At 45.0% G+C, this 71313-nt stretch overlaps 4 protein-coding genes across 6 annotated transcripts; 1 reads left to right on the forward strand and 3 right to left on the reverse strand.

Annotated features, from left to right (window-relative positions):
• Positions 1-881: 881 nt before the first annotated feature.
• On the reverse strand, positions 882-13705 carry frmpd2 (FERM and PDZ domain containing 2). Its single transcript, XM_037464009.2, has 29 exons — positions 13585-13705; positions 13302-13465; positions 13012-13077; positions 12743-12922; positions 12529-12604; positions 12000-12087; positions 11632-11788; positions 11475-11546; positions 11157-11331; positions 10818-10950; positions 10592-10730; positions 10326-10478; positions 10055-10240; positions 9805-9964; positions 9491-9683; positions 9319-9404; positions 9150-9230; positions 8744-8851; positions 8386-8502; positions 7629-7810; positions 7277-7375; positions 6885-6978; positions 6482-6567; positions 5730-5925; positions 4489-4703; positions 2572-2638; positions 2002-2192; positions 1642-1718; positions 882-1170 (listed from the first exon to the last, which is right to left on the reverse strand). The coding sequence occupies exons 1-27, from the start codon at positions 13703-13705 to the stop codon at positions 2155-2157; spliced, it is 3432 nt and encodes a 1143-aa protein (XP_037319906.2). The 3' UTR covers positions 882-1170; positions 1642-1718; positions 2002-2154.
• Positions 13706-17847: 4142 nt separating this feature from the next.
• On the forward strand, positions 17848-32421 carry LOC119212533 (mitogen-activated protein kinase 8). Its single transcript, XM_062559866.1, is given in 13 exon segments — positions 17848-17866; positions 21153-21333; positions 22232-22361; positions 22842-22900; positions 24097-24235; positions 25611-25776; positions 27504-27575; positions 28487-28669; positions 29357-29481; positions 30163-30226; positions 30439-30516; positions 30793-30810; positions 30813-32421. Coding segments are annotated over 12 exon segments (1440 nt in total). The 5' UTR covers positions 17848-17866; positions 21153-21211; the 3' UTR covers positions 31097-32421.
• A 2459-nt stretch (positions 32422-34880) lies between these two features.
• Positions 34881-58870, reverse strand: si:dkey-191m6.4 (rho GTPase-activating protein 22). Of its 3 annotated transcripts, none has more exons than XM_037463031.2 (10): positions 58676-58870; positions 52006-52205; positions 49008-49095; positions 43075-43203; positions 39583-39790; positions 39324-39456; positions 39177-39250; positions 38968-39089; positions 37899-38859; positions 34881-37529 (listed from the first exon to the last, which is right to left on the reverse strand). In XM_037463031.2, exons 1-10 carry the CDS (start codon positions 58716-58718, stop codon positions 37307-37309), a joined length of 2181 nt encoding a protein of 726 aa, XP_037318928.2. In that variant the 5' UTR covers positions 58719-58870; the 3' UTR covers positions 34881-37306. The 3 variants fall into 3 exon arrangements, with proteins under 3 accessions (XP_037318928.2, XP_037318929.2, XP_037318930.2); XM_037463032.2 differs by lacking the exon at positions 58676-58870 and adding an exon at positions 55118-55180; XM_037463033.2 differs by lacking the exons at positions 49008-49095; positions 52006-52205; positions 58676-58870 and adding an exon at positions 45568-45803.
• Positions 58871-67171: 8301 nt separating this feature from the next.
• On the reverse strand, positions 67172-69436 carry LOC119213070 (leucine-rich repeat-containing protein 18-like). The gene is made up of 2 exons (XM_037464097.2): positions 68933-69436; positions 67172-67960 (listed from the first exon to the last, which is right to left on the reverse strand). Exons 1-2 carry the CDS (start codon positions 69185-69187, stop codon positions 67544-67546), a joined length of 672 nt encoding a protein of 223 aa, XP_037319994.2. The 5' UTR covers positions 69188-69436; the 3' UTR covers positions 67172-67543.
• Between the last annotated feature and the right edge of the window lie 1877 nt (positions 69437-71313).

Genomic DNA, 71313 nt, shown 5'->3' on the forward strand with positions numbered 1-71313 from the left:
GGGAGGACGGCGATGTGAGCGGACACGACGAGAATCCATCTCTGCACGTCTTTCACTTATCAGTCATCGGCAACGTGCAGTGACCTGAGCAGAGGCGGCAGAGGTCGAGGCCGCGCTGTCCGTCTCCGTTGCCCTGTTCATGAATAAACAGAGGCCGGCGGATGGGTGTGCGTGTCTGTCAGGGCGATTACACACACACACACACACACGCACACACACAAGCGCTCAAACAGCCCCGTGCCGACTCTACTGGCATAATTAGAAACATTTGGGATCATTTGCAAAGGGAACACGAGCTCTGATGGGATCCAGATGCACTACTGGGTTTCACCGAAATATAGGAACCCTTATTTACGAGGGGCCATTACTGGCTCCTCACCCAGGGAGGTGAGTGTGTGTGTGTGTGCGTGCGTGTGTGTGTGTACTGCCCGTTTTGTTTGTTGGTGGATCATCCACATTCAGGTCTGGTTCAGTTTAATGGGCTTTAGTTTCTGTGGGAGCAGCGGGGTTCACCTGAACGCATAATACTGTGAGCCTAAATGAACTGGAGGAGAAATGAAGCTGAAGTAGCTGCCAAAACACAGAAGAAAATATTTCATTTAGTGGTAGAGAAATGACATGCACACTTTTAGCACTTAGGGATGCAATATTTCCATATGTGCGGAACTTCTGTGTCCTCAGCAATATCCATACCAACTGTAAGGGGCCGAAGGGCAGACTAGTGTACATTTCGGCCAATGGGCTTCCACCTACTGCATCAGGGGAATTGTGATCAGGTGTTCCAGGAGACACACCTGGACCTCATCTCATCATCAAGGGGTGAGTAAAAAAAAAAAAGGCGAGAAGGGAAGCCATTGGGGGAAGAGACAGGTTGGGAGAGGAGCAGTGTGGGTGCTCCCTTAGAGCGCCACGGGGGGGGGAGAAGGAAATCCCAGTAAGTTGGATAGCGGCCTGATTTAATGAGTTTAATTTAGTTTGGCAAACGCACTGGAGATGGACTGGGTTGTCTGTTTTGGTTTTGTCACGTTGGTTTATTAAAACATATCACTAGATACCATGCGCCTCTGCCTCTTGACTGCTGTGCTGTCATTTTTGACGGAATCCTCAGTGCAATCCTGTTAAATAACAACTCTTTATCGATTTGTTTCAGTTGGCTTCCCTCTGGAGTTCCTATGAAGCAGAAAAAAACACACGATTACCTTTGTGTACAATATTATATGAATATAATATCTCTTAATGGCTTTGAAACACATCTATCACAAACTATCATCCATTATCCTTCAATATACTATAATAAAATGGTGGTGCTTTTTATAGTGTGTATGTGTTGAAAGTCAATATCAAGTGAAGTATTAATAACTTGTTTAAATGACCATGTGTAACCAATAACATTACAATGAATCAATGTTCTATAATGAACACGTGTTTGCCACACAAAAAGATCAAATGTCACTTTCAACACTATGCTGCCGCCTCCTGGCTTAGAGATGAACTGGCAACAAAACATGAAGGTCTCATTTACAGCAGCGGTTTGTGCCATTTTTTTTGCCATTTTCACACAAAATATCAAGTTGGCTGGTTATAAACAGGTGGGTAAATGATACCAATGCCATTAGGCGTCCTAATGATCCAGTTACTCACATCTTTATTTAACCATTGCTTCCGCAACTCCATTGGCATTTAGCCTCCAAGCTGTCCGCTCTGTTTCTGCAGCATGCCTGGACAACAGCGAAAAAAAGAACCGCCGCGTGAAGCACCATGTCGCTTTCCGTCATGTCACAGCATGTTGTGATGAATATGACAGAGAGCTCTGTTGTTTCATGATTAGTTAGGATAAATGAATACGTGGATCCTTCTGGATTTATGTCTTTGTGGCAATCACAAGAGGTGAAAATACAGCCGTCCATCCAACGCTCAGAAAATCAAGCTCCCCCTTGATCGAAGTGACTTCTACCATGTTAAATCCCATCAACTCATGTCCCACTGCAGAGCATCACTGACCTTTCAGCAAGGTCGGAGTCCATCATTAAGCAGTGGCTCAACGACACATATCGCTCAGCCTTCCCTCAGCCTCCATCACCACTTCCTGTTTGAACACGAAGCTTCTGAACATCCCTTGATGCTGGTGCAGTCAGTACGACATTGTGACACCACTCATGTGTCAGTGAACTGATCAATGGAGGGAAGGATCCCTAAAGAAAACAGATAAACATGAGAGGAAGTCATGGGGGTGCTATCCAGCCTTTACCTCCCAACAAAACCCGACCACAAAGAGGCTATGAGGAGCCTAAAAAAGAGACAGAACAACCGGAGAGACACAAGGGAAATACAAAGAGGAGCAACATGACATCAAATAGACACAAAGTGATTCCAAAGGACCACAAAGGGACATATAATGGCGTAAGAGATTCACAACGGCTACCAACAGGAACAAAACAACAACAACCAAAACGAACTACCACAGAGACACAACTGAGGAATTGTAACGTAATCGTGTCCTACTCCAATGCCCATTGTAACAGTATGTACATGCACATTGCTGAATGAATGCGTGCGCATTTCTGTGTGTACCGGGAGCAGGCCGACAAAGAGTCAGTCGGACCTCCGCCGGGGCAGTCTTGAACAGCTTTAGCACCTTCTGCAGGCAGAAGAGAGAACTTTGAAGAACAATAGTACTCTATGAACACGGACCAAGACCAGTTCAAAAAGAGGCAATTATCAGCCAAATGCTATAATGACAAGACATAAAAGGAGGCATTGTTCAGTTAAATGCAGTTAGATAGGGCTTTACTATAATATACACTCACCGGCCACTTTATTAGGTACCCCATGCTAGTAACGGGTTGGACCCCCTTTTGCCTTCAGAACTGCCTCAATTCTTCGTGGCATAGATTCAACAAGGTGCTGGAAGCATTCCTCAGGGAGTTTGGTCCATATTGACATGATGGCATCACACAGTTGCCGCAGATTTGTCGGCTGCACATCCATGATGCGAATCTCCCGTTCCACCACATCCCAAAGATGCTCTATTGGATTGAGATCTGGTGATTGTGGAGGCCATTTGAGTACAGCAAACTCATTGTCATGTTCAAGAAACCAGTCTGAGATGATTCCAGCTTTATGACATGGCGCTTTATCCTGCTGAAAGTAGCCATCAGAAGTTGGGTACATTGTGGTCATAAAGGGATGGACATGGTCAGCAACAATACTCAGGTAGGCTGTGGCGTTGCAACGATGCTCAATTGGTACCAAGGGGCCCAAAGAGTGCCAAGAAAATATTCCCCACACCATGACACCACCACCACCAGCCTGAACCGTTGATACAAGGCAGGATGGATCCATGCTTTCATGTTGTAGACGCCAAATTCTGACCCTACCATCCGAATGTCGCAGCAGAGATCGAGACTCATCAGACCAGGCAACGTTTTTCCAATCTCCTATTGTCCAATTTCGATGAGCTTGTGCAAATTGTAGCCTCAGTTTCCTGTTCTTAGCTGAAAGGAGTGGCACCCGGTGTGGTCTTCTGCTGCTGTAGCCCATCTGCCTCAAAGTTCGACGTACTGTGCGTTCAGAGATGCTCTTATGCCCACCTTGGTTGTAACGGGTGGTTATTTGAGTCACTGTTGCCCTTCTATCAGCTCGAACCAGTCTGGCCATTCTCCTCTGACCTCTGGCATCAACAAGGCATTTCCGCCCACAGAACTGCCGCTCACTGGATGTTTTTTCTTTTTCTGGCCATTCTCTGTAAACCCTAGAGATGGTTGTGCGTGAAAATCCCAGTAGATTAGCAGTTTCTGAAATACTCAGACCAGCCCTTCTGGCACCAACAATCATGCCACGTTCAAAGTCACTCAAATCACCTTTCTTCCCCATACTGATGCTCGGTTTGAACTGCAGGAGATTGTCTTGACAATGTCTACATGCCTAAATGCACTGAGTTGCCGCCATGTGATTGGCTGCTTAGAAATTAAGTGTTAACGAGCAGTTGGACAGGTGTACCTAATAAAGTGGCCGGTGAGTGTATGATGCCTATGGATTAATATTACTTCTGCATTACATTTTATTGTTGAGGATGTCTAAGATGGCGGTCATGGCAGAACCCATCTCCGAAATGTCGAAAAGTTTCATTGCCTCAGAAAAAGATGCGAAATTGATATAGCTTAAGAAGTTGGACAAAAGGAAAATCTGATCCAATGGAAAGGAAGAAAATGCCATTACAAAACAAGGTAAAACGTGTGAAAATGGAAATAATAAAGTAATAATACCAGTATCTCAAAAGTAAATGCACCATTTTCATGCCTGCGCTCTGATCCCTGCCGAGACCATTTCAATACGACCATAATGGTTCCCAATAGGCTTTTGGTTTGTGAATGTTCGAATGCTAGTTAGTACCGCTTGGCAAGTGGCACCTCACACGGGGGTTATCTATTCCACAGTCACGTGTAAAAACAACATCATCACCCTCCCACAGACTAATCGTGCACGTACCGAATAGGACAGCTCCTTGAGGGACTGGCCGTTGATCGCCAGCAGGACGTCTCCCTCCTGGATCCTGCCGCTCTGCACGGCTGGCTGGCCTGGGAAAAGCTCCTTTATCCGGACCAGGCTGCCAAAGTCTCGAGTCGGCGGATCAAGCTCGCACATTAGGAAGCTAAAGCCCAGGCTGTTGTCGCTCTTAACCAGCGTCACTTCCTGGGTGTTTTCTGCGGGTTGGAGGGTTGGTAGGACGTAAGCAGTAATGGGATAATGAGAAGAGTAAATACATTGTGAGTGTACGGAGGTCAGGGGTTAAAGGGAATAAGAAAAAGAAGGTGGAAGCGAGAGGTGGCGGGACGGAAAGAAGAAGCTGATTAGAGGAATTTAGTTTGAATTCATTTTCCTGCGATGGACAGCAGAAGACGTATTGAGAAATCCAAGTAGTATTGAGAGTATTGAACTCTCAACAAGAACTAGAGTATCTGATTTTTTTCTAGTGGTTGGGCTCAAAGCATTCATTTTTTTTGTCAGATAAGAGACGGTTTAGAAAGGTCTGAAAGAGGCTCAACTGAAGACATCCCACTTTACTTGCACACACTCTTCATCCTTCTTTAGACCAGATGAAAGGCAACAGTGAAATGAATTAATTAATTCAAGTAAATAGTTCAGGTATTCCAGATAGCTGCATGAATGAGCAGCAACGCAACAACCCAAAGCTACGTTTGACATTGTGACATTTAGGTGCCATCGGACACCGGCCCTTTATTGGCATCACACGACTTGTAATGAAATGACTCTGTGATATGTTAAACATGTGAGCTGCCTGTCCGTGTGAGAGGAAAGAGGAGGCATGTAGGATGACAGATAAAAGAGGACAGGCCGAAGGATAAGGGAGCCCGGGGGATAAGAAGGGGGAGATCAGCATGAGAGGAAGGAAGTGTGTGAAGGTTCACCTCGGAGCAGCCACACTAGCCTGCTTGCCCATTAAAGCACACAACAGCTCACAGAGTCCACATTCTCTCACTCCCTCATTGCATTGTAGATTGTACATTGTTCTTTTCAGCGACTGAGGGTCTTGCAGATCGATCCATTGGCAAACCTGTACCCACATTTGGAACTTTGAAAGAGCCCAAATGCTCTCAGCCAATATTTCTGAGCACCTCCCATAGATCCTGAGCTGCGCTGTTTTGTAAAGGCACCTCTTGGACACAGGTTCAAAGTCCATCGTGTGAACCTAAACCGAGTTCCCGTACCGTCAGTGACGAAGACGTAGTCCTTGGGCCGGTCAGAGATCACGGGTGGAGCAGCACTGACGGTGGAGCAGCTGTTGATCCTCTCCGGGCTGGCAGCCGGGTTGATGCTGTGATTGGATACACTTCTAATGGTTTCTGAGCCAAAAGAGACCCTGAGCGGGTGTGTCGCCATTCGCTCCACAACCAAGGTTACCAGCTAGAGAAGGGGACAGGGTAAAGATCAGGGTCTATTGCAACAGCGTTGTGCTCAGAATCCGGTTCTGGAAAGAAGTTTTGCAGTTTGTCCCTCCTTTCTAAGCTACGTACGAAAGCTAAGTACAAAATGGGCTTAATGCCCATAAGTCGAGGTCCTCTCAGGACGGTCAGGGGAGTCCAGGCTCACAATGACGATGCTATCATTAAATTGTATATTGTTTGCATTATCCAAAATTGATGTTACGATTGAAATTAAAGTTTTGGACAATTGCAATTTGGACCTGATGAAGGGAGAAAAGGCATCGACAATAATATTAAATTTTCTTCTGTTGGTAAATAAATGCGCGTTGCAATGCATCCACAAGCATCATGTATATCAATATATATATCTATATATCTATAGATATATATATTTCAAATCTTCTCAATGGCGCTAGGTCGTCATCAAAGTCCCAACCCTTCATCTTCTCTGAGCCATAAATGTGAGTAAAAACGTTTATAGATAACTACTGGCCTTTAATGGGATTCTCACACTAATACAACATGGCATTTTTTACCTCCCCAGTTTTCCTGAGACACTCCACAGCCTGCCGGTAGGTGAAGCACTGGACGCTAATCCCGTCCACCTCCAACAGTCTGTCCCCTGTATTAGAGAACATTATTTCGACACAAATAAACTCATTGTGTCTCTGGAGAGGCTTCAAAATAAATATGATTTGCTCCGTTTTATTATCTATTGTGCGCTGACACATCATTTTACATTTCTCAGATTTCCTATTTACAAGTTCATCTGAAGGTAATGTGTAAACTCATTATTGTGTCCATGGGAGTTTCTCACTATCAAATTCCGAAAGTTTCAAAGGAATCAATGGGGAAGACTCACGTGACTGTAAATAGATTACACAGACCGTTAATTAACCAGTTTGATAAGATCGTTCTGTGGAAATTTAGGGGCAATACCTGAACGTACTCGTCCGTCTCGCTCAGCAGCCCCTCCCGGAATGAGGCTTCTTATGAAGATTCCTCCATTAGGAAAGTTAGTGTTGACACCGCCCTGAATGAGTATCAATTGAACTTAGATTCAGAACATATCTGTGAATTGATTCCTGATGATTAGTGCTGCGGTGACCAAAGCAGGCGGAGGAGTAGAATTATGATGGAGAAACTTCAGATTGAGAAAAGAAGATTTGTTGCTTTTTTTTTTTTTAATTTACAGAATGCAGAGATTTGTCCTTCTCCAATCTGTTTGTTCTTCCTTGTGGTTGGCCCTACTTTATACTTTGTCGACTTCATGGGTTCAACATTTCAGCCCGGAGTAAGTTCCCCACGATCCCCATGTTTCATAGACTTACAGAGATGCTGATGCCCAAACTTCCTGAGATCTTGCTGATCTGCACGGAGATCTCCTCAGGCTCCACACAGTTCAGAGGGACCGACAGAGAGCAGCTGTCCTGAAACCAACACGGACGGAACAAACACTCACTTTAGTCCCGTGTCTCTGTACGTCCCTGCAGTCACATAGACTATTGGCAGATATTTACAGTCATTAAATAGAGGGGAATACAAATGTATTGTGGGACAGATTGTTGCATTGCCGCCGTGGATTCCACCTCTGAGGAGTCAAATTGATTACAGATTACTCAAGGATCCTTTTCAAGGATTATAAAGACACAAAAAGCACCTGAACCGTCAGCGGGACTGTACCTGTGCACCGAGTTCTCGTACTTCTCGGGGGACATTGAGCCGGTTGGCTGTCTTTGGCGTCATCATGGCCGAAACAATCTCCTCTAAGCTGTTGTGCGCTGATCGGACGTCCGTCATTACTGTGCTCTGAGACTCGTAACGACGCATCACAGGAGAGCGCACATTGTTGGGACTGAGGCCCACTGTGGATGACGAGGGTCAGTTAATGCTATACGACAAAATGTATTTAAGAGCATAATGAGAAGGTGGTTATTCTTCTCAGTCAAATGGTTAAGCTTATTAGCTCACAGAATGCTGATTTTGTATTACACAATTACACAACCCCCTTTGCTTAGCTTAGCAATTAAACTGAACAAGGGGAAAACAGTAGTTGTTTTTATAAACAATACCAGTGTATTCGAAATGTGATTTTTTCTAGATTGCGCCACTATATTGGACGATGTATGCTGTTTTTGCATATAAATTGTAAAGAGATGTTGGAATTTGTTCACACCCGTCAGCACCAAAAATTTTGAACAAACACACACAAAAGAGATGATGATATGAAAAAAGAAAATGCACTAAAGTGTTCTATATCATATAACAATAGAAGGCAAGTTAATGGTAGCATGTTTGAACACAAACGAGTAGAAGTGTAATCATTAAAGTTGTGAAGTGATTCAAAACAGGTGCGTCAAATTACTAAATAAAACCCAAACAACGAAGGGCATGGGTCACAGCCACAGTTACACACACAGTGACCTCACACACTGAGCACCTTTCGGCTGCGAGATTATGAGCTGCACTTCCTCGGGGCTGTTCTGCATGACCTCTGCTGCCTTGCTAAAGGTGACGCCCTCCAGGCTGATGTGGTTCAGAGAGATCAGACGACCACCTGCAGGCAAAGGTCACAGTGAAATTGTGCCGGTGTCCAGTATCCGTCGAGTCTGAAGACCTCGTGACCCCAAAGTCCTGCAAACTCATCAAACTGACATCTCCCATTGCCCCCCCCCTCCTGTGCACTTTCCCGCTCCACATATCTCTGCATTATTTTCCTTCTGCTGGCACTTCTGTTGCACTTCAGCAATACGTTGAATACAGGGGTGCTCAGGAAGTAAGAATGTACACCTCTCTACCTGGTCGGATGCGTCCATCCTTATCGGCAGGTCCACCAGGCACAATGGAAGCAACAAAGATGCCCAGGTCATAGTGGCCCACGGTGTCCTCTCCCACAATCACTACACCTGCATACAGACAAACCACAGACCAACTATTACTCATCACTTACATGATCTAACAGAGGAAATATCTGTAAGGGATGTTAGGGATGTCGTCCACTTTGTCAGCAAAAGGGTTATTCACTTGAACATGAAAGTCTAGTCTGCGCTCACTCGTTAGATGCTGTGGCCTTTCAAGTATCCGGGGCCAAACTGATCAGTGTATTGATACATCCACGGGGCTATGCGTTGTAGTGGTGGTGTGTTTCTATACATCATTTACAACTTCTTTAGTGTGGTCTAGCTTGTTGTGTGATCAGCTTACCCAGGCCAAGATGTGGGTCTTTCTTTAGGCTAACACATAGGACTTCTCTCTCTGACGATGACCTTTGTGTCATCGGGGTTTCTGTAGGACGCAAAGCATAGTAAGCAGAGACGTTGTGGATTGCGTAGCTCCTTCTTTCGGCCGACATGTCAACCAGCAGTATGCTTACCTTTGAATGCCGGGGAGCCGGAACGGGCCTCAAATCCGCTCCTCTGGGATCGGGCAGGGGAAAGCATCCCGGTGCTGCCGCGCTGACTGCAAAATTAATAATGCATTTATTCTGTAGTACGTTTGAAAAAAAATAGAGGAACTGAAATCATTACTGCTGGATGACTTACTACCTCTGCTCATTGAGCAGCTGCTGTTTAAGTCGCGCCTCGATCCGGGCCGTGACATCGTCACACAGCTTGTTCAGCGACCCGTCCTGAGGCGTGGTCAGTCCGCTGTCGTCCTGAGGCGTCTCGGAGCAGGAGAAGGACTTGTACTGGCTGCTGCGAGGGCGACACCCTGCGCCGTACTGCACGGTGTTGTCCTCTGGAGGCAGGGAGTTAAGTCAGTCAGACGTCAGACGTCTTCGAAGGTCCACAGAAAATGGCAACAACACTCAAACAAACGCTTTGGCGAGATGAATGGCACAGCAACTGCAGCGACTGACCTGAGACCAGGTTGCGGCTGAGCTGCCGGGAGATCATCTCATTGTTGAACTTATGTTGGGCGGAACAGAGGTTGCACAGATATTGGGCTATTTTCGAACTCTCTGTGATAAAAATGTGCTTCTTTTTGCTGACGCGGCTCTCTACCACAAATTTACGCCTCTGCAGGAACAGGAAGGAAAAGGCTCTTAGGCAATACCACGCGTGGAAAAATGCAACACATCCATTCAAATTGCAATCCACTCCACTGACATTAGAGGAGATGGTCGCTGCCTCCCTCCAGTAAAAAGTCTGATTGGTGGATCGGCAGCCATCTTTAACCTCGAAGACGATGACCCCTTTGGCACAAACGCCCAGCATGATCTCTCCTTCTGAAGGCTTTTTTTCACGAACCACACGGTGGAACAAAACGCCGTATTCAGGCAACTGTTGACATACCTGGAGGGACAAACAGAGAGGGGTCATGGGGTTAATTCTACCGCTTGATGTGGATTTCCAACACCAAACTTGAGTATCTAGCCACCTTAAGGAACTCAAGCTCTGATTCGTCGGTGAGCATCTGAGCGTTGTTGGCGTGGAGGCGTAGCAGCTCCGCCTGAATGAGAGGCAAGGCGCGTTTCTCCATGACGCTCTTGGAGACGTACTGGTTAGGGCGGTAGTAGTTTTTTCCGTATACCTAAACACAACATGTCGAAACCTTTCATTTAGAGAAAATGCACTATTGCTCCATATTTGTGTTTATTAGATTCATTTGACATGTTTTTTTTTTTTCAATTTGTTGTGCACAACCTCCGGCATGCAGTCTCCGCACTCCGACTGCAGGGCCAGGGCTCCCAGGTACAGAGCTGTCTCCTCGTGGCAGGACAGCTGGTCCTCCAAAAGGTCCCTCCTGAGCTGGAGGTAATACTGGTGGCAGGTCTGCTTGTGCCTGACAGGAAAAGGTCGAAACACATTTAACGGATTGGACTTTACTTTAAGACGTCTTTGTGGTAACACAAGAAAGAGCGATACTTACAAGAGAGAAATGTCATTGACAAAAAATTTGATCCTCAAAAAAAGGACAAAGGTGGTTGTAGGCACTTTCTTCCAGCTTTCTGGAGCAACTTTGGAAATCTTGGTGTCATTGTCGACAAAGAAAAACTCATTATCTGCCCAGAGAAAAGAACAAACCAAAGAATTCATAAGTTTACCGAAATAATTTAGGATTTCTTATCTATCCGCCCATCAGCATGCAACGTATCAACAAACGACACTCTCTAATGCTCAAGTGTCCAGGTAAACTGCTACCAAGACGCTACATTCAGACAGCAAAAGAGGGCCTTGAGAAAGACTCATCCGAATGAAACCTCTTTACCGTCAATATAGGCAAGGGCAAAGTAGAAATGTTCCACCAGATTGGAGTGAGCCACAATCATGTCAAAGACGTCCCCTGCACTGGACTTCACCTCACACTTGACCAGGATGCTCTGGCCGTTTGGCATCACCACGCTCAGCTCTCTCTGAGTGGTGGGAGATTTCCCTTTTTTTGACTACAATGGGGAGAAAAATAAAAATCAGATGGTTGCTCAATATGTTCCGGGTGACTAGTCATCCATTGAGTTTCCCCCTTCAAACAGTTGTCAATCTGCACTCAAACTTCCACAGCAATTTAATTTTTCTTCCCACAACTCACCAAAATGGATCCAGGCAGCTCTAAGACAACCAGCGGCTCCTCCAATGTTCTAATAAACTCAGGACCCATGTCCTGCAACAGAGGACGAATCATAAAAAAACACGTTGAGGTATTATGTTAAAATGATCACATTCCATTACGTGAAATAACTACTCACCTTTGCTTTCTTGTCGTTGAAACTCATCGTGGATTCAAACTGTGTGAGGGATCTTGAGATGGCTTTGCGGTTACCTTCCACGTAGGCAGTGCAGGGGCTGCGGTTCAGCTGTTGCCAGCTGCCGTAATTCTCTCTGTGTTGACCTCCGGGGGGAATCCTGGGAAAATTGAGTTTTCCATTCTCAGTCTCATGGGAGTTGAGATCTGTCACTTGTGGCTCAAACATCACACATTTCTTTTCATTCTCAACAGGGGGGTCCATCTACTTTTTCCTTCTTTTTGTGTTGTAAGCTGTGAATGTGTCAGTGACAATGTCCTGTGTGCTAAAATGAACAAACCTTCTGTTATCAGGTGTGTAATGCTTCCTACCCTGATTGCCCGTAGGAATAAGATGCACCGGAGAATGTTCTGGAAATCTTCTTGTTCAGCTCCCACGTTGAGTTACTAAAAGCGCCTCCTGAACACATAAATTGGTATACAGTACTTGCATTTGTTTGACATACCAATATTCATACCAATATAATAGGCTTTTACATGGATGGTAAATGTCTTAAAGCTTCCTTTGTTGAGTTAGGTGATAAGATTGCAACAAACGTCATCTCAGAGATTGGTTTCAATCTTCTCATCCAACTCTGCCATGAAGGTGAATAAGCATATTACCTAAAATATTGACAATTGCTTTTGTCACTTTTTGTCAATATAAGGTGGAGGCCAAAAGGCTTGTTTTGATAGAAGAAGGAGACTTTAGCAAGAAAGTTAACATGGGTTGTACTCTCCCATTTGGTTTCTGATTTTTCTCAAGGAAGAACAAAGGATATCAAGTTGTTTACAGAGCACATATACTATGTGAATACTGCAGCATGCACTTTAAATCTGACAGATAGGACCCGTTTCTTACTGTGCAATCTGTCCCTGATCAATTGACTGCGGTCTGTTAGCAGGGATCCGTTTTCAGCCATGGACACATGATCAACCTGCAAACACATCACTGTCCAGGTCAGGGAAACAAGCACACTCAACACCTACAAAATAGAATATTAAAAACCAACAGGACCGTCTCCTCTAAGAAGCTGAAACACCAACCAACAGCATCCACTCATCCAGCCACTCACTGAGTTTCTGTAGACGTCTTCCACCAGCTGCCTGATGAGCCGATCGGCAGGAGGCAGCATGGAGACCCGGTGGTGGAGCTCGCAGGTCTCCAGCACCGTCAGCAGGTCGGTCCGCCTCATCACCACGTCCTCGCACATGCTGAGCAGCAGTCCCTCCAGCTCCGCACTCATCTGGACCGGCTGGCAGGAAACAAGCACAAAGAAAACCGATGGCTGGTAGCCCAAGCACTAAGAATACTCCAGAATGAGTGGGAGAGAGGAACGTGTACCTGGTTTTGAGGTAGATGATAATCGACACACCAATAAAGAGTCATCCCCAGTGAATAGACAACCATCTGAGGACAGCAGGGACATGGAAATGATTCAAATGTTGATTCCTTCTCAAATGGTGCTGTCAGGGGGACTCATTTTTGTGTTGAGCTCAGGCTGTTGTCTGACTTGTTGCTGTGATTAAAGTCAACTTTTCACCCAATCTTAAGCCACAGCGCTGAACAAGGATACTGAAAGGTAGTTATGTGGATCCGTCCCGACCCCTTGGATTTGTAGCCGATGAGCTCACCTTTTCGGCTGAAGTCCTGGTGGAGGCAGCCTGCCCCTGCTGGATCTCAGGAGCTGTGAAGGAGGCCACGTCTTCATAGCGGGCACAGCTCTTGAAGGCCAGACTCCCGTTGGCTGACAGCAGCACCGAGCCGGGGCTCAGCACGCTGCACATGTTGCCCGAGCCTGAACGGGAAGCACAGCACAAACCGTTGACATTGAATGCTGCTTGAGAAAAACAAAAAGCCCTTTTGTGATGAAACAGGTGGAACTTGGGAGGGAAATTGGAACTGATGAGCGGTTACCTTTTTTGGAAACGGCCAGTAAGGCCTCAGTGGTGGCGAGCAGCAGACACCAGACCTCGTCCTCATCCAGTTTGGAACCCCGGCCCTCCAACACTTCTGCCAGGGTCACAAATGTACCCATCCTGCTGCAACAGACACAGCAGAGACACACACTGGATGCTGCAGGTGGAAAGGCTGTACTGCCGTATTACATGTGGGAAACGTGTTACTCTACCACATTAGTTGCATTATTTAATCAACATTAATAAGTGACACCTGCTACCTGGATTAATACTGTTGTATAGCGCAACACAGTACACCAAAAAGCAGTGTAATTTCTTAACAAAGGAGCGAGTTGTTGTCATTGGCCTCGAATCCCGCCGCTAAGTGAAACTGGCACAATTAACGTTGAGACGTCAGAGGTCGGAGTTTGAGATGGACAAGCTTAAGGTTGAGTAGACTATATCTAATTGTGAGGCGGAGAATCCAACTGTTTTCGTTACTGATCCTCGGAATGCAGCAGTCTTCACAGGTTTTTTGAAAAGAAATGACCAAAAATGCAGAATGGAAAGCAACAGCTCTCTTTTTGTTTGACAGGATTGATGAACCCAAGATAACAGAAAGCTCAAGTTTAAATCTTGAGACAAAAAGAAACATCATATCTATACTTTGAGTGTTTATTCTTTTTATATTTCACATCAACTTGTACGAGTTCAGTCTGTTCATTTGAGCTAGATCACTTATGGCACAAAACAGGAAGAAGAGCAACCTGATTAACTAATCCCTGAGAAGTATTTTTAAATTGTTTTACAATCAGATTAACATCCGGATGTCTCCTCCAGAAAAGGTCTGAAGCATCTGATTCCTTCTCATACTGGAGAATACCACAAAATGGAAGAATCTTTTCACGTTGTTTTTTGTGATGACTTTACTGCTTTGATTTAATTCAATTTACTGTAGCTGATTTAAATCCACTACTTTAACTGTGCTCTGATAATCCAATGCACTTTTGATCCACCTAGACAACCTTGTCAGCAGGGATCAGTGGAGATCTTCTTCACTCATAACTGGAAAACTGTGTTACAAGTACAATGAAAGATGTTTCTGTTCTCTTCACAATAGCCTCAAACCAAAGACGCTAAATGGAATTCAGACACCTTTTCATTTTCTGCTTTGGCTACTGTGACCAGCAAAAACGTATTGTGTGAAAAATGACAATAATTTGATTTTAAGCACACATGATCACTTGTATGTCACTGTTATTAACCAGGTTTGAGTGTTGCTTTTTCTCTATTTGCTGCCTTGCACCCTTCTCCGCTTCCCAGATGGACTGCTGCACCTCATGCCCCTTCCGTTCAGACTACAAACATTACAACTCGATTTTGACACATAACGCAATGTACCTTATTTCATCGGGGTTTCTGGAAAGACTCTTGTTAAGTTCCTGCAGGCATCCCCCACTCTGGACCTAATCCTTCTTCTTCTGCTGCCATTCCACCCACCGCTCCCTCGTCCCGGTGTCTGTCATGGCAGCTTGTCACACACGGTTATTTCCTCATGGCAGATCAAACGGCCCCACGCTAAGGACACATCAGCTTCCTAACGTCATTTGTTGACAACTAATGACGTGCCGTTTCTTCATTCTGCTTCATTTTCAACTATTTTTAGACTGGGGGACATAAGAACATAATTGGATTTGCAGGGCAGGGGAATGGCAGATGGGGCAGCAAAGGACCAATCCACTGTGTTAATCGGATGTTTCACATTCATTGTCCCTCTTTTGCTACTAGCACCTCACATAGATTAAGTTGATTGACTGATGCGGTAGACATGGCTTGGAGGGTAACCAGATTACACAGTTTATACAACCCTTCTTCTCTGCGTGAAATATTTTTGAAACATGAGTATGAATATGAAATAAAAGTAAAAACCATATTCAATATTCAAACATTCTGCACACGTTCTGTAGGCAGTGGTATGGCATTAAAAATCACATGCAATAAAGTATAGATAATAAGTATATATCATGATTTGATGAAACAAGTAACATATTTGAAAGATAACTATCCCATATCTCATCAAAACAATGAGTTATCAGCACTATTCCGATATATCAAAGGCACATTGAACCAATAATCATCCACCGAAGGTTTCGTGACAATCAAACTCAGGGAATAGGAGAAATTTCCACAAAAAAAATGTTATGCCGTGCCATTATGAAATACAGTGCCATTTGAAATAAAGAGCCATTATGAAATAAAAGTGCCATTATGAAATAAAAAAATGTGTACTTGAAATAAAAGTACCACGAAATGATTAAAATGTATTTAATATTTATGTATGTATTGCCTCATTTATTTATTTCACGATGTATTTCAAATGCATATTTCATTTATTTATGTATTTATTTATTCATTTATTTAATCTTGAATAAAACGGCATTCCATAGTCCAAGAGCACCTGTGTGCCAACTTTCAAGTTGATCAGGGGCGGAAACTGGCCTAGTGTGACTTTTTTAAATTTCTAGAGGGCGCTATAGAGACATTTCTTTATAACCAAATGTGAGACCCAAAACGTATCAAATTTTTTAACAGTTCAGATATCCATGCCAAATTTAACAACTTTTTGAATATGATAAAGGCCCCAAAAAGGCCCGCGGTTTGTGAGAATAATAATAATAATAATTCCTTGAAATACAATAGGTTCCTCTACAACTAGTCGTAGCGAGGACCCTAATAATCAAAGGTAAGTTCAAACTAGGCCAAGTCCCGTCTAATAGGCTGGGTTATAGTGAATCCTGGATGTGCATGTCATAATATACAGTAACTCTAGAATTATGATCCTGGGGGTAAATTCTCAAAAGCTGGAATTGAAAATCATCCGAGGGACATCTTCAATCAAGCAAGCCAAATGTATACTATTTTGAGTGAGGAAAATAACTAGTGAATAGCAGCCAGAAAGGTGTACATATGGTGTATGTAGTATGGTATTTAGTATAAACGAGCAGTGACTAAATTGTATTTGGACCGAAAAAAACCCTCAATGTTAAAGTTTCAAAATCTTCATAGAAGGTATACTCAAAACTGTAGGCTTATTGTAGGCTCTTATAAAGTGGCATATGTGTGTAGCCAATAAAACTGGCCAAGTCGCGGGCTACATTAGCCAACCTAAAGCCTAATACGTTCCAATAAAGCATACACAAATGGGAGTGTCGGACTTCATTTGGCAACTTAAAAAAATATTTAAATGAAAGATCTTAAATGTAATCCCAATGTGTATGCATGTTAAATCCCCTATAAAAACAAACAAACCAAAAAGAGATATTTTTCGTATCTTTTTGTTTTAGAGTGATGGCAACAATCCTTACGCTATTATATGCCGCGTTATTACAAAACGCGGCGAAAGCGTCGCTTCCGGCTTTCCGCGGAAGGCAGTCGGGAACGCACAGGCGCCGCTGAACGCCCCCCCCCCCCCCACCCCCACCCGCTCCTCATTGTGCAGCGGAGCAAACGGCTTCAAGCGCTTCGACGTCGCCGCTGCTATGAAATGGCAGAAAGTGCCCGTGTCGCGGCAGCTCAGACATTAGCTTACGTTGAGGCTACACGCGAATTCTACGACGACCCGGACCTGCTGGCGTGAAGGGAAGCGGGGAGAGTTTCCGGAGGAAAAGGGGATTAAAGAGCTGTTTTTCTCCCCACCAACCAACCCCCAACAAAACGTCCGGGTTGTGTCTCGGCAGGCAGGAGACGGCGACTGCGGGTCGACGCTGTTGGATTTTAACCGGATAGGGGTGAGCTCGACGTTTGTCTTCATTTCTTCCTATATAACGTGGTAGACGTTGTTGTCGTTGTCACCAATGTGTGTGTGGGGGGCGTATTTGGCGTTACCGTGACTTAGTGTTGCTAAAGTATACACGGGGACTACCACAGCAGGACCGGTCCGGCCTAACTGCTAAACGGCAGCCAGACGGAGCGGCTACACTTCTGTAACGTTAACCTCCCCGTGTCACTGCTACACACACACACACACACACGTTAGCACAGTTTACACCGTAAACCGTGCACCGGGTGCTGTCGCCAGTCGCGACAAAAACAAGCGAAAGCAACAACCCCCAACGCCGTGACCTCCAGTCCGCGGTGATCGGAAGACGGGAGCCCCCTCCGGTAAACAAGAGACGAACGCACCGACGCCTTTGAACGCGCCCCCGTTTCCAAACACCTTCGCCCGGCGGATATTTACTGCCAAAGATAGGACCTCGCACGTGTGTCCGTTCGCCTGGAAGGTGGGCCCGACTCGAGCACAGGTGGGTTCGCACTTGTGGTCGTGATGCAGCGGCATCTGCGATGAGGCAATGGCCGCTCGGGTCGGATGGGAGGTCGGCATTTGGATGCACAGTGGGCATCGCGAGCTAGTTGATCTAATGTGAGGTTTCGCGATCCCAACGGGTTGTCAGCGATATGCAAAACGCGTGTGTCTGACGTGTTCTGTTTGGTTCCTGGTCATCCCAGGCTGCACTGCACATTGCTGTCACGTTGTCCTGTTTTTTTTTTTTTTTTTACAAAATTGTTAAATAACCTTCCATGAGAATAGCAGGAGTCAGCCAAAATCACTGAGAAATTGATTTCTGTACTGAGAGTAAGAGGTAGCCTTCAGAGATGGAACCATGGGTTTCTGGCCATAGCACGACTATGTTTATATCTGGAAAACCTGGGTCTATTTGTGAATACTCGTTTAAGAAGCATCAGGCTTATTTAAATGCACTGTGCAACTCTGCATCCTAGCTGGTCCTCTTCTTCTACCACACACAAGTAGTAACTGGGATATTTCTTATATAGGTGTAGTCAATGTTTTGGTAAAATGAGAGGCCACACTGGCCGGGCTCACGTCCAGGTCCCCTTTATTTTTTGTTTTTACCTGGTTTCCAGAACTATCCCATACGAGATAACAAAAAAAATCCACAGCAGGTCACAATTCAAAGAGTTGAAGGACATTTTTCCCTGAGAGAATCCGTCGCCATCGTGTGTCTCTTTGCACCCTGTAAAGATTCACAAGCCCTATGGACCATTTGTATCACGCGTCGTGACATTATTGTGCAACTCGTGATGTGGCGAAAAAATCAACTACTTTTCCCCTCTGTAGCTTTCCACATTGAAATAACTTCCAGTCAGTGCTGTGATGGCGGACTCCTCAGAGAAAGTTTTGTAGTCTCATTTAGCCTCTTGTTAGCAACCGCGTTTTTGAAGACTTGTAAAAGCGTCAAAATTTCCCAGAGGGGTTTTGTATTGACAAATCCTTAAATCTCCTAAGCTTGTCCGAACCACAGACCTCATTCCAACAATGGGGGTCAATTGTTGTGTCGGGTTTTATAGTTGGCACATCTCCGCTCAGATTGTCCGAGGCAACAGCTAAAATGCCCCCAGGTCGTCCCATCACACTAGAGGTGTGTTTGGCATCAGGTGCCCCGGTGTCATCTCTCATCAGCAGACATTACTGTGGCTGAATGCCCATAATTTGAAGGTAAGGACGGTCTGACACGGTTCTTTCCCGTCTGGTGGTCAGAGACATCGTTTCCTCACTGACGGGGACTTTAATAAAGGACAACTGTGGTGGTCGGTAAATCTTTGATGGAGCTGCAACACATTCCAGTGTGATATTGCAAGGTATCATCAGTAGCTCTAATGGACCTCTGACCCCTATGTATTCACATAGGTAACGTGTGGTTATTTTTTTAGTTTTGTCATATCGGCTTCACTCTTTCGTGCGGCCCTCCTGACACTCTTATTTGGGCTGACGTCCTGACACACACGGTTTCCACATCCCGCAGTCTCACAGGTCTCAGTCACCCTGATGTGTGCCGTTCCCTGTCCAAATGGAAGAGCCATCCGGTCGGGGGTCAGCCGGCAGCTGGTTTCTGAGATTGCAGTGAGACAAGGAGAAAGGGACATGTTGTGATCTTGATGAGCATCGGTATCTGGCATTGTTAGCACATGCTACATACTAAAGGTTTACAGAATGTATGTACATGCTGCTTTTGCTTTTGTAATATTGATCAGTTAACACCAGACCAAGCCGGCGTTCAGTGTTCCATAATCCATTGTTGTGATTGGGCCACGACAAGCGGTGTAAAATAGGATTTCATTCCTCTAGATTATTTCTGATGCTGTGTTGGTACATGTGTGCCTCACATATGGTAAGGGCTGCTAAGGTTGGCTGGGCCTGTAAAGCATCTTGGAAGACGAATGCTCGGGTTGGGCTGTGTTTGTTTGTTTGGGTTAATTTGTGTAATTACAGTGTTCCCCCTATTATTATATCGGGGGGGGGGGGATCTGTTCGCTCGACTACTCTCAAAACACTGAATTAGCTTTTGATTCAGCTTCACAAAAATGTTTGTTTGTATTTGTGCACCTGCAGGAGAACGAGTTTCTTTTGTTTGTGTTTCTTCACAAACGTGGCAGCGGCTGAGGCTCCTTTCATCCATCCCTGTGCGTCTGCGTGGCACGGCTCAGCTGCAGGCTGCTTTCTAGGCTCTGCAGCGCGAGGCTAGAGGCTGATTGAAGTGGGGAAAGCGGAGAGGAGACAAAGATTAGAAGAAGCAGAGATGAGGCGGCACAGGTGGATACGAGTACAATGTGGACGTCAGTTTTCCTGCCGTGTAGAACAGCAGAGCCATGAAACGTGTACCTACGAGCGGGAAGAGGGGAGAAGGATACTGAAAGGAAGGGCTGAGTCAGCGTTGATCAGTCGAGCCATGGTCCAAGGAACGTTCAGCTCTCAACCTCCTCAGCGCAGTGCTCCAAATCCCACTAATGAGTGGTGGTCTTCAGACGCAGCGTGAAGCCTCGCTTCCCGCTTCTTGCTTCCTCTTTGGCTCGTCCCTCCGTCGCCCAGACCTTTAGGAGTCGTAATACAGTGGTGATTATAACCGACGACGCGGAAGCTAGATGACATTTATACTGTGCCAGTGCGCGTGCACACACACACACACACACACACACACATAAGTGTGTGCATTTCAGTGGAGTCGATCACTGCCAGGAACTTGAGTTCCCTCAAGAAATACACGCAAATTTGGCCGATAACTAGACAAGATCCTCGCCATAACTCCAACCCGAGTAGTGCTTAGTAGAATTAAATGAGTGAATTGATGATGAGCGTTCGGAGCCCTTACCGCACGTTCTTTGATTGACAGTTCTACAATCCGTCAGCACTTCCTCCAATGTTTAATTGGCTGTTGTCCTAAATGCTGGCATGAAGTAAATATATTAGTGCTTGGCGTGTTACCGTGTTATCCTCCATTTACAAAAATATTATGTTGAAAGTCTGTGGCTTACTGGCTCTCAGTACAGATACAGTCTCAACCAATGAGAGCATTTGATGGGCGGACCCAAGGCGGCTCAAGCTCACATCCCAAACCAAAAAGAGGTGGCAGAGAACATAAAATTGAATAAATTAAAGAAGACTGTATTGTTGTTTTTATAAAATCCCTGCATTATTTTCTCAGTGTGGGTGTTTTGGCGGCCGAAACGAGTCACATCAAAGTTATTCTCTTTTCTTCTTTCATCGTGTTGTCTTCTGCTCATGCACTGCAGGTCTTGAGAGGAGAGCCCCACTTGGACGCCCAGTCATTGCGTTCGTCCAAGGCTTCACCATGAACCGGAACAAGCGTGAGAAGGAGTACTACAGCATAGATGTAGGCGATTCAACTTTTATGGTCATAAAGCGCTACCAAAACCTCCGACCCATCGGCTCTGGAGCACAGGGAATCGTCTGGTAAGTCAAAGGACAGCAAGAAAAGAAGAAAGTTACACAGCTTTTTCTGTCTTCAACTGCATTCCATCGGTGGCCGTGTTGGCCTAGTTGTCATGACGATGCTCCTTTTCTTAGGTCACAAGATGACTAACTAACTTGCTTTGTAGGTTAACTCTTAGAGATGTAAAGTGACCTTGAAAATGTGTCCTTCTGTTCATTCATTTAGATTTGTTATTGTGAAACTTCTTAATAAAGTGAATGCCAAACCTGACCTACTAATTTTTGAAAACTTGTAATCTCTCAAATACCACAAATTTAATCCATATATTGCTCTTTTCACATAATATCAAACTACAGTTATATTTTTGTGAAAGCAAAAAAAAACATTCAAGTGGGATATGCCACAGAGACTGTTGCCAGGGCGGTCAGTGTGAGAGGGTTAACGTAAACGTGTGTGTTGATGATCATGATTAACCATGAGGTGGACCTTGGGTTGTGGTGTTAAAATAAACACGGTTTACCAAGTAATCAATATGCAAGGAAATGACAAAGACGTTCATAAACAACCCAGCGTTTTATGTTTACGTTTACACTGAATGGAAAGCAGGCCTGCTGATTTTTATCTGTTCAAACTGATCTTTAACAACCAGACACACTTGCAAATCTGATGTTTTCTTCTGTCATACCAATCCAAATAGTTTTTCCACAGACACTAGGGATGGAAAGTGGAGGAAATATGTAAACACCCATCAAGCGAGTAAAGTCTCCAAACTGCTTACTGCTGACACAGATATTTACATCAGTGGATGGAGGAAGCTGAGCTGAAGGGAGAGCGCCGCACTTCAGTTAAATCTGTCGGACACGTTGAACAAGCTGCACTTTTTAACCAACTCTTTGCTTTCTCCCCCCCCCCCACCAGCTCAGCGTACGATCATAACTTCGAGAGGAACGTCGCCATCAAGAAGCTGAGCCGGCCGTTTCAGAATCAAACCCACGCCAAGCGGGCCTACAGGGAACTGGTGCTCATGAAATGTGTCAACCACAAGAACGTAAGACCTCCAGTTGACATCTCGTCTCCTTCATCATGCCATTTTATTGCTGCCATACATCCATTTTACCACAATGCATCAGGAGTGGCACCTGAAGTTTTTTGTGTACTCTTCTGGTTGCTATGGATGCAGGTCTCTCTCGTCTGGGTTTGAATGCACAAGGTTTTTCTGTTTGAATTAGTCGAGATGACGAGTGCTGAACAGAAATGTCCGGATAATGAAAAGATCTCAATTGGAACATCGTTGTTGTACCAATGTGTTTGTGCTGCATTTTTAACCAGCCAGCTCACCCCTGTTTGGGCGACGTTTTCAAGCCACGCCCATTTCTGCTCTCCTGTTACAGTTTAGCACGCCACTCAGGCCGATGCAGTCGCTCCTCCTCGCTGCTTCAGAGGCGCTGGTGGACAATGTCGTTCACTACAACCCTTCGTCTCCCCTCCAGACTTGAAGATTAATAACTGTTCTCCTCCATTTCTGTAGATAATCGGCCTATTAAATGTGTTCACGCCACAGAAGACACTGGAAGAATTCCAAGACGTGTGAGTACCACTGAGCACGAGCATTGGTCAAATCGATCCAGGATGTGCCCTGCTGGGCCTTCCATTAGCTTTTTTGTTTTATTGTGGGGGGCTTGTGCAGCTCAAACGCATCTCTGGTTTGCGTGTTATCCTGCAGTCCTTTGAGCACAGCAACTATTGTAAATGGACCCCCTTCTACAGAATGTGCAGAGTTTTTTTTATATTTAAACATCTGTACATATTCACATAACTAAATGAATAAATGTGGAAATACAAAAAACTGGGGTGATGGTTTCACAGAGTATAACGGGAACCAACATGATTAATGCCATCCTTCAGAAGCGCTCGCTCTGGCCTGCAGCGCTGTGTCTGCCCGATTGGAGCTAAGAAGGAAACTGGACACATCGTAGCCAGAGGGCTGCGTGGATGGCACACAGTCCGAGGAGGCAGCAGGGTACTGCGCTCGGCAGTGTTTGTGTACCTGAATGCATACTTGCATTACAGAGTGCCTGACTGCTTCATACACGTGTATAGTATACAAAATATGTGCTTCCTCTCATCCTTGCACACTATCACGGTGTATTCTGACTTATTGGAGTATGCAGAAGTCCGGCCTCATTTGGTGCAACGCTGCACACTCCGTCAACAAGATGTTTCTTTGCGTATAACAATCTGTCAGAAGGTTCTTACTCCGAGTAGGAGGACTGCAGGGACTGATGATGTAACAGCTGCCAAATAGCATAGCATCATCACAGCTTTTCGAAGAAGAGACGTTACTGTCACTTCCTAAATGTCGTGGCTGCGCATGTGAGGCAATTAGAGTTCAAAATATAGCTCAAAGGCTTTGCCTTGATTTCTTCACGCTAATCAGGAGACTAACAAAAGATGCCTGAAAAGATTATCTGGAAATAATAAATAGTTAAAAGGTTGTTAAAACTTGAATGCATAAAAGGAGTGAAAAAAAAAACTCAAGAGCAATGCCGATTATCTAAAAAAACGGAAAGAATCCCATTATCATCTAGTTTTTACCATAAACTGTCTAAACCCTCTAATCCTACTACTACTACGAAGCGTTTGAATAGTATCACAGTGTCATCCATATATGCTAAATACAATAAGTGATATTGTGAAACTCCAGGGCAAGTCAGCATATGAAACCCCTGCATGTAGGATCCTGTGTGCATGCATGTGCTTTACCCTGTGCGCTCTGCTCACAGGTATCTCGTGATGGAGCTGATGGATGCCAACCTCTGCCAGGTGATTCAGATGGAGCTGGACCACGAGAGGCTGTCCTACCTGCTCTACCAGATGCTCTGTGGAATCAAACACCTGCACGCCGCCGGCATCATACACAGGGTGAGGCTCGCTCATGTACACGCACTAACCTCTGCCTGTCTGTCCAGGATGTCACTGAAGCCGGCCGAGAACGAGGCAGACGTTTGTTTTGGACAACAGAGGTTGCAAAGTTCCTCTGACCACAATGTGTGGAGTTAAATACAGTCCCTGCACTCATCGCACGGTAGTCGAGACAGCTACACTTAATTTAGGACGAGTATTTTAGTGTCGCATAACTCCTAAAATCTCAAAGAATCTCATCGCATCAGTACCAAAACACAAGTTGTCAGGCAGCAGAGCTATTGCGCAGGTTTTAATAACTCCGGTGCTTGTTCCCTTTGAAACAACAGAAACAGGATGACACACTCACCCTGAGGCAGCAGCAGCAGCACATTAAGGATCCCTCTTGCATGCAGATACACACACACACACACACACACACACACACACACACACACACTCTTGTGGCACTCTGTCTGATCAGCCTCGGTGAAAGACTCAGCAGCAGAGTCACTGAGCTCCTCCTGCTCTGCCAGCCGGAACTAATTGTGCCGTAGGCGGAGCTAGCCGGCCCCGCTCGCATCAGCACGCGAAGCTCTCGTAAGGTGAACAGCAGCAGAATGAGTCACGGATCGCCATTCAGATCTTTCATTCTGATGGGCTTTGTCTCTAATGAGAGGTCGTTGGTCCTTTATGCTTTGATTTTACTTTTATTCATTTTTACAGACGCTTAAGTTGAAAACACCCCCCTGCCTTTCAGGATATGCTGGAGTTAGTGTTGCATTTTCCAAAACAGGAAGTGATAATCATGAAGACAAAAGTGCTTCTCATGAAACTGCTGAGTATCCAATCTGTTGTTCTGCTGTTATAACTCATAAAAAAACTATTCCAGCTAAAACATCATCTTCCTAAAAATAAAATAGGTTGGCCTCCTGTCTTCTGCTGCTGAGTTTAATGTGGCTTATGATCCATATGTGTTGCGTTTTCTCCATTGGCTGAACCATTGCCCGGCCATTCTACCCCGACGTTGGCACGGTACTTGCGCAAACACACAAGGCGGAAAGGTTCCTGAATGCTGCACCAGTTTGAGTGGTCACACAGGGTGTCTTTTCCGGTAACAATGTTTGAAAGACACTTGTTTACCATATGAAGCAGGGCAGAACACGGTGCTACAACTGATGTTAAGGCACTGAACTCCAGTATCAGTTAGATACGGATCAAATGTAGAAAAAATATGACCACGGAAAAGATGAAAGAAAGACCATCCTTATCATTCTTTGAACCACCTTTCTGAAAATGAATGATTGTGGTGTGGTCGTTGGTCCTTTCAGAGCAGAATGCCCCGTATAGTAGCCCTGTGTCCGCTCGGTGGCTTTTAAACTCTCCGTCCCCACAGGACCTGAAGCCCAGCAACATCGTGGTGAAGTCCGACTGCACGCTGAAGATCCTGGACTTTGGCCTGGCCAGGACCGCCGCCACCGGCCTCCTCATGACACCCTACGTGGTGACCCGCTACTACCGCGCCCCCGAGGTCATCCTGGGCATGGGCTACCAGGCCAACGGTGAGTGGACAAGGAGGAGCTCCCACCCGGAGTTGTTTTTCATTACCTCCCAAATGCACATGCACTCTCCCCCACACACACACAGACACACTCTCCCTGGTGCTGTAGAGGTCACACTCAGGGGGGAACTTCCCCTCTGCCGACTGCATGCTTTTGATGTTTTATTAAGAGGTTGCCTGTTGTGAATACAGGCTTGTGTGCATGCGTCACTAATGTCACCGGGTGCTCCTGCTCGGGACGTATTGCAGCTTCTGCAAGACTGTTAGAGGAGTCATTTACCATTTTGGTTGGTTAAAGCTAAAGCCAGGAGACAGTCCCTCCTCTATAGCTCACTAATTAACATATGACATTGTGTTCTTTAATTGTGTGATGTCCGAGTACTGCAGAAAATACAGCAGGCATCAAGTGCTGCAGTATTCTACTCTTGGACAGAGCCATGCTAGCTATTTACAGACTGAGCGCTAAGCTAAACTAAGCTAACTGCCACCTGGTTCTAGCTTCAGGTTGAGCATACAGAGACAATCAACTATCAACAAGGAGAAGCTAAGAAGTATATTTCCATAAAGGTTGAAAGTTTCCTGTGATAGAATAGTTTGACTTTTAGGTACAAAGTGAGATGCATAATAGTACAGAGGTCATGGGGAGGTTACATAATAATAATGCTGCCTTTCTTACAAAGCTCAGGAGGACCTTTATTAGTGTTGATACTGTCCAAAGCTTTGTCCTCTTGACCAAAAAGCATTGACAATAATTTCCTGCTGACATGTTGCATTCTTTTGCTTAATCTCTTCTCCCTCCTTTAACGCTGCGCTCATGTAGTGGATATTTGGGCTGTGGGCTGCATTATGGCAGAAATGGTTCGCCACAAAATCCTTTTTCCGGGAAGGGATTGTATCCTTGAGCTGCCCGCAGCAGTGTCTGGCATTCCTTAAGGAACAAAACACAGCAACAAACGTCTTTTGTCTCCTCATTCTTCATCAAATGGATCCCGTTGAGATCCCGCGAGCAGCTACGGAGATTCTACATCTCTCCCGATTTGCTTTTGACAGCTCAACTTGGCAGCCACCCACCTGTTCTTCTTACAGATGCAGCAGACTCGCTCCCCTTTGTAAGCATCGTGACACCTCGAGACAAGACACTGCTCCGTAGCCGAGAACTAAACTGCAAAAACTGCTTTACAAAATGATTGCTATAGAAATGCTTGTGAACCATTAAAGGGCTTGTTTGTCATGTGGGTGGCAATGATCATTAGGGCCGGTAAAGATGAGAATATTCTAGTTTAATACATCCGACATGCATTGCAGTCCTATCCAAAGAGCCCCTGATTGAGCGTTCAGCAGAACTCCACTCTGCTCTTCAGATATACAGGTTGTGCTAGCTCTGTGGTCTGAAACCGCGTTCACCTCAAAAGCAAAGCCAATTATTAGCGCGTAGATTCCATGCAAAGTCAATGCACAGACGCGGATGAAGCACATTCTCGTGAATTTACTGCATGAAACCAATCACAGGAGACGGACAGTTCGCTCTGCTTTCGGTGTGAGCGCAGCAAACGAGGGCACTCCACTGCATGCAACTTTTTTGGTCATGTATCACACATGTCACCTTGGCACCACACCTTGTTTCTCATTTCCCCCTGTCGAGTTTTCCTTTATGTTGTGAGGGTTTGTATTTGTTTCTGTTCTCGGCTCCCGCATGCTAAATAGGTGGTTGTCATTTCATTTTTTCAGTTGATGTCTGGTCTGTTGGCTGCATCATGGCTGAAATGGTCCGGGGTAGTGTGTTGTTTCCAGGCACTGATCGTATCCTTAAGTTGGACGCCCAGTCGACGTCCCCCCCCCCCCCCCCCCCACCTGTCCCCTCCGTCCCCCTCCAAAATGCCATGGTGTCTCTCGTCCTTTCTGTCTCACATCTTGTTCACACAATGAGTCATTGTTTTCAGGGTTATCATTATTTCCTTTCATGGGCCGAGCTGTGGGGGCTCTATGGATGGTGGGTGTTGCACAGGTGTAATCAATAACACCAATCAACATCCCTGACAAAACGGGTGGAGATACTGGTCACATGACCTTCTCCGACTGTTAGAAACTGCATGCAATGAGTCACCTCCCACATAATAAATATGTTTTATAAAAATAAAAAGAAGCTGCAGGAGAAGCAGGCTGTGAACATGAGGCACATGATTGAGATTGTGCTGCGGGAGGAAGAAGAGGGAATCATCAGCACTAAGAGTAGATTGGAGAAGGTGAACCAGGACATAGAGGTTGGCCGAGTGACTTTTCCTTCCTTAAGATGCCTGAAATAGAAACTAAGCAACTGTGTTTGTGCAGCATTTGTTTCATAACCCGAGTAAGTAGAGTAGTCTCCTGGCAACGTCACTCATGTTCTTGTGTGCACAGACGCTTTTTTCCTACACCTTCATAACAGGAACCTTTTCATGGTTTTTCATTCAGTGTCCAGAAGAAGATGTGAATGAGGTGCCGATCTGTGTATGTTCCATTTGCATGTAAATGTGTGTTTCCCAAAAAAGAAAAAAGAAGAGTTGCATACATATATTCAGCATCTGGATCACCTGAGGCTTGTGGTCTGCCCAGACCAATGTCCAACCGCTTCAATTGGTTGTGATCCAAAAAAGCGCAGCGTTTCCATGATTGTTACTCCCAAAGGGAGTCCAGACCTCCTTTGTTGCTTTTCTTAACCCTGTAACCGTAAGACATCGACCAGTGGAACAAGGTGATCGAGCAGCTGGGCACGCCGTCTCAGGAGTTCCTGATGAAGCTCAACCAGTCGGTGAGGACCTACGTGGAGAACCGGCCGCGGTACGCCGGCTACAGCTTCGAGAAGCTCTTCCCCGACGTCCTGTTCCCCGCGGACTCTGAACACAACAAACTGAAAGGTAACGGCTCCCGTTTGTCCCTGGAATGAATGGCGTGAGGCCGCCAACTCTGCGCCACGCGTCGAGAAGCCATTTGCCGCCTAGTTTCTCTTTGACGGGTGCAGCAAGGGTCCATCCTGGATGTAAATTACAGTTTTTATCACATCGCACAAGGCGCGATGAGTAATGAGGCAATCACTATGCTGAGAGCGGGTTTTTTTTATGCCTTCGTATGCTTCAGTTTTACTCGCTGAAATCTGAACAAAAGGCTTTTCAAAAGCTGCTGATTTAGAATTTAAATGGCTATTTCTTTAGTAATTGAAGGATGGATGTAACTGACTGCAAAGCCCCGGGTGGCCAATTGGCGTTCAGCGGCGCCCTTAGCTGAAGCCCTCATTGTAGGAGCTGACCGCTCCACTTTAACGGCCCGGCTAGAGGGAACGACGGGAACGAGACCTCCTCAATTAACCAAGGCAGGAATATGTAGATAATGGTAGTGTGTCCCACTTGCCCACACGAGGTTTAGGCTAAACCCTCCTTCTCCTCTCGTTTTTTCACACTTGATGGTCCCTCCCTACAGTGTGTCTACCTCCAACATCCTGAAGCGGAATGTGCGTCACGTTAGCGAGACAATCTCCAAATGGAGACGTATCAGAATGGAAGGAGAAACGGTTGGAGCTTGAAGTTTACAATCTATCTCGTTTCCAGCGAGCCAAGCCCGGGACCTGCTCTGCAAGATGCTGGTAATAGACGCATCAAAGCGCATCTCGGTGGACGAGGCTCTCCAGCACCCCTACATCAACGTGTGGTACGACCCGACTGAAGTGGAGGCAGTAAGTACTCACTAAAGTTTTTTACTTTTGTTAATCCCTTCAAATATTTAGTTTCAAAGTCTTTTCTTACATAAATAAACAACTAAACCCAATACAAACTGAAGACATTCTTCTCAGTATAATAGCGCCCCGCCCTTTGAAACCCAATGACTCATCTCTGGCAAAATCGGTTTGCACTGGTCGAGGCGAATTGTTGCTTTCTCCTCTTCAGCACCAAGGGGCTCGTCAGAACTGACAGCACCGCCTTGCAAAGTTACGAATTTTCACTCCGATTTAATGCTTAAAATGAAGGTCGTTTGATCCCAACAACACTGTTTGTCGCATCGTTCCCCCAGAAAGAGAGTCGGCGCCCTCCGAGGCGGAACATGTCAGCATCAAGTGGGCTCAGTGTGAGGCAGAGTTAGTGCCGCAGGATTCCATCTGGCACCAACAGTTAGGTTTCACTTTTAGAGCCGAAACAGTGGCCACTGGCTGAAGATGGTCTGACATACAGTCATTTGTGTAACAGCAACTCAGCTGGCTGGAAGGGTCGGGTGAATGTGTTAAAAGAACAAAAGAAACATCATTTACCACAGTGGGACGTGTGTGTTTAGGATTAGAATGTGGAACAGAGACTGAAATGCTGTGTGTGTGTGTGTGTGTGTGTGTGTGTGTGTGTGTGTGTGTGTGTCTTTTTTCCAGCCACCACCCGCAATCACAGACAAGCAACTGGATGAGAGGGAGCACACGGTGGATGAGTGGAAAGGTAGGAAGGATCACATTTGTGATTCACCATACCGATTCTAAAGATTCTCATGCACATGTGGCGAACCAAGTCTTTGTCCAAATGTACTCTATAACGTCTCCATCTGTGGTGTTTAGTCGTGTAATAACGTAATACCGTGCACAAATTAAGTCTATATGGCCCCTTTCTTCTCTCCCCCCTGCCTGTAGTAAATACATGTGTGTTTGTTGCAGAGTTGATATACAAAGAAGTGTTGGACTGGGAAGAAAGGACAAAGAACGGTGTGATCCGGGGACAGCCAGCATCCATAGGTTAGTACGTCTGTGAGCAAGCGTATGTCAAGGATGTTCAAAGTCACAAACTGGTACACTTCACAGCTCGTATGTGTGCGTGATGTTGCCACCAGGGTGAAGTTTGTTTTCCTCATTATTCCCAGCTCGGGAAGCTCCTCAATGACCATTCAAATGTCGTCACGATTTATGGTGATGATGTCATCCTCATAGAAGCAAATGGTGTGGGCGCTTGGTGTGTGTTCTCGCTCCCTCTATCAGCTGACCACAGGCCTTCTCCCGTGTCTCACAGCACAGGTGCAGCAGTGAGCGGTGGCTCCACCAGCACCACCCCTCCTCGTCCTCCCACGACGCCCCCTGCGTGCCCCCCGAGCCGCCCCCGACAGCAGCCTGCAGACTGAGTCCCGCTGCAGCCACCAGCTCCCCCCCCTGCCCCACCCCCCTCTCTCCCCCGGGCTGCTGCAGACGACTCTACACCTCCTCCTGGGCTGGGCTCACCCCCCCGGCCCTACACTGGCTCCTGCCCCCCCCCCACCCACTCTCTGTGCTTGTCTTCAGTAGCGTAGCGGCTAGCTGCTTTCAGAAATATCTTGATTTCTGAAAAGGCAGATGTTTTTTTTTTTTTTAATTCTTTTTCATTTTTCATTTGTCACTTCTTTTTTTGAATTAGGATTTATTTTCATTTTGGGTCCTAGCTGTAATTTATTGTGGCATTTCTTAATTTTTCAGAAACCTAAGACGATTCAATTTTTATGATTTCACTACGTTCCGTTTTTGTTTTTTGACCGACAGTGAAAATTGAAAGAAATAGCTGTAAAAATGTTTAATGTGACCTATTTTTTTTTCACTTGTAAGCTATTGCTTCTACGACTTGCCATATACATGTAGATTGAGGTTGTGTAGATTTATCTTCCATTCAAGTTTGCAGTGAGCCATTGAAACATGATTGAATTGACATACGTATGGTCTTAGTACTCCCCTTATGTGTTTTCACATGACACGGATATTGTTTTAAGTGCATATGACATATCCATTGATGAGCTCAGATCTTTTAGATTTGCTTGTGAAAAAAAAAAAAAGTGTTTCTTGATTCGCAACTACTTCCTACATTGTAACATTTAATGAAAGCTTTATAATTGAATCCTTCACTTCCTATTGAGACATGATAGGATTTCCAACTCATTTTTTTTTACTCTTCGTGTGATTCATTTTTACTTTCTGCTTTTAAACTATGGGATCGAAAATGGCACAAGTCGGGTGCCGCAAGATAACCAGCAGCTTTAGTCTGTGTCCGAGAGGGGCTTCGCAGCAGTCTGTGTCGTGCTCCGGGAGGTTCTCGGAGACGTGGGGGGGGGGTCGTGTCAGGTGGGGGAAGTGGAATGTGCTTCGGTCGAGCAGGGAGTTGTGATGTTGGGAAGGCGAGTGAACGTGCTGATGTTGGGGGGGGGGGAGTGGGTGTCTTGGGGAGATGAGGATTCCGCAGCCTTATGGAACAGTGTTGATAAAACGTTGGCTTCTCGCTTCCAGAGCCTGTTATTAGTGGTGTACTTTTATGAATTTGGAAATTTGAGAGTGACTTTTCTAAAAAAGTTGGCCAAACACTACAAGCGAAGCAGACCGAAGAAAATAACCTGAAAGTTAGCAGCACAAACAACCGGTTGAAATAACTGATTATTCTTACGTTATGCAATAATAGTGCCCATTTTGATTGTTTCTTTTTGTATTTGCTTTTGTTTCCACGTGGAAAGGAAAAGTGCCTGTTGTCTGTCATCCATTCCTGAGGAAGTGGGAGGAAGTGTTTTCATTGATGTAGGTTTTTATGGCATCTGCTTTCCATATCAAATCGGTAATGTATGATAGGGTGGTAGTTCTCACAAATGTGTTGTATATTTTTCTACTGGTTTGGCTCTGCCCCCCCCCCCCCCCCCCCCCGCGCCCCGCCCCCCCCACCCCCAGCAGGATAAGGAGGAGGTGACGTATGCGCCGAGATGCTCGAGCCTGTGCTGGAGTCATTTCAGACGAAAAGGCAGTTTTATCAAGGTCTTTCATCAAAGTATAAATACGCGTTTCTTTGCAGTGACAACAACCAAAAATCGATTTTAATAACCTTTGTTTTCTTTGAGTACCAATTCTATGCGACGATTGTAAGAGGGGCCAGGTGGGGAATGCCGATGGTGGAAGATGCATATCCGACAGCCCGACTCAAACCCCCGCGGTGGCGCTGATGAGTATTGAACCAAACGATGCTCAGGCTCCGGTCCCAAACAAGACGCTCGAGGAACGGCTTGTCCACTTTTTAAGATCACCGATATCGTGGTCACAAGCGATCAAACACAAGGAGCCCACGATGGTCCGGCTCATTTAATGTCCGGTTACATAAACATTTATTAAGCGCACTAACCTTCTAAATCCATAAGGAATCGGCGTGTGTGTGTGTGTGTGTGTGTGTTGGCTAATCATTTTTGTTTCTGTGGTTGCAGAACTCAAACCTTATCTGTTGGTAAATTGACATGCTAAATGTCAGTATAGCTAGTATTATGTACAGTAGCAGTCTACACACCTTCATTCAGTGGAAACCTTGGACTGGTACTGTATGGATGACCATGTATCCAGTAGTAAAAATGAACAAGCACACATTAGCTTCACCACTGGGCTATGCAAAACTTGACTTAAAAGAATAAGAGCTTTGTCAGTTTGCGTTTACTGTGTTGGCGCGACGAGGGGGAGCTGGAGCTTCTTTAATAATTCCGCTTTCATTTGGGGACGTGCACATCTCGCCTTGAACCCAGGCTCCGTTTGGACGTCGACCCTGCTCCGCTTTCAGCCACCTCGACCTTAAAAAGTGCGACGCCCGGCCTGCAGTCCCACCGCTGTGACTCCAGTGTCCCGCCCGTAAGGGGGGGGGAGGTCGCTGGCGTGGATCCATTCCTCGTGTTTGATGAAATAATCAATTAGAAAACAATCGTTGGCTAAAGTGCCCGCAATTTGCTCCGCCCAATATTAGTGGATTCTATTGGACTGTTTTCTGCTCGTTAGGTTGTTGTTGCTTTAAAAAAAAAAATGCTCCAAGCATCTGATTTAATTCGGCTTTGATGAACTACCTCACGCTGAATTTCTGCCAGTTCTCGCATCTACTCAGTCGCCTGCAGAATGAGCTATCGAAGACGTGTGAATAACAGATTCCATTATTTATTTATTTGAAAGTGTACTATTTGTCGGTTTCAACAGACTTCTAGTTTTGTACATGATGTATACTTCACCTAGAAGTAAGAGAATTGTTAAATGTGTTTTTGGTTCCTTTCTTTTGGAGGGGGGGAGGGTTTTCTTTTCTTTTGAAACTAAATGTGCAATACCTTCAGCAAACTGTGCTAGTAGTGTGTGATGGGCCTAGCCTCTGTTAACTGTCTCCTGAAGGTAAAGAAAATGTTTGGTACTGTCAATCCATGTTTTTCCTTTTTTTTAAATTTTTTTTTTTTTTTTTTTTTTTATGAATAAGATCAAGTTTAGTTCTGTGACTTGTTAATAGTCATGATGTTGCGTAATCAGTCTCACCCACCCAACGGGTCGGTCGGCCTAACGCTTTGATGCGGACATGTTCTCTGGGTCTAACGGGGCCGGCAGGTCTTCCGTTGGGGACGCGGTGAGGACAATAATGTTAATGAACACAAAAAAGACGAGTGAATACCTACAATAAATCATTATATGTACGGTGCTGGTTTGTTATGTTTGCTAGTGAATCCAGCCATGCAAGTAGTTTTAAGAATTCCTGGATCTGCGCGTCCCCAAAAAAAAAACCCTGCAACCAACAAAGAAGTGCACTACTAGAATACATGCACTGGGATCTGATGCCACCTTTGAAAGAAACAAAAAAATCATGTACTGCAAATAAAAACAAAAAATACACTTTGATCTGTGGTTATGTTTTATTGTTTTCCGGTATTGACAATTTCCATTCAATTGGAGTAGGAAGTATCAAATTATTGAATGGGATGTAAATCTGGTTAATCTGCAGGCCTGTCTCTCCTCTGGCCTTTCTTTCCAACCAACCCTCCTCCTATACCTGCCATAACGGCCTTCTTGAGCCTCACCAGTCTGGTTCCAAGTCATGCCACTCAACAGAGACTGGCCTTTGAGCAACTCCTCACTGCCAAAGCAGCACCTGTCCTTATACTTGTCGATCCACAGATCCTCTCCAGGCTTACCGGGTAGCCTGGAGAGGATCGGTGTCTGCACCTTGTCCTCTCTCCACTGGGGGTTCCCAAGGCTCTTTCCTGGGTCCCCTCCTCTTCTCTTCTCTACGTCAACCGTCTCCGCTGTCATCCACCCACATCGCAATTGGATCATGCTTCTGTTTCACTGTCATGCCATAGATTAATGAGACCTAATTCAAACTGTTTGTCATCTTTATTTCCATACATGTTCATTCATTACAATAGTAGCGATCTATAATAAATAAGCACCATAGATAATCGTTAGAGCAGTAAGGAACATTTATCCTCAGTCATGAGATGTGCACAATGGGATATAAATATTCCGTTAATCTTGCCCTAGATTTTGACCATCGAGTTGTGTGCTGGAGGATAATTACCTTGTAAACCTGTGCAATCAAAGATGGCAATGCATTAACATTGCCTTTGTTTCTTTATAAAATCTAAAAAGGAAACAATACACTCACATTGTCCAACCAAAAGCACACTTTCACTTAAACGGTGTGTCAGGCCCTTTATAACTAAGAAGCATCACTTGAACCACATTCTTCTGATTGGTGAACATACATTTCCAACAATCTAACCACATGCAATCCTCACAAAAGAGATATCTGCCGCTCTTCATTTTGCAAACATATAATTAATGTGTAATACATCACATTGGTAAGTAAGACAAGAGAGTAAGACCATTGGAGTCAGGGTTGTGGGTCGGAGAGCTGAAAGCCATCAGCCATTAACATTTTCCAATTTGCGCTCTGGTAGTTTTTTTTTTTTTTTTTGTCTTTTTCTTCATAGCTGGTTTCATCAACAACATTACATTCACTACAGGGATACATTCTTAATTTCAGAACTTCCATTCAATTCACTTTTTACGAAGAATTGGCACCTACAAGGGAGATCAAGTTATTCAGCTGCAGCAGTCTGTTGCCATAATACAAACAACAACAATGCAGCTACTGTGTGTACCGTGGGTGAATTTATTCACTACAACCCCCGGACAAGCCAGCAATGCTGCATTTTTCCTTTTTTTTCGAAAAAACAGTTCCCCCGAAGGCACAGGCAGGAAACTCCATTGTTTCTGTGAGGGCAGTGCTCAGCTTCATGTGCCAAAACCAACATTGCTCCCTCTTGGCTGCGGGGCCGTCCTGGTCACAGCGAGAGAACAGCTGAGACGGTCCAGCTTTGGTATTCGCCGTGTACTGCAAAAGGCCCTCACCTACCGAGCCACGTGTCCCGTGTCCTGGGCAGAAAATGCTTGGAACAATTGTTATGTTTTGTCCCTGTTGTGTTGTCTGTACATAAAAAAAAAACGGTGCAACTGACATCTGTGCCATCGAATGGACATGGAGGCCATGCGGATGGTGACGAGGTGCAGAGGCACTGGGAGGGCCTGAGGAAAAAACAAGGTAAAGAGGCAGCTGTCGCAGAGGTTCCCGCCCCATCGCGCCTCGTTTGGAAACTCTAGCTTTCTAAACCTGCTTTTTGTGTTTGCACGTTGAATTCTACAGTCCAGTCAGACGTCCAGGAGAACACACTCTGCAGCACGCACACAAGGAGGTGGAGGAACTTCTGCTGTACAGTTTATCGGTCAGTTTACTCAGATTTTTTTTTTAAAAAGCAAAAAAGGGTTTTATAGACATAGGTTGTGAGATAGCTGAGAACCTCCCCCCCCCCAAAAAAAGGATGCAGGTGATTTAAATGCAGTTTCCGATGCATTTCAGCAACATTGTCCTTTCAGAATAAGTAAACCTGTTAATCTGGCTGGTTCACTAAACTTCTTGGTAAATTAAATGGCAGTAACCCTCCACTGACGACCGAGAAATGTTTTTTTTTTCTTCAATTTTGCTGAAATGACTTAAAAAATGAACAGCACTGCATTTTGGGAAATGTATTTCCTGTCTTGTTAGAATGAGAAGCTGGATGCTGCTCTTATGTTTGTAGGATGCTTATGGGTAGGGGCGCCTAATGCCCTGGTTTGTTTCAGCCATCTGCACAAACATCTCAACAACACTAAAATCAGCCTACAAAATATGAATATATTCAATAATCTTTGCTAAATACAAGGATATATTATTAACAATTAAATAGCTAAAACATAATAATAAGTTATTTTTACTGATAATGTTAAGCAAATTGCTTTCTACATCCTGCAACCATGAGACCGGTTTTCAAACATTTTGTAAAACTCTTGTGAAGAAAGAAAATGTATTTGCCAAAATGCATCACGTGTCCTCAAATTCGATTCAGTTGTTTGCATCAACACGGCCTCTCAGGAGTCTCGCAGCTTCATTCATCAAGTGTCCTGTAAAGTAGTGGTTACAGGAGGAGAAACCGTGCTTGGCTTGCACCAGTCTGCAGGCTTCTGTACCTGAACTGGTCATGTAGTGGCCTACACAAGACAAAGCCCAGGACTCATTAAGAAGAGTGATCATGTGATCACAATTTGATGTCTACTTGACTCCACGTTTCATTTCAAGCATGCGTGAGAGATGCTCCATGAAGACGAATCCTTTTATTTTCTTCTTTTATTTTTCCCTTTAGAGTCCCTCTCTGCCCCCCCCCAAAGAATAAAAACCCTCACCACTTTGGCCCACAAACCGATTTTAAATATCGCTAGTCCTCGTACCCAGGGCCAGATCTCCTAGCGTGAAAAAGAAATCCTCCATCTCCTTCTCCAGGAGCCGGTTCCGGTTCTCGGCGTCCTCCCGCGCCCGCTCCGAGTTCCGTAGCTTGATCTCCAGCATGCGTTGCTTCTTCCTCTCCTGCTCCATCTCCTGTTCCAAGCGCTCCATCTGCGCACACAGGGCAGCACTGGACTCCTCCAGTCTGAGGAGACGCAGCGGACCACACAAGAAGAGTTTTTTTGACCTTCACACATTACATTTTGTCGACAAAATGCGTTTTTCCACATAGAAATGAAACCATCCTAGAATAATAATGCGTCTAACTGTTAAGGTAGTTTTGATTATGTTTATTCTTATTCGGAAGTACTGAATGACGTTTTTAAGAAGCTTAGAGGTCTGGACGATTTGATGAAGAGTGTCTAATTTATTCCTTAAAACAACCATTACTATTTTGTATTATTAAAGTGTCTCTCCAAGGAGACACTGAGGATCAGTTGACGTACCGTGAAAAGTCTTGTATAGTGTCCCTGATGATGTCATTGTAATAATAACATGAACCCCCCGGACTCACTTTTGGTTTCGGATCTCGTACGTCGTCTTCTGTTTCCTCAATTCGTCCTTCAGACCCTCCACCAGGCCGCTCAGCGTCATCGCCCCGTCTCCGTCCTCGGAAGTGATGATGGAGGGCACCCCGGGCGCCGCGCTCCCGTTCTCGCTGCAGGCCGCGCTGCTTCCGCACAGCTCCATGGCTTCGCAGCTGTCCCGCGCGGGGCTCGGGTCCGTCGCCGCCCCTCCGTCCGTCTCCCTCTGGCTCTCCATCCACTCCGCTCGCCCCCCGCCGTCCCCCCCTTGGCCGCAGCGGTGGTCGGCCGAGGGCTCGCCGCCCGAGTCGGGGACGGAGATCTCGCAGGAGGACGTGGACCACGGCGTACTGGCGACGCTCGGGACGCTCCCCATGCTGGAGGAGGAGGTGACGTTGTCGTAGGTGGACAGCCTCTGCGAGGAGCCCGTGGAGTCCCGGTCGCGGGCAGACCGCTCGCCAGACGACGTGCGCCGGTGTCCCCGCAACGAGGACAGGCCATTCATCAGCCAGTTCCCGCCGCCGGAAGGTACACTGGCAGCGTCGGCCGCGGATCCGCCTCCGCCGCCGCTCGGCTTGCCCGAGGAGCTTTTGAAAGAGTATTTCCAGGAGGGAATGGTCTTGGCTTGTTTGCTCGGGCTGACCACTGTCTCTCCTTTCCCCGACGGAGAGCCCAGCTTCGGTCCAGGGTTCTGGGTGGGAGTGACGGCCGCACACAGTTTGGCATCCAGAGATGAGGCGCTGCTGTGCAGTTCTTGGTCGGGGTTGGACGCCGGGCAACTCTGGAGGTCTTCCTCTGAGATCCAGGCTCCCAGGCTGCGATGCTGAAGCTGAGGCCCCTGGGCCGGGTCTTCGGTTTGGGGTACGCTGGAGGCCTCCTGGTCCCTGCCTGAGTAAAACCGGTCGTGTTCCCTGATGAGGATTGTCATCAGGTGTTGGACCAGGGAGGTGCCTTTGGATCGCAGTCAGAGTAGTTTGATGAAATTAACATTGTGGTGTGGAATTTTGAGTACACTTTCGAGATGGTTTGCTGTAACTTGTCAGGGTACATGGCCCATACCTTCCATGATGGTTACCGGGTCCTCCATCTTGGGTCGAAGAATATTTGGTCCAAATACTGTGGCGAGGTTCTGGACGCTCATTTTGTTCTCACTGGAGTGGGACTGGACCTCATCGAGGAATCTGAGCAGATTGCAAAGTCAGCATTACAAAAACAGATGGAATCGTTCTCTAGAGGCGATAACACTGTGAGATAAAAAAAATACATACTTGCATATGTATGTGAGGAGATTGTAGTTAGGGAGAGGTAGAGTGTTAACTTGCCTCCCGAGCTCCTGGACCCCCTGACAAAAGAGTAAACTTCTGTTAGGCAGACAGACACACACACACACACACACACACACAGTGTCTACCCACCTCCTCCTCATCTTTGGCCAAAAGTTGTGCACAGTTCAGAAAGTCTTCGTATTTGGAGAAGGGAATGACCGGTTCAGGCAGCTCTCGCAGGTACAACTTCAGCAAGGATGCCACCGTGTGGACATCCGTGTTACTGCAGGGGGAGCAGAAATGAAGTGTGCGTGTGTGTGTGTGTGGGGGGGGGGGGGGGGGTGGTATACGTCAGCTGTTGGTTCTCTGAATACTTTTTTACAAAGATAAGCCGGTGTACCCCGCCTACCTGTCCAACAGAGGCTTATCGCCGCAGTCAAAGGCCTCCTGCAGCTCCTTCACCAGGTTGGCCTGTCCCGGCATCCGAAAGAGACCCTCTTCATCCAGACCCCTGTCCCTGATGAAGTCCACACACTGCTCCACCAGCAGGGGGGCCAGCCGGGGGCCAAACTTCTTCTCATACTGCACAGTGTCCTCTAGACGCTGACCAAATATCCCTGGAGACAGATGGAGCACACACCATGTTGCCAATTCGGGTCCATACGATTATTTTCATCCACTGACGGCACTGGGCTATATCGGTCTGGTAAGACCTTTGGGACAATTGTTTATGTTTAAGACTTTGTGGGCCCATTGGGGGTTTTGTATTAAACGTACAAGTGAGTCAATTTGTCCACGTGAAATCATATTGTTGAGACGTGGAAGCGAAATGAACCGTACAACACACAATAATAGAATGAAGTGCAACCATCAGAGGTCACAATTGAATCCACTGTTTGAATTTGAGTCTGTGTGGCCTGGTGATTGTTGATCCCTTCTGCTCCTTTTACATCCCTCTAATATCCTTACTGCTTTTAGACTAAAGCCATATGGGGATATTTGTTAGTGAGATGAGTCTTTGTGCAAAGTTTTAACTCAGCAGCCGGATGGCGAAGCTGATTGCACCTTGAAAACCTGTGCTTGAATCAACATACTTTTATTCCTCATGGGACTCAAAAAAACCTTCAAATTTACTAACATCTTTTAACCTCATGGTTAATTTGACCCCATCAATTTAAACACCCAAAAAATGATCATAATTAGCTTTTATCCCCAGGTTTACGCATGAGGAACTTTGTGCTAGTCTGTTGACTACCTAAATAAAAATTTCAAAAAGACACCCACCCCCTTAAACATCCAGAAAAATCTTAATCTGGTTAATCTGCGGATAAAAATAAATTGTCACTGATTGACATACCATTTAAAAGAGAGATCATTTTCATAATATCCATTCCTGTTGCTTTGCCTTTTGACTTGTACACTCCTGCCAAATTGAGCAACCCAACGTCGGCTTGCAAGTCAGTCACACCCGCGTCTTTCCAACTCTCCCCATAAACGCCTGCCCTCTAAATTTTTCATTTCAAGTATATGTCCTTTTCGATTGATGTGTTCTGAAGAACTCAAATGCTTTTATGTCATGGACTCGGCTGACAGCGTATCTGTCGGAACCTGGAACCATTTTGATGACATCATGAGCACTAAGACGGACCATAATAACTTTCGTACACATTTTTGGAAGGTAGAGTGTTTGCAGGTTGAGAGACAACAGGAGGGGTAACCATGAGGGTCTTATTCTCATCAGGGGAGGATGCCTCATAATCAGGGTCCTGCTCAACATCATGCTGTCTCAGACACATTCTCTTACGTCATTTTTGTGCTCAAAGAGCTGTGACAACACCTCACTGACAGAAAATCTTTCTTTAGAAGTCCTTTTCAGTCAAGAGAGATAGAGCAGAATAAGAAAGCACCACGTGTTGCTTGTAGATTGTTTGATACTATCCTGCAGGTGCAGTCAAATTGACCCCAAAGAACACTATTGCGTACATGTGACCAGGACATTGAAAACATATCATCATGTTATTTTATATTTACCAAGTTGTCCCCGTTAAATTAGGAAAAATAAAGCAAAAAAGTAATCTTTCAATTGTGAAAAAGTAGCCTAAAGTACTACAATAAACTATATTAAAATGAATGGAAATAACTGCCGAGCCATGGCTAGAACTCTTTGATTGGCTCACGACCCCGTTAATTGTTACCTGTTGATTGGCTGCGGCCGTCCGACAGCTCGCGGTACTCGCAGTAGTTCACCGAGCAGGAGCCACACATCAGCCCGGCGCGTCTCTCATACACCCCCAACACACTTTTCACCAGGTCCAACCACTCCGGTTCAGGCATTGGACTCCGCCGGGTGATCGAGGCCCCGGGTGCCCGCGCTCCCGCACAGCGGTAACGAGCCGCGGACCGGAGAACCGGCGGGTGGTCGCTCCGCGTGCTGCTGTTAACGACGGGCTGCGCGAGCTGGCGACACATCTATTCTGGACGGAGGTACCGAGGGACGGGGCCACCTCCCCGGTTAACATGAGAGGCAGGCTGTAAATATGAGCCACCCAGCAGGGGGGGAGCTACAGGATCCAGGGGCCCCATCCCCCATAGAGCTGGGCCCCCAGGCCTCGTTTATGATAAGCAGTATTTTTTTTCCTTAATGAAAGCAGCATCAACTAAAACGAAGTAACTGAAGGAGGCTAAATTATTAACTATTTTCAGAGTTTAGGAACCATCTTCAGAACCTTTTTGGAAACTTATTTTAGAAACAGAATATAACGGTGATGAACCAGAGGCACAATCTGTGGCAGACCTTGCAGATAACTTAACAAAGGATAAAAGTAGCTACTGCATTGGATGACCACTCTTTGCGTTCATTTGATTCACTAAAAATATTTATTACAAATGAACTGTTTAATTGCTAATTTGAAGTAAAAATAACACCACTTAACGTTTTCTGCTTGCTGTAATGGTCGGACATTACTTTGGCCTATAAACCTTGAAATTTGCAGAACTTGAAAAATGCATTATTCAAAACTAACGATGAATACAAATCATAGTTTTAGTAGTTGGCACCATATTCCTCCTCCGCCAACAGAACTTAAACCGTAATAAATAAGTTTCAAATGAGACCCTGTGATGTTAAACACAACTGTATATAACCGGTATGTTTTTCCACAATTGCCTCCCTATTAATATACCACTCCTTTTGTAACGTAACACCATGCTGTTCAGCTGCTCCATGAGTCCCAGTTTACAACCACGCCGGCCTCGTTATATTTCTGGCCTCCCATCAAATCCACTAGTTAGACAGCCAGATCAGAGCGGACAGGGTGAGAATTAACCACAGGCTCCCCGGTGCATGGATGGGGCATGTAGACCTATTAAAAGTCCAAGACCCTCAGTTTGACTTTGGTCACTCCTCATCCGCTATTTTTGAATTTCCGGAATGAATTGATGGTAAAACATGATCACATGTCCCCAGTCAGGTACAGTAGTCGCACACTAGAAATAGAGACATCGGGGTGTGAATTTACTGCAGGGTTAAGAAATGAGACGGTAAGGTGGCACTATGTGTGACTCACGCTGTCTAATATATGGACACTCCAGAGAAGGGTAACCGCAGACTTTGCGGCCGAAGCCTTCAAGGGGGGGAAAAAAATGAAATCTTCCTCTCTTCTACTATTGGCTATATAAAAGATTTGAGTCAGGAATATTCTGTTCTTTCAGTAGATGGACGTCATCTTGCGTGTTTCGATATGTTGTTCATTCGGGCTTCCCGCTCTCCACATTTTGTATCAGAAAAGCCGAGAGTTTTCATTGTAGCCCATTCCAACAAGGTCAAAACAGGCTCAAGGATACAACTCCTTTGCCATGCTCATTGTGTTTCTTGTGTTTCAGTTCAAAGGTTCGGCTTTACCTCCTCCAAATGGCGCCCAGATGACTCGCCGTATGGCCTTGACCCAGTCATCCATGTCCGTCTGCGAGTTGGCCATCAGCAGGAAGGACTCGTGGCTGATCGGCGCCCTGTCCTTCTCCCCTGTTGCACCTGCCGGGACAAAGGAGGGAGGGAGGTGAAAACACAAGAGATAGAAAATATTTATTTCCCAGAACACTGGTGTTTATCATAGAAAAAGAGCTTGAAAAAGAATCATAAAATAATTTGGATTAAAAAAAAAAAACTGGTCTGTATGTTTTAAAGTGCGGTACAAACTAGTCCCTCAGTTTTCAGCAGTGAAGATTTCTCACCACTAGATGGCAGAATCAGCTCGTATATTTGTACTCATACCCTTCTTTTAAATGACTCCGGCACCATTATTTTAAGGCATTTAGCTGGTGATGCACAGCGTATTTTCAGGAGTGCCGACGTGGGATGAACCTGATTTCCTAAATTACCTTGACCTCACAAAAATTAAGCCTCAACACATGAAACCCAAATCGTGTGAAACATGATCATCTGCTCCATAAAAACTGCATTAACACCACATATATTTCCTCTTGACCCCAACGCCTTCCGCTGCTCACTTAAACAACCTGGAGGATCTGTTGTGTGTTTCCAGTTTGTCCGAGCCATTAGTGTTGGATGGTGTTGTTGTCCCAATCATTAAGCTGTGAGGAGGTAATCCAAATATGAACAGAGGTGCCATAAAGCCAAGTGCAATCATCCCCCAGCTTCACAAACTCACACGGCCCTGATGAACAACACTGTGGTCTCCTGATGGGCTCCGGTGTGAAAATAGTCAACAAAAGGTTTATTTAATGCCTAGTGTGTGCACCAATATGCACAGTATAATCTGAAATGACTTTGCCCTTTTTGAAAAGAGGCCAATTAACGTACCAAGTGGACGCTCAGACATTACGGAGCCATGGCACATCAAATACTTCCACTTCAAGGTAACAGGCCCTGATAAGACATGAAACCACATGCGTGCACACCCATGCACACCCAGAAACGCTTCAAATCCATCCCAGCTTAGTCATCAGACACCAAAAGTATAGTCTGGGTGGACAAGGAGTACAAATAATCCATTTGGAGCCAATAGAGAGAATACTGAGTGCAGGCACACCTCCACCTCCAAAAGCCGCTTTGATCGCCTCAGGGGGGGGGGGGGGGGGGGGTCATCAGACAGATGCTGACATTCGGGCCACAGAGTGACTGTCTACAGCATTTGTGTGTGCACCTTGTGAATTCAAAAATAATATGTATGACATTTAAGCGCTGAAGATGTTATAGCTTCGGTTTCGCTTAAATGTCAGACTGCCGGTAGACGCTGCTAAAGAGATGAGGACAGGTGATACGACCGGACACAGAAGAGGTAACATTCATCGGGTTGATTTCCTTTCTTGCCGTGCGAGAGGTAGTGCACCTTTGACTATGTTAAAACGCCCTCTTTGGCCTCACTAGGCCAAGTCCTCTTCCTCTCCTTCACTGTCCAGAGGGCCACCGAGTATTCAAGCACATAATAAAAGCCTTTCTTTGTTCCACTACCTTTTGGGACAGGACGGCCATGTGAGCTTTCGGACGTCGTGCCACTGTTGCGCCAGACTGGCTGCGCGGTCACATGCCGGAGGCGTGATTCTCGGCCCTTACCGTGTAGCATGTAGCTGCTTTATAGAAACAACTATGCAGTAACCACTCTTGTGAAAAGTGATGCCGTTTAACAGCGCTTGGTGTCCGTCCCTCAGGTCCCACCCCTCGTTAATAACGTGACTGATGATTGGGTGCTGTGAACCGCCTCAGGCTTAACTATGTACGACCTCCTGCTGTATATTTTTGGTTTGTATGAGAGAGAGAGAGAGACATACAATAATCCTTTACTTTGATCAAGAAGTGGGAAAAATAGATTGTTACGCTTCAGTACTTTTTTCTTTATACAATGTTAAAACATTATAGATTGGATTAGTTTTTACTGGACGGTGATGTGCTGTAAAGCAATAACAAACGGTGTGAAGTCACACAAAAACCGAGACAGACATTTTTCATATGTGGCCGAGGGTTTTTCATTCAGTACACAGTGCTGTGGACACAACAGGCTCCAGCCTCTATACAACACATGACACTCATTTTCAGGATATGTAAACTTCCTTGTGTAATTACTCAACCAAATACTTGCCTTTTCTTTAATGCTGGGCTACAATTCATCCATCCTCACATTCAAACTTTCTTGGGTTACTGCCAAACTCTGCACATAAAGATTTTGTTGAGAGGTCCAATAATCTCAACAAATGGCTTTTCTTGCAAAAAAAAAAGCATTGACGAGGAGCCAGGACCTTTTTTTACCACACAAAAAAGAAGCCATAAAAAAACGAGGTTGTATATCAGGTGCTTGCATCAATCTCAAAGCTACTCACGCGCTCCGACTCCAGCCCCAACCGCGCTTGTAAAAACTCTCCAGCATCTGTTTCCCGTTACCTTGGAGACGTTGTTTCTTCAGTCCGTCCGGTTTGCAGCACGCCGGCCCCATGTCTGGGCGAGCGGAGCAGGGACCGGGCCCAAAACCGCAGCACGAAGCGGCTCCTCCGTAACCGCCGCGCCCGCTTGCAAGCGGGTCAGCTCGCAGGTAGCACCGACGGCCAGGACCGGCCAGTGAGGCATGCTCGACGCCAGCGGGCAACCAAAAGCTGTCAAACGAGTCCCACTCCCCGCCCCTTCACTCATTCAATCTCTCCATTCATTCACCGTTCTCCTCCGGTTCTCTTTCATCCAGCAGTGTGGGCAGCAGGTCCGTTCCCTCAGCCCCCCTGGGGAGAAACAAATCCCTCAGGAGGAATGTAACAAGGATCCTCTCTCTCTCTCTCTCTCCCTCCCTCTCTCTCTCCCTGTGTGTGTGTGTGTGTGTGTGTGCAGTGGCGGGGGGAGATGGGTTGTCCTCCGATCTCCGCCAAACAAACTTGCACGCACACTCGCAGCGGGAAAACAGACCGCGCCGGTCAATCTCTGTCAGATACCGGGCCGTGCAGAGTCTGGTTCCAGGAACATACTTGCGAAATCCGTTTTGGTTCAGAATACTCCCCAGGCTCCATAGCTTCATCTGAACTAACTAACAGACGCAGGCATAACTTTGTAAGTATTAACCCAACAGGCGGGAGCTGCTAGAGGTTGTAATTGGTCATTGTTGAATAATCAACAATGGAAATATACTGTTGAAATGTTTTGGCCATCATACTTGGACAGGCATATTGCATGTTCCAGCCATAAAAATGTTATCAATCAAAAGTTCAAGGTAACAAAACGATTCCTGCCTTCTTGTGTTTGACGATGAAGTTAGAGGCTCAATTAGAAACATTTTGAGAAATATTAAACAGCTTTTATATTCTGCAATCGGCCGACTTCCCGCTGCCAAATTTATGGTTTGGCAGTGCTCTTGAGATATTGAGACATGTGCGTCTAATATCTGCCACCAGTAGAAACGTGTATAGTTACAAAATCAACAAGCATAAAGTAGTGAGCTTCAAGATGAATTAAAACGTTACCAAGTGAAAACCTGTCTGAAGTGAGCACATCCAGACGTCCTTTCCTAACCAGAGCAGGACAAAGGATAAGGAAGGTACCTTGGACACCCTCCTGTCTGAAAGTCTGTGCTGACAGCGGGCATCCATCTTTTCATTCATCATTGACCCCTCCTGCTTCAGTCCCTCCACTGTCACACAAGTCCCGCAAGAAGCCCTTCATCACAGGATCAGATAGCCACAGGCCCGTGGCTCACCTAAACTACATGTGGTCATTAAATATGGTGTTGGCCTACCTGAAGGACACCAGAGTAACACACCACATCCTACAAAACGTTGACCCTCCCAAGGAGAGCCGTATTCAACAGCTTCATCCTCAACATAAACCCACAAGACCACGAGCACTGGTGCCCCAAAAGGATCTGGGTTCTCCACAATGCTCTTCACCCTACAGCAACAACTGCACCTTAGGGGAGCATCCTCAAACTGATGTCACAGCTGTTGGTCTCAACTCCTCAAATGGACTTCCACCACAGATACCACCGGGAAAAAGTCACGGGATGTACTTCGTGCAACGGCAATGAAGTTCAACCGGACTGTGAAGTTCGCTATACCCCCCAAGTATAAGTATAGCGCAAAATATGTCCCAACCTGCTCTCCATACAGGACGCACATGCCTCCTGACTCCGGAGGTACGGGGGGGGGGAGATCGCTGTATAACAACAAAGCAACTCATTCTGAATTTATTTCAGCTTTCTGTTAAAAATAACTACATTCTTTGTTTTTACTTTTAGTCTGCTTATTTGTCTTTGAAGACCAATAACGAGACATAAGACATAACTCAACAGCAAAGTATCCTTTAAAGTCCTTTAAACATTTCTAGCAGAGACTATTGTTCATCAGACCTTCACGCAAGAGACTACAACGTGTCTCGACCCGAGGACATTTGGAGCCGGGAACCAAATCACACAACCTGACATCCCGTCCTTATTTAAACACTAAAGATTCAAGGACTCATCGCAAAGCCTTAAAAGTCACTCCTCATCTTATCGCCGATGTCTGAGTGTCAGCCATTTCTCCGGCTCTCCTTTTTCCTCCCCCCCGGGGAGGCAATGAAAGCACATGAGAGCGGAAGGTGTAACGGAGCTTCAGTGCTTGTTGAGCTGGTGGCTGATTAGTGTTGGCTCAGAGTTTCCAATAAGCTGCTGCCTCTCTGTTTGAAGCTGTGCTGCTCAGTAAAAATTGGCTGTAGATGTGAGGAAAAAAGGCTGCAAGACATGACTGGACACCATAATGACCGTCTTAAAAAACGGGAGGATGCGTCATCCTCTGTGAAGCGTTACTTTTAACACAAAGTGAAGTCCAAAGTCTCAAAGTCTATTCATTTCATACAACGCGGGTGGGTAAAGCCGATTACATGGTGGCCAAAAGGAGCAGAGGAACTCATGGAGTTCTCCCTGAGGGGCCTGGAAATCTAAAATGATGTGAACAGCATCACCAGCATCAAGTTGCCATGCATGGAGAGAGTAGCCATTTAAACCCTAAAGGTTTCTTCAGGTTAAAATGAACATGCAAGTCCTTAACGCTTTGACCCGCCTCCTTATCTTCATCGAGTTCCTCTTTGCATCTTTCCCCCATCTAATTACCCTCCTCCCCGGCGGACTGTGTCTTCCCTCCGCCCTCACCAGGGGTTCTCACCCCTCTGCAATGTTGACAGGCCATAAACAGAACACACAGCCACTCGCGACCCCGTGGGCCTCCTCCAAACACAAGCAGAGACCTCGGAGAAAACAGGAGAGAGCCCGAACAAACCGGACCACGCGACCCCGGAGCGCCCCTGCCGCCGGGCGGCATCGATCAAAAAGACTTGATTTTGAGTTGGGACGTTTAGTTCTTGGGTTGTTGAATGGACGTGTCAAGATAAAAGTCCTCGAGAGCCTTTCATCCAGCTTTCTGCTCTGTTTGCCTTACCATTGGTCAACGGTTGTGAGATGCGCCGGCACGCAGCAGTTTGAGATGATGGAGTGGCCGCTTCAGTTACTATTCATTTTATGTCACTCTTCACAGGAATTGTCAGCTAGAAATGTGATACTCGTACTTGACCCATCACTAGCCCTACGGTCATGCACCTTAACATAACGGGATTACACTACAGGGCTAAGAGCGCTCCCTGCTGTCTGAATACAGAATAGCAACTTCCTGTTTCAAACATATATTTTTCATCATGAACACAAATTAAACAACACTATACATACTTACATGTGTGCATGTATTTGTATGTACAATATACTATATATATATATATGTATCAAGTTTACAATGTGCCAAAATTATTGATACTATGGCAACCATAGGTAATTGACAGCGAAGGGCAGATGCATGGGAGGAACGGGGAGAGCTCACCTGGTACAATCTCAAAAAGGTGTCTCCCTGGTTCGTCTGGATTGGCTGTGAGTTCGTTGACCTGGCAACCCTGCAGAGGTATACAGCCCTGAAACAGAGAGAGATACATTCAAATATGAAATAAATGTAAAATGTGCTTACAGTCTGTCTTTTTATCACTGTAAAAATGTAAAGCATGCAGGGTAATACGTCACTTTAACGGAAGAGACCTTTCTCTGTCCCCTTTGTTGTTCTTTTTAGCTTCCTTCCCTCTTAGAATGTTTTGATTTTGTATATCTATAGCATTTGAAACAGATGTTATGAGCAAATCTGTGACTGATAGGTCGAAGCTCCAGGAGCTCTACATCTAGGACTGATGTACAGTACATGCGTTTATAGGACTGTCCCTCTCTGGCCTCTTATTCTACTTACTTTCTCTCCTCCCCCTGTTCCTTACGTCCACCCTTCCCATCTCTCCACTCTTAACCCCTCTCAAATTTTAAGCAGCTTCTCCTGTGATTGAACAGGGACCCACACAGATTATCAGAATACATTAACAAGATCAATACCCATTTAGCCCTGAGAAGTGAGCTGTGAAGAGATGCCAGCGTCTGTGGGTCTGCCCCGTTAATCTGCACGCTGGCATCCTCCATCAGACGGGGAGGGGTGTCTTCCAAAGAGGACCGGTCTGTCGCCAACATTAGTCGCCATGGCAACAAATGGAAGGGGTGGGAGTTGTGCATGGATGGAGCACAGGGGCAGGGCAGGAACCCGGGGGGGGGGGGGGAGGTGGGGCTCCCAAGGGGGCTATGTGCTCGGAATAACATGACTGTAGCTGGAGTAGGGATGAATGAAGGAGGAGGCAAGACGTCAGCCGAGAACACAAATCACGCAGTGAACAGTGTGAGATGAAAATGTAGCATAGACGTCCTTTGATACGCCTCGGCCCGGTTGGAGAGCAGAACTCACGCCCTTCGCCGCCATCAATACGGAACTGTGCCTCGCTGACTGAGCCCCAGACCACGCCCAGTTCAAACAGCGCTCGACATCCGCGTTGTCTGCGCGCTGTTATCGACTGGTACAATGTGCGAGTGGGCCGCCAGTAGAGACTCATAAACCACTCAGACTACTCCTGTTTAACCAGGAAGATTCCCATCAGCTGTCTCCTCACAAACCCGAGCCGACAATGGACCCCGGTCAAAGCGGCAGCAGTAAGCCACTGCAGAAGAAGGAACCCGAGCACACCAGGTTCTTTGCTCACAATCTCTAAATCTGAGGGACACGGTGGGTCACGTTGTCCCTGTGATTAAATGTGATTTGTAGATCTGTTATTCAAGCCTTCTCCGGGAAAACAGGAAGTGATGGGCTTCATGTTTCTGGCCTCATGTGTGGTTGTAGAGAAAGAGCAGCGTATTACATGGACAGGTCTTCTGAGCAAGATCGCTCCACCACCCAAACTAAAACTGCATACGTACCTTTTTGTCTTTAATGAATTGCGGCTGGATGCTGACGTGCTAATGATCCACACCCCCCCCCCTGCGTTTTTGTCTGTTATATCTATTGATTGTCCGATAAGTGAAGTCCATTTGCTCTGCACGGGGTTCATCCCCACAAGATAAAAAGGAAAAGACAACCTGTATGGATCCTACGTGAGTATCGCTCCACCTTCAACCAATTAACACATTCTTTTATCTGTGTGTGTGTGTGGGGGGGTGGGGAACTGGGGGGTCTGGTCTTGTTCTGTTGCAGTGATTTGCAAACATAACCCCCCCCCGGTACTCCCATCAAAACCCCCCTCCACTCCTGCTCTCGCAATTTCCATCGATTGGAAGATGAGAGGGAGAAAAGGGCCAGAGTGACACTTCCTCACACATCCTGCTCTCCGGGGGGGGCTGATTCTGTGAGTGTATGCATATGTGTGTGCGTGTGTGTACGTGTGTGTGCATTCAACCACGCGTGTAACTCGAATCCACTGAGAGGTGCAAATCAATATAGGCCGGATGGCTATTGGCAAACTCTGATTAAAGACAGTCTGTCGAAGCCCTCAATCAGTCCGTGTGGAGTGGGTACCTGTGTGTGTGTGTGTGCGATTGACTCAAAGACAGGGATTGCAGACGTCTGCTGCCTACATGGAACGAACAGGAGTCATGCAATGTGAAGACTGAAGAAAAAAAAGAAAAGTGTCAGGAATGGGATTGCCCCATCCCAATATGGTTTTTATGGCCATGAGGTCAGTCCAGGTAAGCTACCTTTTTGCTTTGCGAACATCAGTAGGGGGCGGGGTTACTCTGCGAAAACTGTCATGGTGGTATAGTAATGGAGCACATGCTGCTGTTCTTATCAACTAAGACGCAAGGGACTTTCAAATGAATTACCTGCCAAAGCTTGAATTACTTAATTAGTTAATACAGTGAGATAATTGGGAAATGAAATACATGTATGCATGCAGTGAGCATGCCATACCACTTGTACATCTAACCTTATTCTGGAGACAGTAACGTAATCTAAATAGAAAGTCAGATTCATATCAAGCTGAATCCAGTAAAAAAAAACATCTGCTGCATATTTTGAGAGCAAGGAGTGTTCAGGCAAAATTTACAGTCTCCGCTGGAACACTTGGAATGGAATACTCCACCAACTTAGCATTCTTCCTCTTGGACTTGACGGCATTAAAAAGAAGAAGAAGAAGGAGAAAAATCATCCTTGTCCAGGCCTAGAACACCAACCTCAACCGATCCAGCTAGCTAGTTACAGCTAATGGAGCCTCGAAGTGCTCGCTTCAAGAAGCAATGCGCTGCAGATGTTTGTAAGATCACGTCTTTCTCACTCCATCTACAAAACTATTTGCGTGTTTTTTAAAACGAGTAATCTTTAGTTCCGACTGTCTACTCGAGTGACATCACTCGAGTCAAAAGTGTGGTGGTGGGAAAAAGTGTGGTGGTGGGAACCCCTCCACCTGATAGACCCAAGCCAGGGAGCAGTGACTGGGTGGACTCCTCAAACACGGCCCAAGTGTTACCTGTGGTTTGGTTTCTTCCTCGTCTTTGTAGAAGAAGAGCTGATCCGAGCGCAGCACGAACCAGCGGAGCTGCCAGTTCTTCATGATGCTCCGCTGCTTCTTCAGCCAGCCGGCTTTCAGCGCCCCCTCCTGGAGGCTGGGGGAGGCCGGCCGGCATGGTCCCCGGGAGACTTCGCCCATCACCATGCTCTTGGACCTGGCTACAAACACACACACAAAAAAAGGCTTTTCGGTCGGCGTGTGCACAGGCGGCGCCGCGGGGGACTGGGCAGGGTTAAAGGTGATTGATTTGGTGGTTCTGCTCGATTTCTTCCGTTGCCGTGGCGCGTGTCTTTTCATTTTCTCCCGAACAGAAGCTCGCACTGCCCCTCATTGTGAATGCTCTGCCAGACACTTCTGTCATGAACACACACACACACACACACACAACCTTCTGCCCCAGGCTGAGACGTCTCTAGATGAAGGCGGAGTGGGACCGCAGAGAGGCGGCAGGCCCAAATAATAACAGAAAGCAGATAAAAAAGAGATTGCTCTGGGGGAGGGCACGCTGCGTGCACACACACACACACACACACACACAGCCTCAGGTGACAGGCATCCCCTCCCTTCTTTTCAGAGGTGCTCGGGAGAGACTCATTGTGTGTTACTAGCAGATAGAATGGTGGAGGCGTTTGAGCGGGGATAATAGGCCCACATGGGACCGACTGACTGGCTGGCTGCCTGAATCATCCTCAACAAACGCGTGTAACCTGAGCTCAGTCAAGGACAGGTTTAACAGGGAGGGGGTGGCAGCTCTACAGCCATGTCTTAATGTGACATCAGCTTTGCCTCTGCAGGGAGACTGTCCTTGTGCAGCTGTGCGAAAAGCAAGATTCAAGAGAGAGCGCCGTGTGTCATTTTTGATCCAATTTGATCATCTATCAAAGATTAAACGTGGCACAGAGAAAAAATAACATGGCACTGATTTTATATATATTTTATATACTGTACATATGTATCCACTAAAGGAAGTGGTGTTAAACTACAATATACAATAAATATGTGTGTGTGTGTTTGGACTGAATATTCCTAAAAATGATTTCCTCAAACAAAGACCAGAGGTCTCTCCATAGATTTTGCATTCTTGGAGGCACCACGGCAGACTCAGGTGTATCTGCGCCCATCTCAGTGAGCAACGGGGTTTCGTCAAGGTGCTTTCATCTGTTCTCTTGTTCTCTAAAAGGTTCAAAGAGCATTACACTGGATTTATGGTGATATTTTCTCATGACTTAGTAGTTCTGTCTCCGGTGCCGGCTGAGAGCAAACGCTCAGTCTGCTCAGGATGGATGACGATCAATGCCCTACGCTAAAGCCAACACGCCGGCACGTCAACGTCACATGTGTACAGAGGAGGTTGAAAGAGCCCGCTGTTGGCGTGACGTAAGGTTGAAAAGCATGTGATGTGTGTGGGATGGGATCAATGTAAGGCACGGGACTTACAATACATCAAAAGTGTCTTCAAAGGATGTCACTTTAGGGATCTATTGGGTTCATACGAATGAGAAAAGACCACCCGACTGAAACAAGAGCTACCTTCTGGGGAGGCAGAAACAGAGATGCTATTTGATGATAATGTATAATTTATAGAAATCAATTGTGCAGACATTCCCCCTGCTGCTGTGTATTACACACACACACACAAAGATGATCAATGTTCTGAGGGGCCAGAGGGAAGAAGGGGTGTGTGTGAAAGGGCAGATGGAAGAAAAATCAATGTTTCTATTTTATTGTCTCATCTCTTTCTCCAGCCTACAAATAGCCTGAAGGAAAAGGCTAGAGTCATTTTCATTTCATTTCGTTCAAGCCTGTTGATACTCCGAGATGTGTTGAATGATCATTTCTAAAGAAAAAGTTGTAGCTTTTTTATGTCACCAAAGTGGTATGTTTTGGTGTAGTGGTTTTATATATGTAAAACATAAAAAAAAAAATCAACATGCACACTGCAATAAGCCAAGTAAAAATGGACACCTGAGTATTCATAAAACAAATGGCGACCCAGGTAAGATATCAAAGGCTATTAAACTAAGCAACAGCTTTGATTAAATGGATGCCACATTTGCCAATTTATTTAGCCAATGGCTAATTATTTAGTTGGTAAAATGTGCGACTCTAAACAAGTAGAAAAAGTGGTTCTGCACTAAGGACAAACATCTGTCTCATAGTATGCTAAATGCTCCATTCCGTGTAACCAAAAGCTATGTTGGTTTACCTTCCACATAACATACTGTCATCTTATGAATGAGGAAATGAGAGCATTGGCTGGAAACATTAAACCTTGCTCTCTTTCTCTGTTTGGCCGGTTCTACCTTAGCGCACCTCGTTTGTTCATCGTGTGAATTGGCGCGATGAACAAACGAGGAAAAAGCAGTTATTTCCACACTCCTTTCCCCCCCATCCATCTGACTCGCTCTGATTCTTCCGTCCCTCCTATGGTTCAGCGCTGCTGGTCCTGTTGAATCAAAGCTCTGTTATTACTGAGAGCACAAAGAGCACACAAAAAGGATCCCTATTCTCATCTCTGGCAGCTCATCTGAGCAGTTTTCGTAGAATAAATTAGTTCTGGAATAAAAAGGCACATTTCCATGAGCTATTTGAAGATACAATTATTTCCATTTATTTTGCAAAGGATAATTAATGCATTGTAAAGATGTCTTAATTGCTTTTTTGCAAATGGGTTAATGCCTTATTGGTGGTTCTATAAGCCTTAAATAAAATGTGTTACATGTTCAAACAACAACAAGCTAATGTTGGAGCTCTCTTGGCTGCGTCTAAGACTCACCATGAATGAACTACAATCCAGTGTAAGGCAGATAATTACACTGCATGCATGCATACACTGTAATACAGTGTGTCGTGTCTTTTCTAATGCATGGCATATTTTGAGTTACTATGGTTTGAAAGAAAGGTCACAATTCTTGGAACAGCTTCCCCACTTCTGCCTCAATAAATCATCTCTTTTATAGATAGAGAATTCAGAAATTTAACTTGGCTCAAAACGTGACGGCCGAACCCCCTAAAACGCCGGCGGTGTCTCACTCTTTCCACCATTCTCGCAGCTAAAAGCGCCACTCACCTTCCTCTCTTTTGACCCGTCTTTCTTTCCTAATCACATGACCTTCTGCGTGTCTTTCAATCCATAAAAGAGCACCACTGTTCAACACTTCAGCCGTCTGGATCTCACAGAGGACGGAACATACACGGGGGCCGATGAGTCATGCCTGAGTCACAACAGATATTTTGGAGAGTGTGTGACTACCCAAAGCGCCAGTTTGGACCGTTGTCTGTGAGTGATTCAGACCTTCCTTCTCTTGGGTGGAGCTGCTCTGTGGTCACTTGGACTACAATGCTGTAAAAAAAAAAAAGGCTCTTTACTTTATGCATAATCACTGCAATTCACCTAAACAGAGAGCGCTTTGAGGCTCAATCGGTCACAATGATAGGTTACTCAACATCATCTATTCCTACACGCGTTTTTATCGTGACGTACCCCGATGAAAATGAACCTCGATTGGCCGTGGAAGAATGAACCCCGTGGCTTGGTGGGTGGTGCTGCTGAGTAAACACTTTGTTTCTGTGAATTGTGAGTGAAGTCAGAGTCCAAACTGGAGTTGGCATTCCTCGTGTCCTTTACATTATTTCATTAACATTTCACGACAAACTATATGACTTTTGTTACACTTTAGTTTAGCTAGCTTTGACATTTTTCCAGTTTTAGAGCATGTTAGCGGTTAGCTCACCAACTACAGTTGCGCACCAACTTTACATTACATGCCATTTAGCTGGCGCTTTCATCCAAAGCGACTTACATTGCATTATAACCCATGCATTACATTTTGCCGGGGGAGCAAGTAGGGGTTAGCTGTCTTGCTCAGGGACACTTCGGGGCAGCCGGGGATTCAAAACGCCAACCTTGCGGCTCCCAGCGCGCCACTACACTCACCCCTACTCAACTTGCCCAGTTCAGCTGGGCATCTATAAATTGCCAATATGTGAGGTTCTGTAGATCCGCTCGATTTGTCCAAATGCAACATGTCCATGATTTATCCGTCACAGAAAGTGACCAATGAAATCAGACACACAATTATTTAATTCATGACAGTCCGAGTGCTTCTGTCCAAACATGTAAGTTAGCTTTCTCTCACTCTCTCTCTCACACACACTCACACACAAGGTCTTAATGCAGTTTGGAGATGTACTTTTATCATCAGCAGTAAATGGAAGTATGGCTGCCGTGCACATCACAGAGAAGCCGACCATTAGCATGGCGATGCAGGTACTCCACAGTGGCTAGACAATCCTACGCTGAGGACTAGATCACATACACACAAGCGTGCACCCGGGCATGTTGGAGGAATTCAATTTCATTAATCTGGTTGTTGTGTGGTGATTTATGTCTTGTGGAAAATGGCTGAGAGAGTTACAGGTGCATCAGTGCGTGGCTTCCAGTTAGCCTATCACTGTTGATTAATGTGTTAACCACTATGTGTGTGTGTGTGTGTGTCTGCGTCAGCTCTCTTTGATGAGCCAGAGGTGTGGCCAATAGTATACAGCCCTTATGTGGAGACTGCAGTGGAGAGGAACTGATGCACAGAAATGCGCATATCCGTTCATTTCTGTGCATTTTATTGTCTCCACATGCTCTTTACACCGAGTGCATCAGCGCGTGTGAGCGTTTCCTCCAATGCGGCACGCGTGCTTTTCACCGACTGGTCGTGACGGTGTTCATTTGTATGCCATGGAAAGGCAGGGTGTCGGGGGTGTTGCTACATGTGCAGGACTTTGATCACAAAACCATGGCAACGCAGATCAGAAAGACACAGCGAGAGAATGGAGCAGCTGACATGTGGGCAATCAAAGCTGCCGTGGATGCTGTTGCCAAAGAAAAGTGCAACGAATAAAAAAAACGACACGGCTTTAATATGTAGTCGGTAGTGGCATTTATTAAAGCACGGATGTCCCAACATCCCTTGGAGCAGATATCGACGATACCTTCATCGCTTGTTGGAGAAGGGCTTCTGCTGGCATCCTGGATTAGTGGCGTTTTAGTCAGAGAGGCAGTTCCAATAATGAGGTGCTCTGATAGAACAGCGTGATCTCACAGTAATTTCCCTACCGCCTGGGGGGGGTGGATCCAAATCACCATTTGGGAAATTATGTTTAAGCAATTTTTCCCACGTTTTGGGAGACAAACACATTAGCTTTCTTGGTTTGACTAGAATATTAACACTCTCCATGTTATTTGCAAATTTACATTTTTTGGAGAATAAACAATTGGAAGTGGAACTTAAGTGAAAAATATAGGCATGAGAGGCGGTAGGGGACATGGTGTCACCATGTAGTGTTTTAGCTAACCTTAGAACGCAGTCAGCGCATCACTGGCCTTCCAAAGTCAATCATGAGCTTATAAAAAACTATATGTAAGCTTGTGAGTTTTCACCTGACCTTCATGTAACATGAGCATCACAGCCACGCCTGATCAATAAGAGAGAAAAACATTTCTCTCATTGATTCGTCATTCATTGGAGTGTCCTCCGAGAGTCAGACAGCATTGAGTCGTCTCGAATGTCCTACGCCCACTGGTTGGTGTTGCGTCCCTCTCTTGACCTGCTTTAACCTTGGCTGAGTATAAACTACACTACTACGTCGGCCACATCCCGTCAGCAGTGAAGCCGCGATCGCACAAGGCATGTTGGGAATGCTTCTCACGCAGATTAATAGATCCACTTCACTCTCTTCACTTTTCAACCGTGTTAGCAGACAACCACTCAATACACTTACATTTGGGATTTAAAGAATCTTTTGTGCATATGGTCGTTTGTAACTGCTAACAAAGCACTTTACTCACTAGAAAATGTACCAAATACAACTGGTGTTTGTTATAATAACTTGACGCGGCGCCACCTGATGGTTGTAATTAATTAAGTGGCTAATTTACGAGATAAACAGCGTGCATCACACCGAATCATCGAGCCGGCTGAGTCCGTTCACAATCTATGCAAATACAAAAATTAATCCACTTTGCTGCCAATTTCATGGCACTGCAGCGCGGAGGATTCACGCGCGCTCTCCATTCTTACGAACTATTCATTTAATCCTAATCACATCCAGCTGTATAATTGCAGTCATGGAGATTAGTGTCAGGGATGTAAACACAAACACACACACATGGACCTATTTATTCATCCATCCACTACAGAAACACACACACACACACACTGTACATGCACTAGTGTGAGCACACACACAGCAGCAGCTGACAGCAGTCTGATAGTGATGAAACTAGAGATGCTGCGCGCTCCTCCTAACAGAATTCCCACTAGCAGCGCAGGCCAGCTGTAGTAGAATGCTAATGTGCACGGGTGCTTCCCTGCGCCGGTACACCTCGCGCTTCATTCAGAAATATATGCGAGAAGAATAGATGGAGCGGGGGGGGAGGAAGAGTGTTTCTGCAGACATGCTCTTGTGTATATTCTGAATCCTAAGAGATATAAAAAGCACTTTATTACATCAACATGTCTTTTTCTAAAAAGTGCAGGTAAAGCATTTCTCATACATCCTCTCATCAGATGAAGCCGCTGCAGTGTCGCCGCGGATGCAGACGCTGTAGATGTGAAGGCAAACTGAGTCCTACCTCTCCTGGTCTGTCTGATCTTTGGGCTCAGCATGGCTGTCATTGCTGGTCCACGCACTCTCCTCTCCGCATGTTCCTGTACATCCACGTACCCCACCCCGGTCTCTTCCTCTAGCCTCTCGGTCCTCCTCTTCTCCCGCTGACCTTCTGCAGTGCGTCCGGCAGCAATAGGGGGGCGGGAGGAGGGGGTTGGGTGAGTGAGGGAGAGAGAGAGAGAGGGGAGGAGAATGGAACGAGGTGGTGAGGAAGAGGTGGGAGGAGGGGGAGCTACCCCTTTTATTTTCCCTGCGCACACGCCCAGTGGCCTCCACCCCTCCCTGTTACATTATTCATATCGCTACATCCGCTTGGGGTTGTTGATGGCAGAGGAGGTTTCTTTTTTTGGGGGGGGGGCGGAGAGCGTCGTCCTCACCGGCTAAAAGATGCCTTGTGTAAGTTTTGTCATTTTCTGCTTCTGCTGTTTATTTTATGTTTCAGGAAGACCGGCATTTGTGTGAAGGGAAGAGAAAGGGTATGGTAGGGGTGGGGGTGATCATCTGGCAGGTGTCTCCTTCTGCTCCTAATTAAGCTGTGGAGGTCTTCAGCTTGTCTCCACCTCCTTCCCTTAATCACTGATTTTCACCCCCCATCGTTCCTTTCCTCTCTTTCGTTGCCTTGCTGCCTGGCTCTTTAGCTCTCCTCACACACTACACTACCCTCTTTAATTTGGTCTATCTTTCCATTCTCCAGCCATCACTCATGCCACATTTCCTGTTCCGGATCCCAATTCCCATTCTCAATACTCGTTAACCCTTTTAAATACTTCCCTTTGCCGTGAATGTCTCTGCCACTCCAAGAAAGACACTCGTTCCGTAGGTCGTAATTACATTTTTAAGGCATTCTGTGGCACGCTGATGAAAATTAATACTCTTCCTTTTCTCTAACAGACAATGTCATCCCCTGAGTGTACAGTATCCTATAATTAACACAAGGTGGTGCATAGCATTGCGCAGTAGAAAGTTGTAACTAAAATGAAAAATGGAGTTAATTGTGGCACAAAAGTATAGGTTTTTTAGTTTTGTTTACGTTCTCTGAGAATTCCAAAGCTCCAGCCTCACCTTTTCATTTCCTTTATTTAAACTTCGTATGTTGGTGTAAATTGATTTTCACAACTTTTTTGCTGGCACTTTTCTCATTGTTCTTCTTATGTAGCCTAATTTAGTTCATACTACAACAGAATTGTTATTTTTTAACATTAGTATGAAACGTCACTAAAGAAAAGATATGTATAATTTACAAACAGAAGTTGTTGAACATTGGGTGTAAAACCTAATATTAATTTATTTGTTAATTTAACAGACTCTGTGTCTAAGTCTACCTTTGTTAAACAGCTCTTGTTACTTGTCAACAACCAGCAAAGTCAGCTAATGTTAATCAAAATTCTTAAAACAATGTGCAACTTCACATATCCATAAAGGGTGTAGAATAACACAATGTATTAGTTCACCTCTCCGTTTGCGAATCTTTCAATTAATTTAATTTGGTTGGAGAATGGAAATGAGTTATAATATTTCTTCCTTGTATTTAAGTTTTGGCCACGTTGCCTCGATATTCCGACGTAGACTTTTCCTGCTCTCGCTCTCGTCTAATAGGCAGCATCAGAACTGTCATTGCTGTTTGCAGCTGTGCTCCTCCGCTCCTCCACTGTGCAGGAGATAATAGCCTTAAGTCCTGCACTGCAATTGAATCAGAGCCGGGCCTCACAACCACCACAGCTGCTCTTATTACGGCGCAAAGAGGGAGAGGGGCTCACATGGGTTGGAGGAGTGTGCGCAAGTGTGTCTGTGCGTGTATTTACGCACAAGCTCATGAGCACACATGAAATTGGGGCAAAATGAGGCTGACAGAGACACAGAGACGGGGTCGCAGAAGCCGAAATTAAATAGAGAAAGAATGCCCCCTCCCCTTCCCACACAAACACATACACAAGCCGGTGAGTGCCACTGTTTGGTGCAAGGCTAAGGTTGGGTGAAGCAATGTGGCACCACCACGATGGGTGGGGCTCTGGTTATTTCGCTATATAATTATCCCCCAAATAATACTCAGGATGTTCTGTTATCATAAAGTTGGATGTCCACATGGACGTTTGAAAGCACACTCAAACAAAAGAAAAGTACCGCTCATTCAATGTTGTCTCCAAGTAATGAAGAGTTTGGTTGCAATGTTTATGATGGTAGTACACCTCACCCACTTTTTTCTCTGCAATCCAACCTTGTGCCTACACCCCAGCTGTGTCTGACCTACAACTAAAGCTACCAGATAGCAAATTGTAGTGAGGAGCCTCGATTCATATGCTGGGGAACATCACATTAGTATCTTCCTTAAAACGGGATCTTTGGAATTTTGGGGCTGAGCGGCAGCTTGTCCCGTCACACTGTGAGATCCCATTAGCCTCGCGGCTAAGGGAGAAGAAGGGAGAGCTTTGAATAGGATCACTTTATATGACATCCGATATCTTCAGCTTCAATTGTCAGGCTGTTGGACCGTTGGCCATTATTACCATAATTAGACAATTATAGCAGCAGCAACATATGACTCCTCTTTTCAAGATAATAATGAAAGGATAAGTTTCAATACTGTAATGTAAGATACATTTAGTTAGTTAGATTAAACATATTCATATTCTTGATTTAGTTTAATAATTATACTATATGTTCAAAAAAGACTTTACTCAGGTAGGTAGCCCTACTGGCCATTCATATGGTACTACAAATAAGTTACGTGTTGGTCGGACTATCCGGTTAGCACCCGAGCTAGCAATGCTTGTTGAGCGTTAGCAAGCCAACTAGCTTAGAAACTGTCACGATGTGGCAGAGGTGTGGACTCGAGTCATGTGACTTGGACTCGAGTCAGACTTGAGTCATGAATTTGATGACTTCAGACTCGACTCGACAAAACGTACAAAGACTTGCAACTCGACTTGGACTTTAACATCGATGACTCGTGACTTCACTTGGACTCGAGCTTTTTGACTCGAGAAGACTTGCTACTTCCCATGAAAATTGGGGGAAACATTTTCACACGGCCGCGCCGCTCTGTTTATCTGCATCTGTCAAAAAAACGTGCGCCACCTGTATGCAGAGAGCGCTGCCTGCACGACATCCAATCACTGCAGTCCCACCTGGTTCTGATTCGACAGCATCTAAACAGGCCCATTGCAAGACAACCAATGAAGCGCAACAACGCGCCAGTTGGAAAAATGATACCGAAGGTAGTTTCGTTTGGCTATAAAAATTACGAGGTAGTCAACAAAAAACAAGTTGCTATTTGCAAAACATGCGGGTCGGAGATTACAGACGGAGCTGCCACAACGTCCAACTTTGTTCGACACCTGAAGTTGCACAAAGAAAGGTAAGTTTTGAACGAATGCTGAGCACCTTATCGAATGTACCGTAACTCACGAGCATTTTACCGTATCAACGAGACAGCTCGTTCATGCTACAAAAATCGGGATTTTTGAACCCGGATTCAGACTCCGATGGAAATCCTCGTCAACATTATGTCAAGACATTACGTCCATTTTAAAGTACTATAACACAGTCAATCCACCATTACCCTTCCCTTCCCTACCTAGTCTAGGCCTGTGAGGCAGCGCACCATCACCCAGGGTTCCCCGTCCCCACTTTGCTTTAAAGCATATGATTTCGGTTTCTTGAGGGAAGGGCTTTTGAAGCAGTGAAAATATTCTTAATATTGCATAAACGGAAATGTATTATCGTATACCTTAGTGTACAATAGACAATGAATATTAACACAACATTGATATGAGTAAAGAGTAGTTTCAAATAAAACATGTGGTTATAAGGGATTTTCTGTAATAAGAGGACTTGAAATGACTCGAAACTAAAATGGTAAGACTTGGACTCGACTTGAGACTTGTTGGCTTTGACTTTTGACTCGACTTGGGCCTCATCTTTGACTCGGGACTCGAGGGCAACGACTTGTGACTTGCATAACAATGACTTTGTCCCACCTCTGCGATGTGGGTTTGCTTTCTGTGTTATTAGTTTCCTGCCTCGTTGTACCTGGTTCAGCTTCACTTCCTGCCATGTCGTGTCAGCCCCTGTGATTGTCTCCTGTGTCCCTGATTGTTCTCACCTGTGTCCAATCACCTGCACCTTCCCAGTGTATTTAAACCATGTGTCTTGTGTCTCTTGATGGTTCTCTGAATTCCTAAATAGATTGTCTGTGTTTCTCATGTCGGTTTATTCCTGTTCCTGGTCTGCGTTTTTTGCCCGTAGGCATTTTTGATTTTGGTAATTTAAGTGTTTTTGTTCTCGAGTCACCCCGATGTGACAAGAAACCATGCTCTCAACTGAAATAGCATTCAACATGTCTCTATATATGGAGCACAGAACATCAACGCCCTTTAAAGGAAAATTGAACTTGTGTAGCATGCAATGTACAAAATCCTACCGTTGATGAATATCTCCTATTTATAAGTGATGTCACTGAGGATGAACCATGCATGGAATAAATTCACATCGGTGAACTCCTTTTAAATAATGAAAACACAGCGTCATTCAAATTTTATTTAGGCAGGGATGGGCTTTTCAAAACAGACCAGTGGGTGGCTAGTGAAGGTGTCACTTTTGATTTTACATTATTTATGGGTTGGCATGGACGACTGGCAGTGATGATATTTGATATTTAAATCAGATTTTAAAGTAAATAATACAATTAGTACATAAATTAAATCATTAAATGAAGCATAGGAGGAAACTGTCAGCAAAATACAAATAAAACACAACTGAATGTAAAGCACAGCACACAAGTCCTACAAGACAAATGAAACTGAAAAATGGCTCCATTCAATTAATTAGTTAAGAGGTACACAGACATATAAGTTCCGAGAAACAGTATTTTGGCTCCTCTGTCTATCCTCTCTGTTTTATTAAAAAACTAAAAGAAACAAAGCGTTGCTATGCTAAAAAAAACACAATTAAAAATACATGTTTGTTAAAGTAATCAGTCTACCTTGGTAGACTTGAACACCGACCCTAGTCACCTACTCGAAAGCAGGTAGGTGACTAGAATCTTTATCCAAAGGAACCGTTTTGTTTCAAGGGGACTAAAAACCTTTAAAATGTCTATGTCCTTTCTCTGCACCTTGTTTCTTAGCTGATGTGCCTGACAAACACTCCAGGTTATAGTCCCTTACCAAAACATTAAGAATCTTACATTTGTATCCCACACAAACCTTTAAATGCACTAAAAAGAACAAATAATGGTTCTACTTTCATGGACTCATGCTTTTAAACACATCTATGAAAACTCCTAATTAAGACTGGCCTCAGCTGTTCCCTCAGGTGTGTCTCAGTTTAGAAAGAAAGACCCAGGTGAGCTCCCCTTTTTTACAGACTGGGTCCTAATGCTAGACCCCCCTTTACCTGCCATCCTACAAAATCACATGTGTGAATTATCTTACTGTCCATCTTTAACTTCTTGTTTTGTCCTTCCCAAAGTAAAGTTCCACTCTGCCTTATGTCCTTCTGTGCCACTTAACGTTTTGAGCTGAATGCAAAGCTGCAGGAACAACTGCAACAGAGATTATCGTCACAAACAGCAGTATGATTTTTATAAATATTCAAATGAGTCCACAAAAAACTAATTGGTTGTTTCAATACCTGTAGCCAAGTCTTGATAACCATCTCCCTCATATTCTGGATAATATTTATTATGCATCCCATCCCCCTCACAGTCACAAAATGCTACATCATAAGCAATCATTTTTTGCACTTACCGCTATGTACTTATATGCATTGCAATCTTACAGGCTCTGACCTGTATGAATGGTACTTTGGTGAAAGTGATTCCCAAATTTGGTTCATTAAAACCTTTCCTTGCCTCAAAAGTAACAGTCCAGTGACCGATCAGCTCACACCCTTAATTAGAAGAAAGAAAATGAAATTGCTGCTCATTAAGAGAGTGTAAGTGCTGAAGAGACGCACAGCAGGCATGTGTTTTCCCTTGAGGTCTGTCTGTCTTTTAGTCTGTCCCTTTTCAGCCCTCTCCATGCATTACCCCCCCTCAGTACTCTGTCACTGACAATTAGCAGAGGGCCGTGACTTCATCCCCTCGTGGTTATGAGAGGAGCAGGCAGGACAGCAGACCGTGGCGTACGCAATACGGATGGAAGACTTCTGCCTGTCTGACTGTGTTTTCATCGCTTTGTCCGACTAGTTTGACTCAGTCCTTTTGTCGGATTAGAGTTTTTCTGCACAAGCAATTTCAAAGGAGGCGAGCCGGCTGGACAAAATGAGTTAGGAAGGTAATAGTGTAAATCCACAGAGGCAATGTCTCAATGTCGAGTGCATCCACTAGCTTACTCATTAGCTTTGAACAAATCACAATATCTCATTGGTTTTATTTTAGAAAAGCTTGCCTGGCAGGGAAAAACGTTCTCAGGGTTTACTATACTTTGATGATTACTGTGACGTTAATCCATACGTCTTGTGCTTTCTTATCAACACTTCTACAGCAATGTTTTAGTTCAAAGAGCATCATCATTAGTATCTTCCTCTTGATGACCCCAATATGAAATGAAACTAATCTAATATTAATGATCTAATATTCAGAGCATTTATATAGCAGCAAATATTTGCTATATAAGCTTTTGGGGAGAAATGTCATTTCTTGCATTGTTAGCACCATTGTTAGCTGTTAGCTAGCACCGGCTCCATTGTCCATTGACTCGATGAGTCATTGAGTTTTCATTTTTCGCACCGTAGAAAAAATGAATGCGTGATCCCACTATACAAATTACACTGCATGACATGCTGTCATAGCAAGGCTGGAATGAGTAACGCACCGCCATCATTTTTATTAGATAGTTGAATTTCACTTGCTATTTTTAAAGGTGCTAAATTGGAAATTCCGAGGATATCTATTGCCTCCACTCAGCTCTCAACATGGCCGCAGGGACGCAAACAACTGCAACCTTCAGCTGTGACTGCGATGTGAGCGCGGTGCAGGGCAGCAGCCGTCGGTTAGCCGACTGGGCAAGCTCACGTGCACTGAAATGACCCCGAGGCCATCCTAGCAATGTAAACAAAGTATCTAGAAGCTCTGATTACGACACACACAGTAGCAGAGCAACTACTCCACCATCCACTATCTTTATATTGCAAATAGTTATTGATGCTTCATCAATGCTCTTAGTGTTGCACAGACAACCAGTAGAGCAATGAATGTGAATTATCTTTACAACATAAACATGTAAAAGGACCAAACTGCCTCTTTTAGCTCCTTGTTTTATTTAATATAATGACTCTAATGGCCCTGTAGCTCAGCCAATTGAGAACAGAGCCATGCAATCCAAATGAATTACATTCTGTTTGCGGCCACATTTCTTTGCCTTGCACACTCCTGTGTAGTTGGTTCTGCCTGCCTGTTTATGTTTGGGTGATTGACCTACGGAGAGCCGGTGGGAGGATGGAGAGATTGATGGGCTGGCTGAGGAAAAAAAGCAGGGACAGACCTAAGGCAGCCCATCTATATGTGTGCGTGAATTGGTTTACCGTAACACTGACAGTGTCTGTGTGCTTCGCCCAAAGAGCATCCGACTGTTCAGCTGTAGTAGACCTCCAGGTCCAGCCACAGAAAAACACCGTGACATTAAATAAAGAGGTATTAATAGAACCGTGGCTTTTGGGTTCTGGTTTACGAAGAGAAATGGACACAAACGTTGAAATTGTGATCCATCCCCATAGCTGTGATTTGGCTTCGTTTTAAGGCTTTGTGCATTTTACTATTTCGGATTTCTCTGTTTTTCTCACATTTTACCAAACATTGGTCAGTCTCTCTATGGCCAGGTCAATAGGCAGCTCACTTCTTAATGACTACATCTGCTGAGATCATAATCCAGTCCACTTAGCACTTTTCAGAAAACCGGATGTGGAAAGGAAAAAAAGGAAATGTGTTTTATGAGCACAGTCATGCGTAGCATTAACGGTTAAGACCTGTATCTTAAAACAGTGTTAAACAGTATTGGCAGACTATCTATGGGCAAGCAGAGCAGCTAATATAAGCAGCTCCATTTTGTAAGAAAAGTCTGCATTAATTAAACTTCAAAATGAATGAAATAATGAGCAGAACCTAATATCTCCCATTTGTCATCTCAGCGGGAGCAACAGCCTAATTTGGCATTTTAATGGAGTTTAGTTCTATTCTTATTCAAGGGTTTCAAAACTCGTTACCTGTGTCAATCTGTAAGCTTTGCATTGCACTGTTGTGACTAACACTTCATTTCCTATTTTAGAGATTGCGCAGGATTAGCAGAAATACACACAGCATCCTTTCTTCTTTTAATAAAATACTTTTTTCATAAACACATAATCCTTGACGGGGGCCATTAAAGATACCGTCACATATATATATATATATATATTTTCTTTCATCAAAGCATCCAGAATGTATAACATCAATGAGATAAGGGTGCTGTGACCAAGGTGTTTGTTGCTTTTGGTAGTCTTTGCTGCCCTCTAGGTCGACGGGATTGTACACGCATCGGTTTAGTACACAATATCTGCATGTGACCGATAAAAATTAAAATTATACATTGACTCTGCCTTGCATTTTGATTATATTTAAAAATACTATTGAAGATCTTATTTTCTTGTCAAAACACTCAATGGACTCTTGCTCCATAAAAACAAATTCATAACTGTATAAGTGCATCATGTACATCCTGGTGGTTGTCTGAGACTTCTTACTGTGTGAGTATGCAACACAATACCTGTTTCCTATTGAGGTTGCAATACACTTTGTTTAATAGGTAAAATAAAAAAAACCAATTTCCACATCTCCTTGTCATCCCCGGTCACCCATTTATTCTGTCTCATCCCTAAATTCCATCCTCTCCGCCTGGCACTTCTGGAGGCAGATGTCACACAAGGCGCTCTCCCTGACCAGATGAAACCTGCTCTCTGTCGTCATGGACTCTTGGACGGCCGTCCCCTCGACGACGATGGGGTTCCTGTCCAGCTTGACCGTCTCCAGATTGTTCATTCTGGCGAGGCATCCGGGCAGGAGGGTGAATTGGTTGTCGGAGAGGCCGAAATGGCGGAGCTCCTTCAGCGCGCCGATGGAGAAGGGAAGAACGCGCAGCCGGTTGATGCACAGGTTGAGCGTGCGGAGTTTCGTCAGCAGGCCGAGCTCTTTGGGGACGCTTGTCAGCCGGTTGTTGCACAGGTTCAGAACCAGAAGGTTCTGGAGGCGGCCGATACTCTTGGGGAGCTGCTCCAGCTGCAATAAAAAAAAAAGCAAATTCTGTAGTAGAGGGTGTATGTATGTGTTGATTTATTTATTCTAACAAGAACATGTATTCCAATTGTGTACTGCATGAAAAGAAAATGTGTAAACAGTAAGCACAGATTATTGAATCATTTGGAGGCCTCATTTCTTGCCTTTAACACTATGAATGAAGTTTACTTTCAATACAAATTCTTATTTACTCATTTGTCTTGATTTTGAGTAAGCAGGTCAATATGACCCTGAACAGCATAGGTGTCTCATCTCTATTTATCTACATCACCCCATGACATTTTTTTTCTTCAAAAAAATAATAAAATCTAGCAAAACATACATGTTATGGTAGACTAATGCAAATTATGTCTAGGTTTTTTTTAAATGTACCTAAAATAATGTCTGAGCAGACTTAGCAGACTGAGCAGAGTTATCCTAATTTAACTATGATTTATTGAGGAGTAAATAACTTCATTCCATTAAAAACTGATTGAATTGTTAGTTACGGTGTTGATGATGAGGTAAAAAATATATTTCATAGTTTCTTTTGGTTTCTGACAACTTTTGGATGATTTAACATGCACCGGGTCAAATTGACCCAGGAACATCATTGCTGTACCTAAGAAACGAACATAACAGGAGAGTTAAAGACATGTTTTGAATTTCCACAAACTAATCAATGCCTGCTCTACACAGTATGCAAAGCCTAACAGTAGCACACAAACCATAAACATAATCAATATTCCAGGAAAATCAAAGGAATGCCAACTTGCGTGGACCTTCAAAACTAATGGAGCCTACCATCCCACGATGCAACACTGTTCCGCCAGGTCGAACACTCCGGGCAGTGCAGACTTTGTGAACCCATTTGTAGACTGTAGGTATATTTCATTGAGGTTATCGGACCACCAAAGCTCCTTCAGAGCAATGTAAGATAGGAAATAGTTGTATTAAACTTCCTGCCATACTCACATAGTTGCTGTGCAGGTCCAAAACACTGATGCTAATGAAACTCTCAATGAAGTCTATTGGGACCATTGTGATCAGGTTCCTGCTCAGGTCCAGTTCATCCATCAAACCAAGCTTCTGGATGCACTGTGGCACCACGGCGATCTCCTTGAAACTGAGATTCAAACGCTGTCTCCCATCCGTCGTCAGCTCCACGCAGCTCTGGGCCACATTCAAGGAGAACGTCTTAACTTTGGTCTTTCGTCTTTTCTTCCCCATGGTGATGCTGCTTCCTCACCAGCACCGAGAGTCCGTTTCCTTAGATCCAACAGGATGTATCGCAGGGAAAAGAGGGAAGAGACTCCAGCCACGTTCTGCACCTTCACCTTTCGATCTCGTTCTCCAGCTTGAAGAATTACACCATGGATCAAGGAAAAGGTTCATCCACTAACAGCAAGGCGGGTGGTTGTTAGACAAGGAAAGAGGTGACATGTTGTGCAGCTGCTGTCCGGCCGACAGACTCACTTGCGATTTGTTTTCTGTTGTTACCAGGCAACTGCTGTCGGCTCTCAGCAGACTTTATGTCTGTGACCAGCAACAGCAGGACGCTTTTCTTCTTCTTCTCCTGGTGTCTGTATTTGAAAGACATTTTTAAAAGATTACAGAAACCGTTTCCAGGAATATTGTGTTTGAAATAATGATCCCATATGACAGTGTTGATGTTGTTCACTGACCGCATAGTAGTGAAAGCCTTTTAGTTTTCGGGTCTGCTCAAAAAGCAGTAAGACTGATCTGCTGATCGCATAGCTTATTTTCATGAGCTGAATAAAATATATCAGTGGAAAGAACAAACAATGAATTAACTATTTGAATCAGTGGATTTTGTATCCTGGTTATTTTTTATTTATCCTACAATTTGAACATTAACTATCTATAGTCCAAGGATAGGTCACTCCATCTGAGTGACAGTCAAAGATTTGGAACCGTTAACCAATAAAATACACATCAAAATGGGCTTTTAAAAAAATAGTATTATCATATCCTAATTTTGAAATATATGTATGTCAATATCCCAATCGTAACTAATAGGAAAGTACCCATAGCTGTGATTTTGCATTGTTTTAAGGCATTTAAGTGCATTTTCTATTTTCCTATACACAACCATCTAAATTCATCCTGATGCATTTCATACGAAGCACAACAAAAAGACCACGCAATACTTTCATACTACCAGTAGGTGGTGCTGTCTTTTTACTCTAACTTGAAATCATGCCTAAGAAGCTGCAAAGGGAAGCAGCTCTGCAATTAGATTCATCAATGTTGTTTGGTAACATTTAAAATGGGATGTTTGTGATGTAAACAAGTGGAAGTCATGCAAGTCTGTGTCATACCAGCACGTTGTATCAGGTGCAGGATGTCCGGAGAAACAGACAAAGACAAGCTCTTTTTATATGCACAATGTCAGTCTATTCAGACATGGAAAATGGGCTTTAGTTTGAAGGATGTGACTATTTTAGCAATACGACCACTGTCCCCACCAGCTTTCTGTCTCTTTTGCACATCCACAACACTGTTATTAGCCAATGAGAGGCAGAATATTTGAAGTTGAATTTGTATGTTGTGGTTCAAAGATGTGAATCAGGTTTTGTTTCAAAGCATCAATTGACTAAAACTGATGGAAATACTTTACACTTCTTTGGTGCTCATGATTACAGATTGAGAGTGTGTGTGGTCCACTGCATCAGCCCACATGGTTTTTGTAATGTTTTATAGCTCAGATTCAGAATATCAGCACTGAAAATCTCCATGACTATAAGGTCTTCATAAAAGTAAAAGCAGTGCATGTAAACACTTGCATGTAAACACACACTTGATTCATGCCGATCAATATAATCATGCCACAGAAAGGGAAAATCGGGTTGGTTAAGGGTTGGATTCCACTGTGTCTGTCAAAGCGAAAGCAGCCATGCAGACTGTGGAAAATGTTGCCACAAAAGTTTGCTAATGTTAGACTACAAACAAAACACATTCACTTCATTCCTTTTTGACCAGTTGGTGTGGATTCTTTTGTTGTTTTATGTGTTTGTTAGTTGTCAATTTCCCTGAAACAGCAGGCGACAGTTTTATATCGTCTATAGAGCGGACTCATTTCCCTCGGCAGTGTGCAATACAGGTCGAGACACGCTGAAGGAAATGGGGCCGACCTATTTGAGTGAGCAGTTCAGATTACGTCAAATGATAAGAAATGCCAATAGTGTGTATGTGCTATACTTGTGAGCGAGACAGAGAGAGAGAGAGAGAGAGGCTAAAAAGGAGAAAAAAATGTTGTTTCCAACTGTTGTTTTTAACCCTTAATCTCCCTAACCAATCAATCAAGATGAGACTGCATTACTTTAAAGCAGTAA

This window comes from Pungitius pungitius, chromosome 21 (assembly GCF_949316345.1).
Source record: "Pungitius pungitius chromosome 21, fPunPun2.1, whole genome shotgun sequence".
Classification (NCBI taxonomy): domain Eukaryota; kingdom Metazoa; phylum Chordata; class Actinopteri; order Perciformes; family Gasterosteidae; genus Pungitius; species Pungitius pungitius.

Coding starts and splice junctions, on each gene's coding strand:
- frmpd2 (XM_037464009.2), bottom strand. CDS start 13,705: ATGGGTACATTTGTGACCCTGGCAGAAGTGTTGGAGGGCCGGGGTTCC. Junction 9,965..10,054: donor CAGCGACCATCTCCTCTAAT/GTCAGTGGAGTG, acceptor CTGTTCCTGCAG/AGGCGTAAATTTGTGGTAGA. Junction 2,193..2,571: donor TCTTTGTCGGCCTGCTCCCG/GTACACACAGAA, acceptor TGTTTTCTTTAG/GGATCCTTCCCTCCATTGAT.
- si:dkey-191m6.4 (XM_037463031.2), bottom strand. CDS start 58,718: ATGACAGCCATGCTGAGCCCAAAGATCAGACAGACCAGGAGAG. Junction 38,860..38,967: donor CCCGGTAACCATCATGGAAG/GTATGGGCCATG, acceptor TGCGATCCAAAG/GCACCTCCCTGGTCCAACAC. Junction 37,530..37,898: donor TACGAGATCCGAAACCAAAA/GTGAGTCCGGGG, acceptor GCGTCTCCTCAG/ACTGGAGGAGTCCAGTGCTG.
- LOC119213070 (XM_037464097.2), bottom strand. CDS start 69,187: ATGGGGAAGAAAAGACGAAAGACCAAAGTTAAGACGTTCTCCTTGAAT. Junction 67,961..68,932: donor TGGACCTGCACAGCAACTAT/GTGAGTATGGCA, acceptor TTTTTATTGCAG/CTGGAGCAGCTCCCCAAGAG.